The 71881-nt window shown below is 42.4% G+C and overlaps 2 protein-coding genes across 5 annotated transcripts; one reads left to right on the top strand and one right to left on the bottom strand.

Moving 5' to 3' along the window:
- The first annotated feature begins 16958 nt into the window (after window positions 1-16958).
- CLDN10 (claudin 10) lies at window positions 16959-30883 on the top strand. The gene is made up of 5 exons (XM_035319232.1): window positions 16959-17230; window positions 23449-23610; window positions 23770-23851; window positions 29726-29833; window positions 30530-30883. The coding sequence occupies exons 1-5, from the start codon at window positions 17011-17013 to the stop codon at window positions 30642-30644; spliced, it is 687 nt and encodes a 228-aa protein (XP_035175123.1). The 5' UTR covers window positions 16959-17010; the 3' UTR covers window positions 30645-30883.
- A 1205-nt stretch (window positions 30884-32088) lies between these two features.
- Window positions 32089-64674, bottom strand: DZIP1 (DAZ interacting zinc finger protein 1). Of its 4 annotated transcripts, none has more exons than XM_035319180.1 (19): window positions 64518-64674; window positions 63942-64433; window positions 59658-59742; window positions 58183-58310; window positions 55055-55216; window positions 54093-54230; window positions 52817-52879; window positions 51413-51553; window positions 50551-50599; window positions 49723-49779; window positions 42560-42619; window positions 39363-39508; window positions 38839-39031; window positions 38326-38455; window positions 38074-38124; window positions 36945-37147; window positions 36399-36529; window positions 33331-33502; window positions 32089-32665 (listed from the first exon to the last, which is right to left on the bottom strand). In XM_035319180.1, exons 1-19 carry the CDS (start codon window positions 64518-64520, stop codon window positions 32583-32585), a joined length of 2487 nt encoding a protein of 828 aa, XP_035175071.1. In that variant the 5' UTR covers window positions 64521-64674; the 3' UTR covers window positions 32089-32582. The 4 variants fall into 4 exon arrangements, with proteins under 4 accessions (XP_035175071.1, XP_035175080.1, XP_035175089.1 ...); XM_035319189.1 differs by having other exon boundaries at window positions 58183-58307; XM_035319202.1 differs by lacking the exon at window positions 32089-32665 and adding an exon at window positions 35751-35798 and having other exon boundaries at window positions 33365-33502.
- Between the last annotated feature and the right edge of the window lie 7207 nt (window positions 64675-71881).

Raw genomic sequence — 71881 nt, 5'->3', positions numbered from 1 at the left:
TGTCCAGAGTATCTGCAGAGTCCAAACCTCTGTGAGAGACTTCTCTGAGAACAGAGAACAATATAAAGTAAAATGAGATATCCTGAGCACAGTTAGGTATTATTTACAAAAAAACATTATGTTCTTTTGGCGGGTTATGGGGGACATTAAGTGGTATTGAAACGGGAATGCATATAAGATAAATCTCCTAGTGAGAAGTTTTTCATACAAAGAACAAAGAAGTTGTGCAAAACTGGTAAAATTTCATCACTTGTAGACCCAAATCTGCCTACAGTAGTAGTTCGGTCCTGTAGAATAAGGAGATAAACAGGTTACTAATTAGGTTCATTAGAAAGCACTGTGCAGAGCAGGACTTGCTTGCAGGAAAAGCTCAAAGATGACATCAGAGACCTCAAAGTCACAAAAGATCAGCTCTTCAGAGAGTTCTTCTCCCAGTCTGTGGGCAGGAAGTGCAAATAACTAATGCTATCTCTCATAGTGCTATCACTATTCTGCAAACATGAAGAAAAAGATGCTACCTTCTTTCATATACTGTATGGCTGGAGGTATCAGGTTGTCACTACAGAAGATGAAAGTCCTCTAATGTCCTAAAAACAGAGGCAAAGAGGACAATAAGAATTAAATAACATCTCTATTATCTTTACTGTTCAGAGAAAGAAAGAGGGAATGAATCCCACCTACCTCAAACAAATATTTTTGTATATGGCATCTTCCCCATCTATTGTTTCTCTTTTGCAGAGAGACAGAGCCTAGACAACCAGCAGAAACTACTCCCTGAAATTTTAGCCTGTAGTTGGGGCTCGATGAAACACATTATAACACTGCAAGTCTCTTCAGCAGTGCTTCACCCTGCAGCTAGGCTGGCCACCACTGGAAAGGGCGGTGTAGTTACCTGTTTGTGGCACTGACAGATGGTCACAGGGTGCTGTCTTTAATGATTATTTGGTGTGTTTTCTGTAGCTTCTTGTACAAATAATTTTATCTCTGTAGTCTGAAAGTACGGGCTGTAAAGTCTGTATGCTATGTTCCCAGATACTTTGCATCTCAGAAGCGTGGAGTGCAAAGGAGGTGCAAAGCCTGATTCTGTTAAAGGTTTCCATGGAGTGGAATGCCACGTACTCAAGGGGAATTAAAAAAATAAATAAATAAATAAAATCATCCAGCAGATTTGAGGAGAAAGTTCAGAGAGGCCCACTTTGATTATCTCAGGAACAGCTGGCACTAGCTCAGCCACCTGAAGTATCCCGAGTGCCTCAGCCAAGAACTGCTGAAGCACTAGAAGTCAAGGCCACCAGGACTTCTCCCTCAGCTAAGCCCTCTAGGTAGCACAGGGGTGCAAACATTATCCATCCATCCACAAGTGGGAGTCCCCTCCATCACCTGGGAAAAAGGAGGAGCTTAAATCAAAGTGGAAACATTCCTAACAGAAGTGCCTCAGTGTAGTCCTCAACGTGAGGGAAATGAATTCGTAGTACTGTCCCAGATTTGAACTCCGGGCTTTGAACACATGCGTTGCTCTGCAGCTTTGCCTCATGCCCTTGAGTAGAAAGCAGGAGCATCGACATACACTAACACTGGGATGCTTGAACATGGGATTCTTCTAGATCTTCAAGTCCAGACTGTTATGTGTCTTCTGGTAGCTGTCAAGTCAAAGTTAGAGAAAGCTCTAGAAAGGCAAAATATAGTATATTAGGGCAACTGAGAGAATGATCTAGTGTTAAAAAAAACCCTTTGACATAAGATAAATACAAAAAGTCTCAGAAAAGATGCAGTAGAATTGCTTCTGCAAGGCTCAGCTGTGAGAAACAACATGTTATGAGAAAACAAATGCTTTTGTGGCTCAGAAGGAACACGGACCAGGTCACTTCCTCTGATTTATTTTTAATCGTGCTGAAATGCTGAAACACAGTAATACTGATGCTTAGGAGGTCAGGCAGCTGATAAGCTCATTTACCAATTCCAAACAATAAAATCAACATCTAAAATTTACCATCAGAGGATCAGAGCAATAAGTTGTCTGAGAAAAATAAGCAGGTGTAGCAGATCAATACCATGTTGGCTCCGCTTTTCATAATGGCAAGTCGAAAGCAACAGCACATCTCCCACGTGGTTCTTTGCTCTGCAAGAACGAAGACACATCTCCTTCCCAGGAAGCAATGTGCTATTCATTGTTGCTTTGAATGCAACTCGCTTCAGAAGTGGCGGTGAGGGACAGCGTTATGGGACCTTACGAGAGGTGGGCAGATGGCCATTTCATGATGTTAACAGCATGCTTGTTCCTGTGTTCCCCTCTCTCATCAAGACGAGAATGAATTACCACGTCCAGAAAACTCTTGCAATCATTTTGCAATTACAATGCAGCTGAGACAGATGAATCCTCAAGAGTAGAACATATTTCTCCTTGAAATATAAGGTGCACTATTATAAACGAAATATAATTTTCCCTGTAACATCCAAAACTCTTCAACGCAACATGCAGACAGCTGAGGCATGTGAAAGACAAAAAAAAAAAGTAGATGGCGAAAAGTTGAACAAGTCACTAAGAGGAAATGAGTGCTCTTGGCCAAGGGCTGCGAAATGTAAAAAAATAAATACACAAGAAAAACAAAAGTGACAACAAACACTTGGTAAAAATCCAGGCCCACTCACACGGCAGCATTTGCAGCAGTAGATCTGATTTGGGGAAAGCAATGTTTTTAAGACAAAACCATTCACAATGGAGCTTCCCTACCATCCCACTGAGTGCCAAAGAACAGAAAAACAAGGCTGACATTTCCTTGCTTTGCACATGATAGATTTGTCTCGAAAACTCTGACAAACTCCTCCCATTCCACACCAAAATACAGAGCAGTCTGTTAACAAATGGCAAGAACGGGTCCAAACCTACTCCCAGCGAGCACCTTAGGGCAATCTGCTAATCAGCCCCCAGTTCTGCAAGCGCTGAGAGGTAAAAGCCTCCTACACCTCCCTCCCTCTCCCCTTGTGGAGCACCAGAAGAAGCCAGAGCACCAGAGACCTGAGCAGCAGCACCTGTCATGTTTTCCTCCCAAAGGTAGCAAATGACTGGCTGAACAAGATCTGCACGAACAGATATCTGAATAGACGGCAGTAATACAGCTGAAGGCAGTAAGAGGAAATGCCAAGGTAAACACATTCCACATGACTTGCAACACAGTGTGAAATTTCACCCTATCATAAATAACACCATAAATGCAAATGCTGTATTTCCCAAGGTACTGGTCGGACACAACCTTTTCCCTAAGGAGCAGATGGGGAGCAAATGTAGTATCGCTGCTCTTGGCCCTGACAGACATCTCTGAGGGTTTTTTTCTGTGAGGATGATCGTGTTGCCCACTGCTCCTACCTGCTGTCTGCCTGGGCAAAGAAAGATGCTTCACGAGCTGCGTGCTCGGGCAGCCAGGGCACACACAGCCAGCAAATTAGATAAATGCCAGCAGCTCCTGGGAAGACAATGAACAAAGGTTAATTCCTTCCCCTTTCCCAACGTGACATTTTCACTGTGTTCAAGTGCAGTATGATACCTAGTTTCTACCATAATTTGAGGCCATGCCTTTCCACATGCATAAAAGCCAACCCACTTCTTACCCTGAAAGCAGATTTTTTGGGTTGTATCTAGTACCTTAACACTCAAAGACCAAGTTCATCCAACTACGGCTTCAGCAGATGCCATCTAGGAGGAGAGAAATCCTTCCAAAGTGTGACTGTCCACAGGCAGGAGACGACACAGACAGGAGCTATGTTCAGTTTATCACTGGCCCAGAAAGTTGCTCTTCCAGAGGAGCACAGTCACTGATTTCAACAGCACCACCTCTGGAGGTAAGTACTGCCGAGGAGATGGGACTGGCCCCACTCACTTTAGCAGTCCGAAAGGTGTGTCTGAGGTGACCTCCTGCAAGAAGTGAAGACAGGCAGACATCTCCAGAAGGCAATCCGTATGAGACTGATGGGACAGACCATCTTTTGGAAGTAGCTGTCCTCTAGTGACTAGGTAGGGTGCTTAGAGTCAGTGCCTTAGGCTAACTTCTTAAACCTCAGACAGCTCAGTTGGGAGAGACAAATCCCATCTAAAATGAGTAGGCAGCTCAGACATGCGGCTCATATGGGAGACCACGGTTTGTGTATTATGGACTCCTCAAGGACCCCTCCATCTACAAAGCCCTATCACATGGAAAGTAAGTCTTGCTTACAAAATGACCACACAACTCGTTTTGGTGCATCCCACAAGCACTGTGCCAAGATGTGAGTGCTGAGAGGGTCTACCTCAGGGCTTGCTCCTGCTTTTCATGCCAAGGTTTTCTCTGCCTATCTTCAGCATATTCCTACGTGCCACACACTTCCTTGTCTCCTGGGGCCACAGAAGTATTTCTTCTGCCTTCTCTTTTTTTTCACCATCCACTCTTATGACAGCCTCTCTGATTGATAGCAGAAATTACCGTTCTCCCAAGGTCCAACCATTTCTTTTGCTGGCATTATCCGTCTGCCACATTTCAGCTTGTTCAGGGAGATGGGTTTTGTGATGTAGCCCTGAAAAGTGACATTTCTTCTTACAAGTGAAACAATAGCATCTGTTTGCTTTCCTGTGGCTGCATATAGGATCTGATCATGCACTCAGAGCTGCATAAATCTTAATCCTGTTGATGCTAATTGAGTGATGCTGCTGCAAAACTGCCATAGCGGAGATCATATTCTGACTTGTCAGGTCATTTTTTTCTCCATATTTTCCAGGTGAACAGATACCAATAGACTATTTTATATATATTTATCTTTGCTTTCACTGTGCTTCAGCATATTCACTTCAAAGTCATACCTCAGAGAGATCACAGTTCAATTATTAACCTCATCAGCAGATAAATTCACAATTCAGTAGCCATATGTTCCAGGACTTGTAAGCGATCTGAATTCAAGGAACAGTCAATTTCTAACAAGTTGTTCAATGTGCCAAGTCTTTCTCCTAGGAAAATGAAAACAGGACTTCATTGTATTGAGGTCTTTTTTTTTTTTTTCCTAAACTATGTCAATTTGCCAAGCATTTTCTCCAGAAGAGGGCGCAAAATTCGTATCGACCAACACAAAAGAAATACGTTGCTGGCCAGCCAATATTTGTACATACCAAAAGCTTTTCAGTCTCTTTCTATCCGCATTTGTAAATATGGGATTTGAAATTCAACACAGTAATAACTCCCGCCCTGTGACATTTCTGGTATAGATGACTATGTATGAATCAGTCAGTCTTGGTTCCCTTTACAGTCCGTAAAAAGAAACAGGCACTTCATGCACACAGCTCATCCATCTCACCTTATATTTGTTCAGCCGAGTAGCTCTCCAGCCTCCTTGGACTGTATTGCCAGGAGCTCCATTCACCCCTGTGGGCCTGGACATCTATCTAATGTGTAGAAACTTATAACCAGATGCCAAAATCCAGGCGCCTACACGTGGGGTAGGATTCACCTGACCTGCTTTACATTCCTCTTCTGTTTCCGATCTGTCCTTGGAAAAAGAGACAGGGTTGACAAGCCCAGATGTGAGCCATCTGCATTTGGGACATCTAAGTTTGAGAGAATCCCACCTCTTGCGTTGGCCACGTAATGCTCTGCAGTGGCAGCCTGGGATAGGATTACCCGTACTGTCCTTATTGCCGAACACCAATTATCATATTACATCATATTCATTGTAAATTTAAGTGAACTTATGGAAAGTTCTGATTACTTCATTTGCGGGGCTGTTATCAATGCCGCAATAAGTGACCAAGATCAAGGGTGCCTTGCAGAGGTGCTAGGGAAGTTTTGATGAAATCATTTGGCAGAGGAAGAGAAGCGTCACTGTGGTTAGACCGCACTGTTACTTAAGCCTTCTCTCACACAGATCAATAGCTGCATTTATTTATGTAATATCAATCCCTGTTACCACTTCACTTGGCCTCTGCCAGTGCTCTTTAAACTCCACAGACCAGCAGACCTTTAGGAGGGGCTGAAAGCTTGAAGTAAGCCCTTACTGTCAAGCCTTCCTCGTAACTGTTCAGACAAAAAAATGAACAAGCATGGGTTGTCATTCAAAATAATGACTCATTTCAGAGATGTATACGCTGTGTAGATTGTATCACTACGACTGGAGATGATACAATCATCAAACACGGCAGTTCTGTGATTTATGTATTCGCAAAGAGTTGCTTTCAGCTTGAAGATGTAACCCTACCCCTTAAGCATATACACAGCAGTCATCACACAAAAACATTTCTGTGAAGGTGTCTGCATGCTTAGGTGCAAAACAAGTGTCATGTTCCTAGCCATGGTCCAGCCAAATGGGGAGGTTACACAGCGTGCCCTCCTTCTGTCCCAGCCTACAAAGGTGAGAAATATTTTGCATTTCTCTGGGATTTCCCATCTGAAGCTTCTTTCCCGGACACAAGCTCATTTTAACGTCACCACTGCTCTGAGCAAACAGGGATAGCTAATAATTATTTAGTGGTATTATCTTAGATTAAGAAACAACAAAAGAAAGTGTAAGAGAAATTCACGAGCATGCTAGTACATAAGACAAGGTCAACCCTTACTATCACAGTTTAGAGATTTTTTCTGAAATGGGTGTCAGAAAAAGGGGTTGGGAGCTGAAGAAACAGCATTCACAGTTGCTTTACACCTACATTAAAATACATAAAATATGTTGATATTAACGTGTTAACAAACTAAATCTCTCACTAACTTACCTCTTACGGCATTCATCCTTCAATACCTCAAAAATAATAATAAAACCCATCAGGATTCAGGCTCATAATGGCAAAAGAATCATTGGCAACTGGTTTGGGGACTGAACTGCTTAGTGAGTTGGTCATGAGCAGAAATCATTCACATGAAACCTAAATCAATGGATGCACAGTGCAGAAATAATTGTGCAAACCAACAGCTGCCTGTTCTGAAGGAGGACTCTGGACAGTGTAGGACTATAGCAAATTTACGTAAGTTAGCAACTTCATCCTTTTAATACAAAATCTGGCAAGCTCTACTGGTGAGTAAATATGACCCCCAATTCATGCATGACATGTGATTATACAGAACTACCATCAAATCTCTGGGTACCCCAAGCTTACAAACATACTGAGGCAGTAGAGCTAAGGTCACTGAAGGTGATGGGACTCTAAGTGAAAAACACTGCATTGCAACGCTACAGAACATGCCCACAGAAATGCTGAACACTATCCTTATTGCTTATTGCCCATCTGAATATCAGGAAGGGCTTGAGATATCTTATCTAGCCAGGCGTGACTGCTGCCATAAAAAAAAAAAAAAAAAAAAAAAAAAAGTGAAATCAGCATCAAATGCTGGAAACCGAAGAGAAAAGAACCTCAGAAACACCTCCTTAGTTCAAGGGGCTACTACAGCATTATTGAAAATAGAGATTACTCAAGAAGCTTACTTTTCCGTTACAAAAATCCCATCTGTTACACAAACAAATCACGCCAGAATGCCAAACTTCTCTATAACCTAGTGTTTGAGTGGAGCTGCTGAAAGACAATGACCCACGATTCACAAATGGCTCATTTGGGAAATCTTTGCTAAAACATTAAACACACTATAGTGAGTTCTTGCTAACAAGAACACTAGTAGTGTAGAAGAAAAAGCATTTTAGGTCAGTGTTTTTTAAGGTGAAACTATGAAGGAAATAACTCTCTAGCTTGAGAGTAAATCTAGATAATTCCTGATAAGGCTAATTAATTGCTGTAATTATTGCATGCCCATCCTACTTGGCCATGTAATAAAAAATCCTAGGGACATACAAGTGGTTGATAGAGGTATGTAGGAATGTCTAATGCAGAAAAAATATCTGTGGATAAAGGGAAGCCCTATAATTGGGTGCCATTTGTGGTCCCCAGTTGTGGATTTCTGTAAGGAGAGGGAAAATAATATTTTTTATCTAGCAAGGGTGAGGCTGTATTACTCTGATCTCCAATACCTGTCCTAAATTCTTCTTTTTCTCTTTTTCTTGCTATTTTATGAATTGCCCTTAATAGCCTGTAGTGCTAATACTTACTTATTGAGCTGTATATGCATACAACATTGTTAAGAAAAGTTGAAACAGTAGTTGGTGGGGTTGTTGGTTAATAATTTTTATCCTGTATCAATGAAATAGCAGTTTTGATAAGTTCCCGATCTCTCTGTATGATTCTGAGATATTTGATATAGGTCAAGGATATAAAAAGGTGTATCACATTCTTTCAATATATACAAAAACACATATATATGTGCACACGTTTTGTTCTATGATGCGACAGATTTTATTTGGTAAAGACCAGTGATTTGTATTTCAGTCTGCTTGGTAATCTGCAGGGCAAATTCTGCTCTCAGGGACACACATACTAGTCTAATGACTTTATTATATTTACTCATATATATTAATACATATTGCAGTTGGACTAGATGATCTTTGAAGATTTCTTCCAACTGAAATATTCTATTCTATTCTACTCTATTCTAATATTTTCAATGAGGCATGTGCCACATAAAGGTCTAGGGATGATTTCTTGACGTCATTAGTATGTGGCACAAATTGTTGCTCAAGGCAACACTACAGGTTTTGATCTACTTGAGAGGGCTTCCTCCACTAAGTTTAAAGTTCAGAAGTTCAAAGGCATGTCTCATTAGAAATTAACCATGGCACTTTAAAAATGAGAGGGGAATGACTTACTCCACGCCTGAAAAACTTGGCAGAGGCCTCCTCACAAGCCAACAGACAATGGCATGCAGAGAAGCATATTGGGGAAGAGGGTTTGACTTGAGGGACAGCACAAACAACAGAGACCTCTTGCAGTCCCACTCGGAAAACATGGCTAACTGCATTGTCCAAGCTTTGTTTGGAGGGCAAGGCCTGCATCATGAGCTGTAATGTGCTTTACAGCTGCCCATCTTGTACTGACCGCTTGGTAGATAACTAGCTGAATATCCAAATGGGGGTCTATTTATACAGAACTGAGGGCTGCCCGTGCAGCAGCAACTAGTCATATACCTCTGGCCTTTCCTCACGCTCGTACAGATGACTGATACTGTCCTGTTGTGGCTTTCAAATGACCCCAAACCCCAGAGCTAGCAGCTGTGGAGAGAAGTTTCTCCAGCTTTTCCTCCCAACATTCCCCTTCCACAAAGTCGCTGCAACACCCAACCCCAGGGTGTGAGTGCCCTTGGGGCATCATACAGCCCTATAGAATCTAAGCAAATTGTTAACTGAGAAAAGTGACTATCAGCCGCAAGGAGCGAGTCCAAGGATGCCACTGGTCCCTGCAAAAATCCATGAAACACACCGGCCCCCATGCATCCCACCAGGAAAATAGGTTTCTGCCTGCATGAGGCCTGGTGTGGCCATGGGCCATGGGGCCCATGGCTGGAGGGGGGCAGAGGGTGAGGGCTCATAACACCTTCAAGCTGAGCTGCTGCTGCTGTAACTTGATGTGTGCAGTTAGGGGGGAGGCCTGGAAGGGCCATCTGAGCCCAGGACAAAATTTGGATGGTGAGCAGAGACCACTCAGTCAGCACCATGGTGCAGCCCCAGGAGTGAGGCCTGAGCAGGATTGCATTTTTATTTTAAGCGAAGCCTTTCGATGTTATACTTCAAACTTGATCCTCAGAAGGCTTCTTTTCTTTCACTTCTCTGGACCCTTTGTGCAGATCTGGGGCATAATGTCTATGGCAGGTGGCTTTGGCCGGTGTCCCCCAGAAGCTTCAGCCAGTGCCGCTGCCTGGCTGTGTGGGGGAGCAGGATGGTGCCCAGGGCCGTGCTTGCAAAACCTCAGCCTGGGGAGGTGTTTGCAGCCCTGCCAGGGCTGGAAAACAGCTGTGACAGGCATGAGTAAAAACTACTGCAAAACACAGGCAGCAAAAGGGCTTAGAGTAACATCCACGGCACTACAGCAGCTTGACAGTGATCCCAGCCTGAGGTTGAATCCTATTCGGGACAGGAAGAAAACGGAAACAGGTTCAGGAAAGTGATCCCAAAATCAATATTGTCACAGCCCGGGACACGTGATGTGTCACTTGGGGCACAATGGCTGGCACAGGACCGCAGCTTAATGAGGCTTCAGTGCATGCTGCCGCTCTCCAGCCTGCACACAGGCACCCGTACGCCGATGCCTATGCCTAAACCAGTCACTGTAGGTTTCACTTATGGTCCAGAAAGCGCATTAGCTGTATATCAAGCAATAACACAAACACTTTCTGCATTTGAATTGTACCATTTATGTCAGGTTCTTTAACGGATCCAGCAAACCTGTAGCTTCTGTGTGCCAGATTATGTCCTATCCTTCTTTTACAGAATCAGGTTTTTCCCGTAGTTCCCAGAATACCACATGAAAAATGCTCTGGGCCATCTTTCCAAATAAACGCTTAATCCTCAGACATTGCTGAAAGTAATTTTTGACAATAGTGCACTATCCTGCTGGAGAAAAAAAAAAAAAAAAAAGAATTGTCACTACAATAAGAAGTGATGCCTCCATTCTCACTGTTTGACAATTGCTACCATTTTTATTTCACTGGCATTTTTCAAACTATTTACAACCAAAATCAGCCTGAGACTTATGAAAGCTATGAATTTGTTGTTGGAAAGTTTTCTGATTTATACTTGGCTATAACACACAAAATAACCACACCAGACAATGGGAAACAAACAAAACAAAACAAAACAAACAAACAAAAAAGTAATTTTTCACAGAGCTGACACAAAGTAAACAGACTGCTTCATTACCCTATTTTCTGCCATTGTATAGCTTTGCTTTCTGAAAAGAAAAAGAAAAAGAAAGTAAAAAGAAAAAGAAAAGAAAAAGAAAAAAAAAAAAAGAAAAAGAAAAAGTGCAGTGCAATATTTAAATTCAAATAGAAGAGCATCAAAATCAGAAAGAATGACCATATACATGAGACATCATACAATGCTGTAGACTTCGTTTACAAGCTGGACATAAGTCAAAACTATGGAAAAAAAATGTCCTTTTCTAAATGTTGAAGTTAATTTCTAACATGAAAAAGAAGACTAATTAATTGTAATGCTAAATCTCTCAAAAGTGATTCTGCCCTAATTAGTCCACCTGAAGTTAAAATGAATTAAAAGGCTAAAACAAGAAACTAAATGATCCATTCAAAGAAAGAGTCAGCTGTTAAGGGACACCTGAAGAAAGCAAAAGACAGAAAAACACAGCACATATCTTTTATCATATACACTATCAGTAGAAAAAGGTTTATTTCTTTACAAGGGCAATGGCAAGGTAGGACTACGGTAATATAATAAAAGAAAAATATCTTCACTGTGGGAGCATGAAAGCATGAACTGAACAGGCAGAGTACATTGTGTGCTGTCCCTGGCAAATGTGTGGTTGGCTACTCTGGACCATGATCCAGAGAAATAAGAAATCCAAATGAACTCTCTCCTAAATAACATAACTGCTTCATTCACTACGTGTGGTAGGCACTGGCAGACCATCTTCCCAAGAGTCATCAGGAGGGCACCACGTGCTGTGGAGGAATAAGGAGACCGCTTGCTGCAAACAACCTGTGCACATGCTCCCTACCCAGTGAGACCCCACTTATTTTGCAGGCAGTCTTCACTGAGGGTCCAATCAATACCTCCAGCTTTTAAAAAAACTCAGCACTGTGATAGAAGTCGTGTGACTTTATTAAGAGTAACAAGTTAAAATGATCAAGAGCACAAGGATTTTATAACCTTCTAGGTTCTCAGAAAAACAACAGGCAGAGCTGATAAGCACGTGCTTCAACTAAAGGGGGATGGTAGCAACCAGAGGCAGCGGTGGAGGTGATGACAGCACGTGATTTGAGAGCAGGGCATGGCAAAGGCCATCGGGAGGAGGTAAAAAAGAGACACTGGGGAGCAGAGGCGAGGGGTGACAAGTGACACCGTGGTCTTTGTACCCAGCCCTGCTGAGCCTCAGCACAAATTTGCCCCAGTTTCCAGTTGGCAGGAAGGGGATACTTGAAGGCGAGGCGTTTCTTCCCACCTTCCCACCAGTATCTCTATCTGAAAGGAAGCTTGTCCCATACCCCCTCCAGCTCCTCGCCCCGATTCCCACAGTGGCCCCGTATTTACTCAGACAAGGGCTGTGTCACAGGGAGGGAGCTGTGGTTTACCTTCTCCGGCCCCACTGTTTATTAGACACCAGTCCTCCCTGCCAGTGGCTGCAAATGGTTTCGTTTAACCGAGAGCACAAAAACCACAACCTGGAAGGAAGGCAGCTTCTGTAGCGTGACTTAATCTGAGAGCAAACTGGCTGGGATCAAAAAAGGTCATGGTGACAAAGCGGAGTTAAAAGTTGACTTAAATCAACATGCTCAAGCAACTCTGAAACAAAGGGAATAAGGAAATAATGTGACTTTTTTTGATCAATACAGACTTTAAAAAATTGATAAACTGAGGCTCAAATTAATGTGTATTTGATCTATCAGCGATACTGCTTCTTTTGATCCCACTGGTTCCACTGAACTGGTGTGTGCATGTGAAATATAAGCGCTGGACAGACTTCACTCGACAGAAGCAGGTAAATCCTCTGGTGAGAAAGGGGCTGACTGCAGCACAAGCAGCTCTCTCGTGAAAACAAGAGACTTCACATCAAATTGAAGCTTGCTGAGCTTGGGGAACCACAAGTAAAGCTGACAGCACTGAGATCTGAGATGTGAAAAAGAAACAGAGGGAAACCAGGCTTTAAAATACAGATGCAGATGAGAGCATGTATACACGTGCAGAGGGATGTGGTCAGGTTCCTTTCCTCTTCCCTTTCTCAGAGGGCATTGTCCTGTCAAAAATCAAGCGGATCACATTACTCAAGCTTTTTAGTGTGCCAGACAGTGTTTCTGCTCACTTTGTGTGCAAGGGGTCTTCTTGTTCCTCCACACGGTGTGGTACCCACAGGTCTTGAGACCTGGGAAGCATACGATGAGGGCACAGCTAAAGGCCTTGGTGCCATGGTCCCTGCTTTAGCCTGTCCAACACACCTTCAAAAGCAACGACCACGGCAAAAATTTCACCATGTAAACAGCTGGGAAAGTAGTCAAATGTACCGCCGTTCTGAACGGAAATGCATATATCTGTGAAAAGAAATCTCAGCATGTGGGCTAAATAACAGGGTAGCAGGGTCCAGAAGCAATCATGTTCTGTGCATAACATGCAATATGTAGTCACTACTGTGCCGGTGCTCCACTCCGAACAACTACAGTAAGCCAAATCAGGGCTCCCAGTGCTACCCTATTTGCTTATTACAACACAGTCGTAGGGTAATAGAGCAATTTGGGTTGGAAGGGACCTCCAGAGGTCACCCAGTCCAACCCCCAGCTCCAAACACAAGCACTTACGTTTGAAGCTTTCTGGGTGGGTGGCTGTGAAAGACGAGGGACTACTTGTGCCCAGGCCTGCCAAGCATTTGGAAAGCAGCAGAGACCAGCCCTGGTGTACGAGGGCAGGGCATGGGCCAGGTGGCAAAGTGTTCCCACTGTGGGAACACCGAGGTCTCCAGTCTGGGCTGCAGCTCAGCCCACTGCTCAGGACTTGGCCCCTGCGTCTTTGTGGCTCACTGCAGGGATCACTTCTGGAAACGGGCTGCCTTGGAAAGGCATTTATTTGCCCCCCTCCCTGATTAAACCCTCATAAATTGCATTAGATACAGCAGCATTTTATTTCACGAATCCTTTCCAAGTCCCATTGCACGGGACCAGGCTCCAAAAATCAGTGGGAAAGTTCCCCCCCTTTACGAGGCGATCGGCCCCCATTTCGCGAAACTTTATTTGACGTGGAGACGGCTTCTGCACTACGGAGAGCTGCAGCTGTGCTGCTTGCCAGGTGGAATGCACCTCAAGTGAAGTAGGAGATGCATTTCTTCAGATTTCCTGCTCAGTTTGTTAAACAGGTTATATCTATTTTTAAAAGCATTGTATTACAAACTTTCAGGGAACAACACAAGGTGTTTTTTTTTTTTTTTTTCCCCCAACAAAATTAAGCAAAGCTGAGAAAAAAAGAAAGAAATGGTGCATTAATCTTGGTGTCAAGAAACAAAGTCTCTAATGTCCAAACGCACCGCGCAGAATGGGAGAGAGGAAAGTTTATTGACTCTTGGAATGCAATTTTTCACTCCTTTAAAGTGCTCTGGCTTGTCGCTTCCTATTAATTTTTACTTTTACTTACATAATAGACGAACCACGTAACTTACAATCACTCTTGTCCTGATGGTTTACAAATCTGGGCGGTAATACCATTTCATTTAATTTCTCATAGCTCAACAAAAGCAACGGTGGTGACCCAACATGAGCAAGGGCTGGTGCTTATTAACCGGTGTTCCTGCTAGGATGGGCTTTGTTAGGTGACTCAGAAGAGGAAAACAAGAAACATTCCTTTGTTTATTCTCCTCTGGAGAAGACGAGCTAACTGCTCTTTGTTTTAGGCAGCACTTTTGTTCAATGCAACGCAGAACACCGCGAGTCTCCTCATTTCAGTCACGTTCACCTCCTCTAACACATATGCCAGTTTGAGGTGCATTCCCCGAACCCACCACTGCCAGCAGATCTGACCTTGCCGAGGTGTGACTCTCACGCAAGCCTGACTATGCTCCCTGCGAGGCTGCCTTACCTTTTCGATATTCAAATCCCCAGGAAAATCCTAGCAAACAAGGAAGTTGTCCTTCAGCCTTAGAAAAATAAAGTGTTGGGTTTTTTTCTTTCTTTCTTTTATTTTTTTTCCTTCTGCACAAGTGCTCTAGGCACCTTGAAAATCACAACACAGCAGAGCCAGGAAACAGTCTCAAGTTGCCCAACCTATGCATGGTAAAATTACAAGAAAAATTACTCCAGGACAAAGGCATGACGACCCTAGTCTGCTTATCCTGGCTACAGAACAAATGGTGTTGTCAGCTGGTGTTTAACTTATGAGGCAATAATGACTGCTTGTGATTTTGGACCTGCAAAGGCTAAAATAATATCCTGTATTTCAGACTTACCGCTTTGGACGGACCCTTCTGTACATAGCAAAACAACTTCTGTGCATTGTAGAAATCCAAGTGTTCAATTCTGATTGTAAAACTAGATGTAGTTTACACTTAGTAATAATTCTTTAAAAAAAAAAAGAACACCAACAACACATTTTTATGCCCAAGAGCCAGTAAGACTTGCAACAAAACCTGAACCCCAAGGGATGGTTTTCTTATGAAAGGTTGTGAGCACCTTTCTTTCCAAGTCTGAGGGGATGAATACACACTCGGGCAAATGAATGAGCACGTAACTGCATTAATGCAACGATCTGCTCAATTTAGTACAGAAGAGAACAGGGATCAGTCATGGGGTGCTGCAGAATTTATAAATATTCCGGGGTCGTGGCTTGTCCCAAAGCATGGGAGGAAGAACCAAGGCAGAGGCTGAGTCTGTCACTCTACCACACAAGTTAAAAGTCAGAAAGCCAGAACTAGGTGGCAAGAAAACAGAGAGGGAGGTTGAGGGGAATGACAGGCATATGTGTACGTGCCTATCGTGTTCTTGGACAGCAGAGAGGAGAAAAGGGGACGTGGTTTCTGGAAAACCCAAAGCTGAAGGTGTATGAGCTAAGAGCATAACCGAGGATCTTGCAGCTGCACGAGAGAGAGGAGCTGATGTAAGAAGGGCACAAACGCAACCCCAGAGGTGAATGTTTTCCAGCGCCTAATCCCTGCAGATACTAGCCAACACAAAGAAAATGCCACAGGGGAAGAGTATCTATTGCAGCTTCTGCTAACCTTCAACCCAGAGCGAGCACTCGGCCGCGCGTGATGTCATTTGGGGTTTGCACCACCACAGGTGAGATCAGAAGCTCCAGATCTTGCGTTGATTTTGGATGAGAGAGACGGTAACGACCGGATTAGTAACACAAATATCCCCAGAGGTGTTTCGGGAGCAGCCGTGTCAGAGTAGACAGGAGAAAACCCCGGGGCCAAACCACACCGGGCTCTCAGGTATACTGAGGACACTTTACGCTTCTTAGGATAAAAATGGGTCTGCAGGGGCATGAAGGTCCAAAAATGGGTCGGAAAGTCCAAATTAGCCCTGCTCAAAGGGTCCCTGCTCACAGGCGAGTGGGTTTGTGGTGGGATTAATGTGCCTAACCCTACGGGGGGGCAGCTAATCCTACAGGGGTGCACCTGACCCTACAATGGGGTGCATCTAAGCCTTCAGTGGGTGCCCCTAACCCTACAGGGGGTGCACCTGACCCTACAAGGGGTGCACCCAACCTTTCAGTGGGTGCCTCTAAACTTTCAGTAGGTGCCCCTAACCCCCAAAGGGAGTGCATTTGACCCTTCAGTGGGTGCACCTAAACTTTCAGTGGGTTCATCTAAACCTACAGAGGGTACATCTGACCCTACATGGGGTGCACCTAATCTTATATGGGTGCACCTGACCCTACAGGGGGTGCACCTAACGCTTCAGGGGGTGGACCTAACCCTTCAGAGGGTGCACCTGACCCTACAGGGGGTCCTGACATTACAGGGGTGCACCTAAGCCTACAGGGGTGCATCTGCACCTACAGGGGGGTGCACCTAAGGCTTCAGGGGGTGTACCTAACCCTTCAGGGGGAGCACCTGACCCTACAGAGGTGCACCCGACCCTACATGGGAGTGCACCTAAGCTTACAGGGGGTGCACCTAAACTTTCAGTGGGTTCACCTAACCCTTCAGAGGGTGCACCTGACCCTACAGGGGTGCACCTAACCCTTCAGTGGGTGCCCCTGACCCTACAGGGGGTGCCCCTGACCCTACAAACAGGGGTAGAAGATGACGACCCCCCCCCATCTCCCCCCCCACTCCTCCCCTCACACACAGCCCCGCCCCTCCCTCCAGGGGGCGTGCCCCGGTCGCAGGGCGGGCCGGGCGGCTGGCCAATCAGCACCTCCCCCTCTCGGCCCCGCCCCTCCCCACCCCGCCTCGCCCCGCCCCGCCCGGCGCGCCCCCGCCGCGGCTCCGCGCCCCCGCCGCCGTGCGCCCCGGCGGGCCCGATGGCGAGCACGTCGGCGGAGATCGTCGCCTTCCTGCTGACCATCTCCGGCTGGGTGCTGGTCTCCTCCACGCTGCCCACCGACTACTGGAAGGTGTCCACCATCGACGGCACGGTCATCACCACCGCCACCTTCTGGGCCAACCTCTGGAAGACCTGCGTGACCGACTCCACCGGCGTCTCCAACTGCAAGGACTTCCCCTCCATGCTGGCGCTGGACGGTCAGGGCCGCCCGACGACACCCCCAGAAATGGAGAAGCAACCCCGGGCAGAGCGGGGAGGGGGGAGCCGGGCCGGGCGGGACCCCCCCGGGGCCGCCCCATGTGGTGGGAGCGGCCCCGGGGGCAAGGAGGGGGCCGGGGGGGGGGGGGGGGGGGGCTCGGTGCTGCGCGACCCCATAGCGGATGGGGGAGGTTTGGGGGCTCTGTCCGGGTTTCTGTGCAGGTGTCACCACCCGACACCCCCACCTGCAGTGCCTGTGGCTGCCCTAGGAGCACTGCGGGGTGCAGGGGGGCTCGGCTGGCTGCAAAGAGGGGTTTTGGGGGGTAAATGGGGGTTTTGGGGGGTGATAAATGAATAAACTGCACGGTGCGGGTTGAAGGCGAGTTGGACCTACAGCTGTGGCCGGGCGCAGGAGGCTGAGGGAGGATTTGGGTGCGAAAGGTCTGCTCGGAAGAGGAAAGTGCGAAGCCAATCAGTGGCGGAGATTAATGTTATCGCCGCGGGGATAAATGTTATCATTAAGCAAATTAATGCCATTAAGCCTTTAATCCGCCGTCAGGATGCAGGAGAAGTCCGCACACCGAGGGCAGGCAGCGCAGGCATTGCCGTGTGGCGGGATGGGGGAGCATCTTTCCCCCCAGCCCTTCGGTGGCAGGGGGCTCCGAGGGCTCTGCTGGTGCCCCGAGGGGTGGCAGGGCTGTCCCGCCTCAGGTAGGACTGTGGGATCCCTCGGCAGCCCGTGGTGCCCAGGCTTCAGCACGGAGCTGCTGCGCGTGACCTTCCGGAGGCACCGAGCCTATTGTTCGGCTGCTTCTGTAGCTCGGGGTGAAGCCGTTCTTGGAGCAGGAGGAGCAGAGCTGCAAACAGAGCGTGCAAGAGTGGGAACGTGTAAATTCCCCCCCGAAAAAGAAGAGAGACATTGCCACCCCCAGACTCAGACCAGGAAGGTCTCGCGGGTTGCGCTGCTCCAGGAGGTGAGTTTCTGAGGCGGCTGCTGCGGAGGGAAGCACCTGGCGGAGCTCCTGAACCCAGAAGGCACATCTGGAGAGGACCTCATCCCGCCCTCCTGGCCGGGTGTTTGACAGCAGAGGGAGGAAGCACAGCATCATCCTTCCTCAGCGGCGTCTTCGAGTGCTGCGGGGCCAAATCCTGGCCCCCAGGCATGGTGCGGGTGGGAGGTGGTCAGGGTGGGGAATGATGCACCCCCAAACTCCCCCCAGCACAGGCCAGGCAAGCTGGAGGGGTGGTTGCTGCAGCTGGGGATGCTTCTGGGCTGGCCCAGCCCAAAACTGCCCTCCTCACGGCTCCGCCATGGGCCCAATAGCCCCGGACAGGGGCTGCATGCATCCCCTTTTCACCTGACCCCGTCCCTTCAGGAGTGTACTTTGGGGCAGCGGGGTGCCACATGTAACTTGGAAGAATTCCTGTGTCAGCACAAAGCCGGATCTCCCCCAGCACTCCCACAGCCTCTCCCTGCCCTCCTCTTCCTCCTGGCACAGGCTTACCTGGCTGGGCCGAATCTACTCTCTGTGGGATCAAGAATGTGGGAGCTTCCTCACAGCATCCTCAGGCAGGACCCAGGAGAGGCAAAAAGGGATGGATCTGGCTTCCCTTTCTCCCCAGAGAGGTTGTGAGCAGAAGCAGTAAGCCCTGTCGAGAGGAGCCCAGGAAAAACACACTCCTTGACATGGCAGGGCAGGACTGGGAGGTCCCATGGGGCGCAGAAGGCCCCCCATCTTCATCAGCAGTGGGGTAGGTGGGGTCAGGAGTGGCCCGGAGACCCTTCCCCGACACCATTTTCTGCCTGGTGGCATGGGGTGGCATTGGACTGTGCAGCCCGGATCCCCACCTTCACTCATTCAGTCCGGCCAGCCCGCATGAAGGGCTTGCCCCCACGTTCTGTAGGCGAGCAAAAATGATACTGCAGTCGGTGGGACCTGAAACCACTTGGGATTTACCTTTGTGTGCTCCTGGCCATGGATGGAAACTTGGTGACGGAACCGCCTCCCCAGAGCAGGACGTGTCCGAGACCATATTTCCAACGCTGGATCCAGTGACCTTTCGAAAGAGCACAGCTGAACATAAATTTACTTAGGGGATGAAAGAGGGTATTAGAGCTTAGAAAAACATACAGAAGCAATGGGTGTGTGCTTTCGGAAGGAATTTGTGCTCTATCTGTAAGGTAACCTTTTACACTTGATGCAGACTGCAAGATGCCACTGCAGGTATTTGTTGTGAAAGTGATGATCCCCATAACAGTGTGCTTTTTTTTTTCTGAGTATATACTGTATAAATATATGCGTTCCCCATAACTCTTTGAGAGCGTTAGAGGCGAGCACGAGAGGCAAGCGTGAGAGCAGCGAGGCAAGCACGATGATAGCAAGATGAATTTGAATGCAGGAAAAAACGCATTTGTTTAAAAAAAATACTTGAAATAGGTTTCTCGTGGAATGCTGCTAAACATGACTTTATGCGTAATACATGTTTGTCTCCTTCTCTGTTTAAAACATACGGCTTTGTGTTGCTTTGGAGCTTCGCTTGGGTGGTCGGCGTGTACACGGCAAGGTACCAGCTTCTTACGGACCCCGATGCAAATACATGTATGTAATGCATTTTGGGGAAGGGGGCACTCCTGGGTCTTCAGTGGAAGAGGGGGAAGAAGTTGGCAGCTTCCCCATACACTTCCCTGCACTGTAAGTGCCGGTAAGCAAGGTAACGTCCTTGCTTTCCAGGAAGCAAAGCAAAGGTTTGATGAATGTTGCAGCCAAACGCTGTCCGGGTCAGTCCTAGCCTAGGTTGAAGTGACTGGGGACTGGATTTGGTGCTGAGGTTGGTTTCACCCTTTTATGTTTCCTGGTGCTCCAGTCAGCCTGGTAGACCTGAGTCTTCTGCTCTCCCACCTTACGGGTGCAGATTGTGGTTATTTTTTCCAGATATCTGTGTTAAAAATGGGTGCCTGTTGGTTAGTTGCTGTGGTGAGCTGAAACGAGTCCCGCCTTGGCTGGCCTGCAGAATTTGGTGAAATATTTAGTGGGGAAGGTTACTCATTCAGCAGAGTTGAGCAGTGCTCCAGCTCGTGCAATTACAAATGAAAATGATTTCTGGGTGAGGGAGTTAATCATTTCTTGCTGTCTCACTACCCTCAACCTATTTTAAAGCTGCGCGTTGACCTTCAGCAACAACTGAATTTCAGCCACGTCGTTCCTAGCATCTGCGGGCTGTGTTGGATGTGGTGAATATTTACTGTTTCTCCTAGGAGGTTCAGGCATAAAGAAAAGTTTAGAGGACCTCTGGGTAAATATGTTCATGGTTCAGCACCTTAATGTGCCAATTAACTCCTAACAGTGTCAATAAATTGGGCCTGTCAGAAATAACAGCTTCCTCGCCAGTTTGCCTCTCCTGCCTCACCTGGTGCTATAGGAAATACATTACATGCAAAAGCAGTAAGAGCAAACTTCTCTGTGCCTACTAGCAAAAATTAATGAGAGAAAACAAGGCTGCTGTCTTCAGATTTGTGTCTTGTAATTTGTGTCTTGTGTCTTCATGTTTTGAAATCTTACTGAACGCCGCTTCCTGCCAACGTCCTTTGGGTCTCGCCTGAGGGTGTGGGGGGGACAGAGTGAAAATACAGGATTTTACTCGAAAGCAAAAGTTTTAGCTATTGCTGGAATTTGAGCCGAGCTGTTTGGGAGTATAGTTTTATTTCGCTGTTGAGGAAATGGTGCCCTGTCCAGTTTGGCTAGAAGGGTGGACGCCTCACCTGGTTTGAGGTAACCACAGTATGGCTGTCTACTGTGAGTTCCCTAAGCTCATTTTATAACCCTTGCAGAATATAAATAAATAAATAAACCAGGTGCAATTCATGTGATTTATTGTAGGTTCCTCTGTTAGGATAGGGTGAATGATGCCTTAGAAATGCCAGGTTTTCTCAGCTGATGGTACAGTCCGGTGAACACCAGAAGTGAACAAGCTTCTTACAGTGTATGGCTGCGTGCTCTGCAAAATGGTTCCCTCTTCAGTGTGCCCATACCTTTAGTTTTCTTGCAGGTCCCCCCCCAAAAGTAGGATGCTTTTACAGGACCTAGGAGAGCTTAGGCAGATGGTGGTCTTAGGTTTGGCTCTGTAAATCTCTGGTCTGCAGTTCTTCTTCTGTTTTTTTTTCCTATCTTGTCCGAGTTAGCCCCTGTAGCATGGACATGGTGGTGCTTCTCCATTCTGTCAAGCAGCGTTTCAGGTGAAGGCATCTCCTTTGGGATGCCACAGGATGATGTGTGGGATTCTGATCGTGGGGGGTTGAGAGACCTACGTGGAGCTGCTTTTCTTGGCTCCTGGCTCAGGTCTGGAGGCTCTTCAGTGGTGAGTGGAGAAGACCACAGAGAGCAGCCATTTCCTATCTAAGCTGTGTTCCCAGGAGAGCTGTCTTCTTTCTGCTACAACATTGGGAAGCGTTGCTTTTTATGTGGATTCAAAAGGTTTTGAGGTATGGCAACCTGCCGCTAAACATTTCCGCTAGAGGCGTTATATCCTAGGTTATCTGACCATTGCTAAAGACAAATACCAGCCTTGCTTATCAAAATATTCTGCGTTAAAGTAGTAGTAGATACTCTCAGCGCAGCAGAAATTCCAAGATAATAAAAAAAACTGTATCCAAAGAGCTGGCTAATTTTTGAGCTCAAACGAGACTTAAACATGGTACTAATGCTGAAGTAACACTTCAAGGGAACATGTCTGATGCGTGTTTCTGTAAGAGCTGAAGGTTTCCTCATGATCCTCTTTCAAAAACAGAAGAATATACAAATTTATACACATATAAATTTGTGTAAAAAGTACAAACTGAAACATATTGCATATGGAAGATAAAGGCTATTACACCTAATTGTAAATACCTAAAAATCAGAAACCTTAGATTTAGGTGTAGTGAGATCCAGTTCTGAACTTGTCAGCCTGTGCTTCATTTATCATCAATGGTGAAGGGAGGTTTCTCCTTACAGTTCAGACTTACTATTATCATTTTAATTATAGTGTTAGACACGTCAGCAGACACAAATGATGTTTATATTCCAACATGAGAGTCCTATGACAGTTACAGTTATTTCTTTGCATGTTCTTTCTTCAGCAGGTGCACTACAGCAGCATGTTGTAGAGGAAGGTTTTCTGTATGTGTGCAGACAGATGTAGACGAATGCCAGCAGGTTGTGTTCAAAGACACGCAGACCAGCACCTAGATTGTGTAGGATTTGTAAAATGGGATATTAAGTCCTACAAATTGCTTCTTGTGTGCTGCATATTACACAAAGCTGTGAATCAGTATTATTTTTTTTAGTGTTCTCAAGCAGAGTGCTCGTCCTGGAGCTGGTATTCCTCCAGCGGCGGCCAAAGTGGATGCCAGAAAAGAGTGCAGAAGAAGGCCAAACATCTGTGATGGCCATCTGCAGCTCAGGGGCCTGCCAGCCAGGCAGAGATTTCTCTTTCATGATTTTATCATTAAAGGGAGATTATTATGATTTTATTTTTTATTAAACGGTTATTTGTCTGTGTGAGATTGCGCTGTTCCGCCCTGTGAAGGGTGCCACGTGGTTATCGCTGTATGTTAATCCCAGGAGGAAGGAGAAGAGGCCAAGCGGTCGGCTGTCCTGCAGAAAGGCCCTGCCCCGGGCGCATCGGTTCAGAGCAGCCTGGCAAAACCGCGTGTGGCCAAACCCAGCTGTGAGGCACTGGTCCGGCGTGGCAGCAGCTCGCATTGTCTCAGAGGGTCACTGCTCTCCATGAAGCGGAGCACGTATCTGACTTCCTTGCAGAGCGAGGGCCTGTTGGGCAGATCCACAAGAGATGAGGCCTTGTCAACCTGCTGCTGTTGCGGCACGTGCACAGCAAGACTTTGTGCCTCTGCAGCCCGTGGCAGATGCTGCACATCCCACACAGAGCTGCTCTTCAAAACCCCATGGGTACAGCCTTTTGCGAACACCGTGCCCATTGCCACAATTGTTTTTGCAGCTCCAAATGACACGGCATGTTTTGTAGGGACCGGGTTCACACGGCATCATCACACCATCACCTGGAAGTATACACTCTGTGATAAGGTGGCATTGCACCAGCCAAGGTCTATTTCTGTTTGCAATAATTGATTCATGACAGACGCTTTTCAGGGTGAGGGGAGCTACAGCAAAACCCGTTGTGTTCCCTGCCCTCACGTTAGCCTTGCCCTTTCTCGTTGCAGGTTACATCCAAGCCTGCAGAGGACTGATGATCTCCGCGGTCTGCCTGGGGTTCTTTGGTTCTGTGTTTGGGCTGATTGGGATGAAGTGTACAAAAGTCGGCGGTTCTGATCAGACCAAAGCAAAAATAGCTTGTTTAGCTGGACTGATTTTCATACTGTCTGGTAAATATACCTTATTTCTCTAAGTTTGTGTTTTCGGAGTCATGCCAGAGCTGTTTCATGGCAGAAATCCACACGCAATTTATTCTACGTGACTGCATCAGGGTCAGGCCCAGAGCTCCTCTGCTGGTTCCACTGAACAGTTTGTCTTGTGCTTTTCAGGGCTGTGCTCTATGACTGGTTGTTCCCTGTATGCAAACAGGATTACGTCCGAGTTCTTTGATCCTTCTTATATTGCACAAAAGTAAGTACTTTCCTATACCCCTTAGTCGTTCAAGAGTAGACCTTAAGTTTCATGCTGCGCACCAGAACCCATATATACAGAAAGCAGATGTTTGCCTGTTGGGTAGAAATGGAAAGTGGGCTTTATTTATTCATATTTAACCATGTTTTCCAACTATAGTAATTGTGTGCTGAAGTTTCATGAGCTAACACCTCTCTGTAGAGTGATGGGTCTGTGGGCTTTGTGCCCAGGCTTATCACGGCTTGGCAGGAGTCTACAGCACTCATCCTAGAGCAGATTGGGTTGATCGCTGGGAGTTATGTCTGTATTTATGTCAAAAATGCAGAGAAGGCATTTCACAAAACGGGTGCTCGTTAGGCACATAGTTCAATAGGAAGAAATTACTCCTTTAAGCTTTTGAAAGAAGGTGGTTTTCATAAAGTTGTTGAATACTGTGCAAACTAGAGGTCATTTGAAGAGACATTTCTGCAGGTTCTGTGGACCGTTTTTGCTGACAGATTTTGAAATCTCGATGCCTATAACTTGGGTCATAAATATTTTCATAACCCACAATCATAAAGCACTAATGTCAATGCTTTAGCTGTACGTGTTAATTAAATACAAGGGAGTGTGTGTTTATAGAATTGCAGGACCAAACCAGAAATAATGAGCATCCCTAAAGACTCCCCTTAAAGTTGTGTGAATGTTCAGGACCTTCCAAGGCAGCAATTCATGAACCCATCTTTGGATTCTAGATTTGCATTTTAGCCACCGAGTTTGAAAACATTGGCTGTAATGTAAGCTTGCTTTGTGGTGATCCCCGAGGATGTCAGGCATTGGGTATAAATTTCCCTGAGACCCAAGTAAGGTGCCCTGAACCTTTCCCTTTCATTCTGATGGAAAGAAAACTGTCAGCCTGAATAAATAACATCAGTTGCATCCACGTTTGCAGTAGGGCTGACACGGTTTCTCTTTTCTTGAGAACAAGTTCATATTAGCTTCCTCCGTAAGGAGGGAAGGACAGGATCCAAAGGCCACCAAAAGCAACAAGGATGTGAGCTACTGTGGAGAAACTGGGGACTGGCTATACAGCCAGAAGTTAATTATTCATCAGGCTTAATGTTCCCAATGAAAAATAGCTTCATCATTGCCAAAATTCCCTTTCCTTCGTTGTGTTCCTACACTGTTCTGTTGCAAAAAGGGCAGGCAGACCTCACGGCAGAGTTTTACCTCCAGCAAATGAGAAAACCAGTTAAAAAAAATCAAAGGTCGAATATTAAAACATTTCGTCTGCGGAAATTACCTTTTTCCTGAACAACCAGAATAGCACAACTGCTGGCACAAAAAATACCGGCTGCAAAGATAAAGGCGGAGAGCAATACTAGAAGTTAAATTGGAGTTTCACATGGTGTACATGTGATGTAGCTCATGCCGTGATCTTGTGTCAGGTTAAGATAAAGGCGTCATTTGACTACTTTCTCTCTGAAACAATATAAAATACATTGGAGCAATTAATTTTGTTGCCTTCTGGGAACTCTTACTGTGATATACATTGCAGAAGCATTTAATAAACCTTGCTGGAATGCTGTGGAAATTTGGCACTGGCTCAACTGAGAGAGGACGCTGCTTTGGTTCCTCAACTCTTCGCTCTTTGGTGCACATTTTTGCCCGAAGTTATTTGGGTGGTGTCAAAGAGAGGTTTGAGATACTGTTATTGGAAAATTGATGACACGGGATGTTTGGCATCCTTTTGGCTATCAGAATTTCCCTCTGGTCTTCTGCATGGGGAAGAGGTGCCCTGAATATATACAGGTGCAGGAGGAATCAGAGATCTGCCTGAAGCTGGTGCCGAAGAGACTTCTGTCACCTCTGGGAAACTCTAAAGCCAGCCTTACTTAAAAAGAAATGTTAGGCTGGATTTATGTTCCCACACAATAGGTTGCGTTATGGATTTAAAATAGCTCCATAAGTGTTGTTCCACCTCAGGCGTGGAGTCTTGGTGACAGTACGGGATGCCTCGGCACTCACAGCCACGCTGGGCTGCAGTTTTGTTCAGACGCTAAGAGAAGAAAATCCGTGCTTCTTGCTGTTCTGCTGTCTTGCCAACATTGCTCCCACAGCTCTTAGGAAACTATTTTGTCACTTTACTACTTCTAATAAAAGCTTTTCTAGTTTTCATCCTTTTTATCCCTTGCTGCAGTCTGAACTCCATAGTCATCATTCTTCTGATGAATGGAGCTAGTTTCTCCAAATTAACCTGACTAACTTCCATTTTTATGGAGAAGTGTTTCCCTTCAACCTTCTTTTATCTGAATCAGTTGTGCCCAGTTCATGCACACAGGCCTAATTTTCCATGAATCTTAAGAATCCGATGTTCAAATTACAGGTTTCCGCGGGCTAGCTGTGTTGATTCGTTGAGAAGTTAGGTATGGTATTTACACATGTCCTGGAGTTCATCTAGCTGGCTAACAAAGTTTCAGCTGGTTTGCTTGAAGGTTTGCTTCATGGTCCTGACCTGTGTAACAGCCAGGATATTTTCCTTCTATACTGATACTAAACTTTCTGTCTCACTGAATTCTGCCTCCTGGGATTGATTACAGCAACAAATCTGCTCTTAGCCAGCTGGGACCGTGTGGCTGGGGGTGGCTTTCAGTTCACTGCTGTTGAATTCTCTCAGTCTCCAGCAGTCACCGCCTTTGGCCTCTTCCTGGGTGCCTCGTTCCCCCTGACATCCTGGAGATTTCCCAGTGGTCCTGCAGCAGCAGACTGGGTGCACTGGTGGGAGTCCGAGGGTGCCCACTCCCATGCCTGGAGAGTTGCTGCTCTAGTTCTTACAAGCAAGAATGATAAGAACAGGAGACTGCGTTTACTGTAAAGGTTTTAATGAAAAAAAGGGAAGGGAAAAACAGCAAATAGAGAGATTTCTTCTAAAAAAGCCTATTTCCATTTATTAGTGTTCTTTTTCAAGAGGCGTCAAGGTACAGAATGTTTTTAATATGGCATATATTGGATTTTGGATGGTGGGGTAGGATTGGCTTCTTAACCGAAAAAAAAAAATAACCTGGATTGGATAAAATCCAGGGAGCCATACACAGGTTGATATGCGACTGAAAATTCCTGATAAGCACCAGTGTAAATCAAAAAGTCTTTTGTGTATGTGGAGGTGTGGAGGAAAGACCAGTTAGGCCATTAGCATAGCAGTATGGCAGGCACCAGGAAGGATCCATATATACCCTCTGCTTATGTATGCTAGAGTAAAGTGCTGCTTTAAAAGTACAAAAAGTACAAAAAGAGTACAAAAGTCCAAAGATTGGACTCCATATCTTCAGCTTTCCAGCTTTTAGGCAACAGTCAGGTCACCCTTTGGTACCCAATAAGACCAATTTAATCCCGATTTCCTTTCTGTACCACTAAGGACGTTCAAGAGGGGAGGGGGCAATTGGTTTCCCTGCATCTCCCCCCCTAGCCTCAGGCCAACAGCTTGATGTTGGTGGATGGAGATGTGAAAATGAACTGGTGCTTCCCCCTGTCTAGGCAGGTGGTCCGGCAGGGAAGCTGCTAGAGCAGCAGCCTTCCTGGGTCTGTGTCTGGCTGCGTCCTCCAGCACCCCAGAGCTCTGCTCCACCTTTCATGGTCTGACCGTGCTCCGTGTGCCCGAGGTGTGCGCTGGCAGCATCCTCAGCATGGGACTTGCCTCTCGCCCCTTCATTTCGGTGTTCAACACTTCAGTTCGCCTCTGCAGCTTGCTAAAAGGGGCACCTTGGGGCTGTAACTCAGCATGAGTATTTGATAAACCTTCCCTGGAGTCAAGCGCGTAAGTTTCTTGCATACTGCCTGTAACGAGGTCCTGGGCGATGAGCTCTGATGCAGGTACCTGCTTTCAGCCAGAGAGCTCCCAGATCGTGAAGAGACAGAAATCTGCTCAGAAAACTGCAGCACCTGGACAGGAACATTAGCATAATTAGAAATAAAACTACGTGTGGTAGATCTTGAAATCAAACAAGGGGCTGGAGGCAGAGTTTTCCTTGGTGAAAGGCGGTGGAGCTGTGGCTTCCCGTGTCTTAATTTGCAGGTTCCATCCCCAAATCCCACATCAGGTGTGGAGGATGTCTGGGGGAATCTGATCCTTTTTTAGGAAGGGACAATAAAACCTCTGCTTAGGATGGTGTGAATGGAGCATGAGAAGGAGGTCTGGATGTTAGAGCACTCACAGGGCCATCAAGACTCAGGTGCGAGCCCCCACCAAGCGGCCTACCTCTGAGCTCTGAAGTCCCCATCTCTTTTTGGCAGTATGTCCCTGAAATAACTTGAGCTGGGGGTGTTCTCGGCTTCTAGGGACGGATATTCTTTCTGCATGTGGCTTTTTCTTACAGTATGTCTTTTTTTAAAAAAAAAACTCTGTGCTTTACCTCTGGGTGAAATCTGAAGAAAACATGGAAAAGTGACTTTTTGTTCTCCAGCCAGCCTTCACCCTCTTGTGACCTATTCTACGTTTCGTTATATCATTTTTGGGTGTCCGGACCCCCAGGGAATTCTTCCATTCCCACAGCATCATCTTTGTAAAGACAGGAGTAGAACAGCTTACTGCTGTTCTCAGTTGTGTGTTCCAAGGGATGTCAAGACAGGAGCTGTTCATGGTCAGCGTGGCCAGAACTAGCTCAGAAGTGTGCAGCTGCAAATTCCTTCTGCTGCACAGGAAGGCTGTCAATGCGAGGATTTTGTTAGACTGCCTCAGCAGAGCTCACAGCAAACTTGCTAACAAAAGTTGGAACTAATATAGAGTAGATCCACTTGAATTATGACTGTGGCTGCACAGAGGATAGGGTCCTGTGCTATCCTGAAGGACAAAAAGGCTTCTTTAAGGAAGCCTCTCTTCCCATTGCCTCTTATTTTCCTTCATTTACAGCAGCTACTTGCAAAACTTGGACTTACCCTGATGTGATAACGCTCCTAAAGCACCTCCTCTCAGGGGAGGGGGACATACCGAAGCAGAGGGTCAGACCGAGCAGTTCCTGCCTTCAGTTAAGTGGTGGCTGCAGAGGAGGCCGCTCCTGGTGAGCCGTAGCTGTGTCTCCCAGCCTGAGCCCAGCAGCAGGGAGCGGAGCAGCAGAAAGTCACAGGGACGTGCACGTGTGCGTGCATACACGCTGCTAGTCATCTGTATGTGTGCGTGTACGTTGGATTGTGTGTCTGCATGAAGGCGTGGTGCTTAGGGACATGGTTCAGTGGGTGACACTGGTGGTAGGGGGATGGCTGGACCAGATGATCTTGAAGGTATTTTCCAACCTGAATGATTTTATTCTATGAATCTGTGTGGATGAGTATCTTGCACGTGTGCATTTATATATTGCACATGCATATTATGTATATATATGTATAAAAACCTCATGTCGTGCTCAGGCTGGAGAGCGAGGGAGAGGGAGCAGTGCTGAGAGCCAGAGTGGGGAACTAAGGACAAGGAGAGCTGTAGGCAGCGACTCACATTCCCAGCCTCAATTGCCTCAGAGGAGGACTCACAGAAAGCCACAGTCCAGCTCAGGAGAGAACGGGAACAAATCTGAAATGGTCTGAGGGGATGGGAGCCGCGCAGCGTCGAAGGGCTGAAGAATCACAGATTTCCTCAGCCCTCTGACTGGGAAGAGATGTGGAGAAGCGAGGCTGGCTGTGCGGGAGGTGAACGCTGCAGAAGTGTGCCTCGGGGACAGGTCTGCCTCTCGCGTACCAGGGAAATAATGGAAAGAACCCGGGTGAACGTCAGAGCTGCTGATTTTGCAATGAAAAATGTGTGTGTCAACTGAAAAAAAAATCAGGAAAAAAAATGCAGTTCTTCTATTCTGAAAACAAAATGTTAAATTCATTCTGTCTTTGTTAAATGCATTTATTGACTTCCTGTAGGTATGAATTAGGAGCAGCTTTATTCATTGGATGGGCTGGAGCTTCACTCTGCATAATTGGTGGCAGTATATTCTGCTTCTCAATAGCTGAAAACAGTAAATCTCCAAGGTAACACACAAGTTGCACTTACTGAAAGAAATCAATACTAGTGCATTGGTACCTGCTATGTTACGCAGCTTGATTACTTTTCCCACTTTGCAGTGAGGTCAGAAAATGATTGCGTGCGTGAGAGAAAATAATGGGATTGCAGGATAATTCTCTTCCCACCTTTAGTAATTAAGAAAAGCCAATGACTCAGTAAAAATACTTGTGTTACAGATACTTTATAAACTTGCATCAGCAGGAAAAAATGCATTCACAGATGGAGGAAGAGCGGTCAGGTTACCTTAGAATTGAGAATAGTCATTGGTTTAATCCCAAATCACCAGATAAAAAGTGAGAGCTGACAGTGGCAGTGGCAGCGGGTCCTCCAGCAGTAGAGGAGGGGTGAAAATGAACAGGCAAAACTCGAGGGGGTAACCGTCCATCAAGGCCCCAGCCTAAATATTTCATCTGATCGGGCACCAATTCACTTGGCTGTGAATGAGGGATACAAGTTTATGCAAAGGGGAATGGCAGAGAGAGATGCTGGAGGGGAATCTGAAGCCTCAAACCAGAACAAGACTCCATAGAGAAGGGAGGTGTCCCCCCGCACCCAGCAGGAGCTCGAGGTTCCCATACCTCTGTGGTGTCACAGTGCTTGGGTGCAGAGATGTTCCCTGTCCGTGGGATGAGCTGTAAACAGTTATTCTCTTCTCTTTTCAGGAGGGGGTATGCATATAACGGCGCCGCATCTGTGATGTCTTCTCGCACAAAGGTTCACAGCAGCGTCCCAGACAAAACCCCACCGAAGCACTTTGACAAGAATGCCTATGTTTAATTGTACTGTTGGAAGATCCAAAAAGCCAGTTTTGAAAATGAGTTTGTATATTTCATTCAGGGTGATTTCCCCCCACAAAACACAATGGAATAACCACGACGCCAATGAATTTTTAAGATACTAACTTGCAGCTTTTTACATATTGATGTAAATTTTATTATACAATATTTTAAGATTGATGTTGGTATTGTAAAGTTTATACCTGCAAATCATGCATTGATGCTGCTTTATAAAAAAAATAAAAACTAAATAGGGTATTTACAGACGCAGTCTGTCAGTTGCTTTGGGAATGGCACCGCACACATCACGTTTACTGCAGTGCATCACTGCAAGTGATTCTCAAACAGGTTCAGTACCAGACAGGAGAGTCACACTGTGCAGGTTAATATGTAAAATGTCTCCCCACTGATCAGCAGTGACGTTGGACTTTCAGAGCACATTGCCAGGTGATGACAGTCAATGGGAATCAGCAGGCTCTTATCTGTTTTGACATTGCCAGGGGCGAGGCTCTTATCTCCTTTTGACATTGCTAGGGATGTAAGAAAATACGTTCATCTATTCAGCGCCACAGGTATAAGATCAAGAGCCTGGGTAAAGCGAAAATAAGCATGGAGTTTGGAGAGCCAGCAGCAGCACAGTCCAATCAGATACAAAGGAGAGTCAGGGCCAGTTGTTACAAAAGCAGCTGTTAAGAGACAGCCTCACACGGCCTAAGAAGAGCACACGCATGATGATGAGCACCTGGCAAAGGACTAGCCAAAGAAAAGCTTGCAGTTCTTAGCAGCACCAGTTTGGGTAATCTTGAATTAGTTAGAGCAGTTGAGAAATTCAGCTGGTACTGTTTCTTTGCCTGTCTCTAGAAATGCAATGGGTTTTGAGGGAACATCTATACAATGAGTCAATAAAATCAGAGACTATGACTAAACACAAAATAATTTCTAGGCTGAGACCCTAAACTTAAGCATAAACTTAGACTTAAACTTGAGGTTTGAACAGAGGGACCCTTGGAGTTTCATTGCATTGGCTAGTTTGGGACAAAGGTGTAAATACAAGCAGCACATGGTCCTATTAATTAATGGCACAGTACAATAGAAGAAGACAGGTTTATGCCTGATGTCATTCTAAAATGCATCAGAGTGAGAAAGTCAGTCACAGTTACTTTTATTTTACCTTATTTTTGTATTCATTTAAGTCAAAATAATATTGCGGTTTTACAAGAAGGCAGGCAATATGGACTAAGCAGAAATATGGAAGTACTTGCACAATTAAAGTAAGGAAAGCACTGACCCTGAGACTAATGTGTTTATTGGTTTCTGTTGTGTTTTTTTTTCCTCCTGTTTTTGTGCTTTTAGGTTAGCTAAGACAACTCCAATAGGAAAAAAAGTAACCACAAACTAAGAAACATTTAGTAATAATTTTTATTTGTATCTGAGGCCATTTTTTTTCTTTTGGTGTTTACTGTAAACCATGTTAAAAACTTAACATTTGAATACATGGAAATACTGTATTTACACTGTTCACAATTTTCTATAAAGTTTATGATAAAATACAAGAAAATATGCATTTAAAAATCTTATAAAGTAATATTTTGCAGTAAATTCTGTTCACTAGTGAACAGGCTTTCTTAGAAGACCAGGTTCAGTCTTTAAAATAAAGATTAGAGGCAAAATCTTCACCTTAATGAAATCAAAAAGATTTTCACCATAGATTTCACAAGAAAGAAGAATTAATCCTCAGTTTCCAAGTAGTGACGGCAAGTGACGTGTATATGGAAGTTCTTGTTCAAATTCAGGACTGAAAGACCCAAGAGCTCTGTACACAGTATTCCTTGTTTTTACATGAACAATATGAGAAATGAATAGGAAACACAATGTTTTCAACTACGCTTTCAACCCCAACAGAACCCAAAAGCAGTGCCCCCCATCAGGAATACAGCAATTAAATATCTGAAGAATCACTCCAATCTGTAACAGTGACCAAGCTGCTTTTTAATGTGCTTGTATTATCAGCTTCATGAAGGCCTGTTAAAATAACAACAACAAGAAGAAAATTAATAAGATTTTAGGGGTATTTTGATTTTATCTATGAGGGATAATCATACATTATGCGAGCAACATCTCTTCCTGAAGTCCAAATGCTGGTAACACAAAGACTGTTTCTATCACAGAATATGATGTATGTACAAATAATGTCAACATTACACTTCATATCATTTTTAAAGAGAAAGTAATTATACAGTTTTAACCTTTAATCACACTGAAATGTTAGAGCTAGAAGCTACCCTGTAAGATTGAGGCTGTTTCCTTACCAGTGCTTCAAATAATTATCACAGCCTGGGAGGACACCTGGATAGGTATCTTGAACAAAATAAGAGCTGATTCTTATTCTCAAGACAGAGTATGAAAAGTCCTCATTGCCTCAAATTTGGGAAAGGCTCAAAAAATTGGATGATCAATTTTAAGACCATGTTTGAAGCCTGATAGTAAAATTTCAAATTAAAGCGTCTTGACATCTCTGTCTTTAGATGTGTTTACATACACATACCATATGTGTACGTAAAAACACATACGTTTTTTCTTCTTATTCCATATATGGTATTTTACAATGTCTAATACACTATGCTTAAGTTCTCCTCGCGGTGTGTCAGGCATGTACGACTTGTAACGTAGAAGTATGAATGCATTACCTTCCTCTTTTGGTACACTCTTCTTCGGAAGACCCCAGGCGTGTACAACAGATGCAGCATTTGACTCATTTTTCTGAGCTGTCACTGCCTTCTGACCACTATCATTTTTCATCAATAAAAAGTCTTCTTCTATAGATGATATATCCCAGTCATCTTCATCTACTTCTGTGAACTAGGAAGGAGAAAAAAACAAACGTGCATTTTTTCCTCTGTCGCATCAAGTTCTGCTGAGATCAGGTTTTCCCCTGAGCCCAGCAATGTGAAACTGTTGAAGAAAAATGCACCGGTGCACGGCCTTCGTGACATCTGTCACCAGTTTTGACATCCACATATTTCAATTATATATGTAAATACATTAAATACATACATGAATTTGTCACTATAGTTCTAAGGCTAAAAGATTGTTGCCTTTTTTTTTTTTTTTTTTTTTTTTAAATCAGGAACTGCAAAAGTTAAAGGGCCAGTTCCATAACTGGCAGAAACCTGTTTTCTAGCATAATATGTTCTAACTCTTAAAAAAGGGTCTTCTTTTCTGGAATATTAGTTGTTCCAATGAGACGGAAAATCCTTTTTACTTTAGAAGGGATATTCCTTACATTAAAATAAAGATAATGCATGTTAACGTGCAAGGTGGCGGTTTAGTTTGCTATTTAAGTATTCTGCATTCACACTAAAAAGTTAATATTGCATTTGTAATCCAAAATTCATTTATTTCACGGGAAAATTAAATAATAAAAGTTAAAAACCTGATGCTCAAAGCTAAAATATATATTCCTCCAAAGACTCACTGTCAATAGGCACAAGTATGACCACTTTTAATTAAGTGGTGGATTTGCATGAGTTCCCAAGATGATTATCGAATCAAACAGATAACCTGAAGGCAGCACGTCCATGGCCAATGTTATCACACCAGCCCGAGAACTAAATATTTTCAATTATCTTCTGAAAGAAGAGCTGCAGCACTTCCCTACTTGCCAGTCAGTTGTGGTTCAAAGGAATCTAGCCATTACTCCAGAGCTTACCCAGGGAAAAAGATAAAGATGGTTTCTGACAAAGCTAAAAGCCTTATTTCGGAGCCTCTGAATGTTACAATAACACATGCAATGTGCTTCCACTGCACAGAAGAAACATTCTGATGCAAGTGGAAAACAATCTAAGTTATGTATATACTAGAGAAAAACCCACAAACATGACCACGTAGTGTCTCCAAAGAACAGACCAGAGTAAAAGTTATTTTGCAACGCAATTCAGTGTTTAACATTCATAACTGTTGCAAACTGCTTTTCAAAACCTGACAGCTCTGCTTGCTGTGCTGTATTATTAACATACCAGGATTCAACATTTTGCCATTTTAAATTATTTGCATTTTAAGGGTGTGTCAGCGAGAAAGTCAGTCTCATATACTCAGAAATGCTGGAAGTTTCCTCAAACTTTCACCCAGCCTCAACTAATTTTTAAGCGTATAAAATACAGAGAAAAAATAGCACCTTCATACAGAATTCAGTTTTGATCAAGTGTAAAATCCATGGCTCCAATTAAAAGTGCTGGGCACTTTTATTAACCCAAACGTACTCCAAAGAAATACCATAACCCATACAATATCTGGTGCAGGTGAAATCAGATAACGCAGCTTCAGATAAGCACAGAAGTAGTGTTCTCTAAAATGTTCCCAGAGTAACTTCTGTAAAACACGAACTTTATAAAACATGTCAATAGCTGTCTTAGGCCTTATGGTACCGTGGGTTTTGAGAATGACCATTGGCGCTTAAGTTACCCTAAGCTAACACAAAACAGATCTTGAGAGAAATCACATAAATGGCTTTTTTTTTGGCACCTTTGAAAATTCCAACTAAAGATGAAATAATTAACCCAAACTATATGATCTTTATTGAACGTAACATCCCCTAAATGTAACTGTGACTATTTTACAGTCTCACATCGTCTGGCTTTGCAGAGAATTTGAAAGTACCATCAGGCCCCAAATTACATTTGAATAGTCGTGTCTGATTTGATCATTTTGACTTCAGTGTGATTTGCAACTCTCACGCAATCAATGGACAATTTAGGTGTCACCAGTGGAAACCAAAAGCATCCCACCATTGCAGCTCAAGTTCAGACTATCACCCTTTTCTGGAAACTGAAACAGATGTGTCACTATATCTAGGAGGAGCGATAACTTCCCAGTTTCATTGTTAGTCAGGAAGCCCGAATGCATCAGTTTTATTATGGATAAGAGGATTTTCAGTAAATATTATTTATTTAATAAAATAGATTTTCTTGAACGTCAGAACTAGTATCTGGCCATCTACTGACGTACTGAAGTAAGCAGCACTATCTGCTGTTGACTTCTGATTCAGAGTAACTTTATTCTTACCAAAAAATTGTTCAGGCAAAGATCGATATGCACCAAAACGGCTTACCGATTATAAAACTCGACACTGAGGGGAAGGCTGGGGCTTTAGTAAAGCCTGAGGGGTAGAGAATAAGTTGTGTTAGTATTCTGATTGTGAACACCTGCTACACTCAAAGGACAGATACCAGTGATAATCGGATGTAGCCTGAGAACAGTATATGATTATAACTATATGCAGCAGAACAAATTTCCACACTCATAAGTGGAATTTGTTCCCTCATTAAAATGCATTTAAGAGAGTTCCATACCAGACAGAGCTCAAGAATTAAAAATACTCTAAAATATTAGATTAGCAAATTCATGTTTTCCTCCTTCAAAATAAGATGCTAGGAAAGTAAAGAAAGTGCTGAAACAAGACATAAAGTGATGTCAGTTGTTCCCAAACTTTTGGATCACTACAGGTAGCCAGAATAGTCGTGGTATAAGCTAGTACGGGGTGTGAATGATGAGGTCACATGCCACAGCTCACTCTCTAGCATTCCTATATATAACAGTGCAGATGCCCCCAAAAGACTACTTAGATCCAACGCCAAAACTGTCTTTGAGCCTTAAGTTTGCATCAAAATGGTTTCAGCATGAAATAAAAGGCAACAGATCTCATTCAAGTCCTAGGTATCTGGTTTAATTACTTAATAATGACTGTTAAAAGTAATACCTTTGGTTCTTGCACCTCTTCTTTCTTAATGAAGGCTTGTGCGACATTAACCCCTCCAGCTGGTTTGCTCTTGTTTCCATGGTTAGAAAGACTCTTTCCAACTTGTTCAGTCAGTTTTTGAATAACAGTTCCTAGTAAATAATAACAGTAATAACAGTTTGTAAAAAATTGTATGTAGGTTGACAATTTTCATTCACAAGGCAAGCATGACAATTGTTCTTGAGGCTTTCTGGTAAACTCCCTAGATATATTCCACAAAACAGAAGGCTGAGAAAGGCTGTTTCAGACAGAGGTCTCTCTAAGTCAGAGACTGTTTCTTTTTCTGCATGCAGTCACACAGCTTGATACTTATCTAATTTTAACTGACATCCTTAAGTACTATAATAATATAAATACACTACCAAAATAATAAATTGCATACAAACACACAGACACAAGACTAGATAACCTGCTTTTGTTACGGTATTTCTAACCCAGAAATATCAGCAAATACAAAATCATGCACAGTCTGTTAAAACGTGCATATACAAAAGTAGTGAAAAATACCTTTTGAGGTTTTGGCAGGTGTTTCAATTTCTTCAATTTCACTTTCCTCTGCCCCACCCATATCACTTTTGTCAGAAGCCATCTGTAAAGCGTTGCCTTTGCTGGCTGATGATTTTGACTGCTTTTCCAATAATTCTGATGATATGTACAACTGTTTTATGTCATCTTCATCTGCTTCTTCCTCTGAACTGAACGGTGGAGTTCTACGCAAAGAGACATACATCCTGAGGACTTACTGGGTTTCAGTGACTGCACGGACACATGCATATTTAAGCTTTCTTACATTTTCCTTTCCTGCGCATTTTTCTTGTAAAGGAAGAAAAACAACCAAAAACAACAGGAACTACCATAAACTCTATCAATAAAACCATTCAGAAAGAAATTCTGCTGCTAAGTAAACTCAAGAAGTTATCACAATAGATCTCTCAATGTAAGAGATATAAAGAGAGCTCTTAGACATGATTATTTCCGCCTATGTAACTATCTTTACAAAACCAACACACCAACATATAAAAAATCTTGCCAAGCAAACACCAATAGACTTTCATGGGAGAGCAAAGTTCAGGGCCATGGAATTTGCACCACAGAAAGTCTGTCTGGGTATTCTGTTGGATGAAAATAATTTAGGAATTTTCCATAACATGCTCTCAAGTTAGAATAACTGTTGAGTTGTTAATTAGATGTTAACAGCCAGACCCAGCCTGCTTCTGTCTGGATGAGTTTAGAATTATATCTCGAATGGTACCCAGAAAAAAAAAGACAGAAAATTAAAAATAATGTGCCTGATGAGACCTGCAATAATGTGTTTAATTCTGATCATACTAAGAAAATACCAACAAACTGAAAAGGTAAGGTCACCAAAATCTTTAAATGCTTCCAACTGGCTTGGAACTCAGCGATTTTTATTTTATTGACTCTCTCTGGTTCCCAATAAAGAACATAACTGCTGAAATGAGAATATGCTATCTTTCAGGGATTACAACAACGGACTCTGATGGAATAATGAGGAGAGAGGGAAGTAATAAGAAATGAAGTCCAGAAGAGTATTTGTAATTTGAACTTAGTAATAGCTCTTGTGTTACAAGTACCAAAAATGTTTTCTTCAAAAATCCAACAGAACAAAACATACGTGATACTAGACGTCTTTCTGGAAGAACCATTTCCAAAAAGCTTCGTGGATCTAAAAACAACAAGACAAGTTATTTCAAAGCTGACGAACGGTCAACTAAAGAAGTATAAAGTTTATGTAGAAAAAAATACGAATTGTTTCCACAATTCTTACACTATATTGGCATGAAACAGTCACATCAGTTCCAAAAAACCAAACCCACAGGGGACTGTTAACCTGAGGTATGAGAGCTATGAGAACAGCATCTCTTACTTTGGTGTAGATGTATTCTCAGTGATGGCTGCTCTTTGTTCAGCTGGGCGGACAGCTGTTGAAGACCGTTTTACTGTTTTTTGTGGTATGGCAGATGAGGAAATTCCCAATTGATTGAACTTCTGTTTACCTGTAAGAGAAGTTATCTATCTCATTATTAAAAGCAATGATTGGCATCTTTTATATTAACATCTGATTTCTTTCTAAAATTAAATATGTTTCTGCTGTAGATTATGGATTTATACAATAAAGGAAAAAAGTTTGTTCCCCACCCCCACCCCGCAAAACAGTTCACAGTTAGCATATATCTTTCCGATGCGGGAGCTAAAATTTCTGCAATTAAACACCTTTATTAGTATTAATTAATAAATACTCTTTAAAGGAAACTGTTTAGTTGGCTTTAACTATACAGAATAGTTATGTGAAAAATTAGGAAAGCAGCTACACCCAAATGTTTCTAAATAAAAGCTTAAGCACCATAGTAATAAAACTAAAATCAATCAATCAATTAACCTTCTGGAGGAAGATGAAGACTGGAAACAGTTCTATTACATGATGATTTCTCTTCAATCCTAAAGCTGACTTGGCGTTCAAGATATTCTCGAATTTGTTGTATGTCAGGCTCTTGCTTCCGTTTGTGTTCTCTAGCAGATTCAACAGCACGCAAAATTTTATTTAAACGATCATTTGGGATACCACGAACACCCTAAAGAAAGGAATCAGATTGTAAACACTGGCTATTGTTTTTGGGACTTATAACCTACAATCATATACATTCTTTTAAACTTCAAATATTACAAAACCCATAGAAAAAAAAAAATCACAGAGTGAAAACATTGCTCATAGGTGTAAGCAAATCATCCGCAGCTGTAATTTGATGGAAGTTCCCTCAGGTTAATGAATTACACTGATTTATAACGGTTAGAAATCTAGCACTTGATTTTCTAGGTTGAGGGCGGTGGTAGAGAAGTGAAAGAGAATAGCAAAGAAGTGGGACAAACGTTACCCCTCTTTTAAAGAACTGAAAATAATCTCACTGCTTTAATTCCTAAGGATTCCAGCTTCTCCTCCAGGGCTTGCTCCAAAACAACTCTTAATTCTTTAGTTAAAGAAGGATCCGTCTTCAAAGCATTTATTAAATGTTGGTTACTTCTACCTGCTTTATGATCACCTTTCTCATTTTCTGAAATAAGAACGGAAAAATGCATTTAAAAGACATTTGAAAAATCCACAGTACCTAAGACAGTTAAAAACTGCATTTTTATATATTTATATGTTTTTTTACAAACACCATAGACATGCAAGTGCACTTTTGTCTACATGGAGTTTGCCTTCTTTTTAAAAAAGGGGGCTAGCTTATAGAAGTCAGCTCACTTGGAAACTATAACTTAGCATCTAATCTAGCACTCACCATTGTGTCTTGTTTTTTCTTGTTACAGATAACGCTTGAATATTTAACAACAAAGATCTTAACTTTTAGAACTGTTCTTTGGAACCTCTGATAAAGAAAGACTGTCTTCTGATAACCAAGTCCTCTAAAAGTGGTATCTCAAATCAGAGCTAAACTCTAGTAGGAATTAGAACAGGAAAATGGCAAACTTGTTCTCAAGAAGAGTTTCAAGCAGCATGATAAGCTCTGATAAAAAAAACGCCTACTGAGCTCAAATCTCTGGAAACTTGTAATGCTTTCAGAAATCTTGGTAAAAACAAAACCGTAGTCTGAGGAAGACGGTTTCACAGAATACAAAACTGATACTACTTATCTTTAAAACTCTTTCAAGGACAAAGTTCAGTGTCATGTTTTCTTCTGCTCAGATCTACGACATCATACGCGCTAAAGAGCGGACGAAGAACTTTCTACTTCTTTCCCGTACGTTAAGTGCCAGTAATGACATGAACTCTTACACAAGACATAAAGAATCATCAAGACAGATTCTTATCCTAAATTAAAGACTGCTATTAAAGTTAAGCCGAAGTATTATAGACTCATCCAGCAGAGTAAAGAGGTAAAAACACATCCACTTGGAACCTGCCTGTAAAATGTCTCTGGCAAGAGGGAAGTTTTACCAAATAACACTTATACACCAGAGGGGCCATGGAACCTCTTTCTGTCTGGCAGCGGTCAGCAAAGACTAAAAGCATACACAGAGGTGGATACAACATCCCAGCGTGCTGTAACCTGCACTCCTGACTTTTCCCCCTTGAAATAAAAGGTGAATCTTGGGCAAGTGCTTCTCTCTTTCCAGTATGCTTCACAGGGCAGTGGAGTCCTTTGCCAGCCCCTGGTCATGGATGTAACTGAAGGAATAATCCCGTATTATGACTTTCAAATGTTTTCTTTCAAAAACAAAATGTACCAAATGTACTTAAAAAGCTGTCCCATTTAGTTTTCATTTTTCTTTAAGGGAAAGATATCCAGAAGAAGACTCAAAAAAAACTCAACGTACACAGAGAACGTACCTAGGTTGTTTTGAGGAAGATGCTTCTGAGGGGTTCTGGAAAGAACTCTAGGAAGTTAAAACTGAACGAGTCCAGCTACCATGCTAAGATCTGTATCGAAGAGGACAGTATCTGGCTGAAATCTTATCTGGCCTTGGGAACGATACGGACAACTCATTACCTGACAGAGGTGGGATTAAAAGTCATTTGGCTGAAGAGCTGAGTCCTGGAAGAGGTAAAGTACTAGTCAGTGCAGAAAGGTAGGACTACCTGACTATTGCCGATCAGGAGATGGTGATTTCCTGATCCGTTATGTCACATGAAATCTTCCCAGAAAGCCTGGCATGAGACATCTCACATTTTAAGGGGAAGACTCTAAAGGAGCTTACATCTTGTCCCTTTCCAACGTTAATCCTTACAATAAAGCAGATCCATCTAAAATCATTTGCTAATTCATAATCACTTCGTACTAATATGAGTAACAAGACTATCCAGCATTATCCTAATAATGACAGTATTAATTCTTGCTAATTAACTTAAGCCAAATCCTCTTTGCAGGAGCCAAGAATTCTATTTAAGGAACTGCTTTCTTACTGATTTTTGTTTAAAACAACCAACCAACTCTACCAGATTTGACAACTCTGGAGACGAGGGACCTTAAGCGTGGTCTGCTGTCTCAGCTATCCAACGAAACAATCTGCCGAGTCAAGACTTTCCACACTCTCCCTTATAAATGGCTGTCACTGAAAGCAAAACCAAAAAATCTTGGTCCATCCTTCCAGACTGCATTCCTTCTTTCTTTCGCACTGCGGGCCATGCCTTTAGGCACAGCAGAGGAATCAAAGACAATCCATCAAGAGAGAAGGTGGCAAGCGAGAGAAATAGCAGAAAGAACGGCAAAAATGTAAGCAGTCCTTACTTCAGACAGTCAGTGGGTTTTCCCTGGGGAAATTTCTCACTTAAAGCACAGATGTGTTCAAGTGACACTTTCTAAACAGCATTACCCCTTCAAAATTCAAATTCACTGGCTAGAAGGTTCAAGACTGATATTTATTTTTATGCACAGCACAGATTATTATGCTATTCAGTTATTAGGTTTTTCAAGTACTGTGAGCTTCCTCCAGCAGATGACCATGCACGATGAAGCAACACGTTTTGTTCTGTCCCTGTAGATGCAGCCTTGTCCATGTTTTCCTCAGACGAAGCAGAGGGCCAGCTGCCAATGTTGGATTGGTAGCTATCAGCATGGGGCAATGGTTACCAACACTGGGCACAACGCTGGCCGGAGCTGTGGCTGCTTAGAGGTAGGAATAACTTAGATTACTTGCAAAAGTATCTTTGGTCCACCTATAAAAGTTGGCAGCTTCAGCCTCCACTTCACCACAAACTTCCTTCGTCTAGCTGAGCTGTTTACCTGCTTATGCCAAGTGTGAAAAAGAAGTGAGCATACATTACAAGAGCACCAGATTATACCAAAAGACTTTCCTAGTAAGGGGGTATTCCTCATCAATCATTTGTGTCCTGCTTATCTCAACTGCCTCAGGACATATGGAATATGCCTGCATTAAAGAGTTAAGTCAGATCTCCACAAAAACATATCAAACTTGGATAAGGAAATCATAATATTTACAAGCACCAATGGCAAAAGGAAATTGACACATGCAAGGAATGTTCCCACCCAAACCAGATAAGCATATTCAGGTACAATGAAAAATACTGAACACATCAAATAATATTCACATTTTTATTTTCAAGAAAAACATGTAGCTACGTTTTGTTCTGAATCAGCCATTACCTTTTTCCTCTTCTGAAAGCTCCTCTATGGGCTCCAGCATATGTACCAAGGGGGCCTGCTCTAACAACAAGAACAGGAACACCAGACAAACAGTACAGAAGAAAGTCAAGGTCCAGAGAGAGGAAAGTAAGGCAAAAAACACACAGATGTCAATTTTCCTTACTGCTGACAACCTGCTGAACAACCACAAGCCCAACGCAACATGACTCTCCATAGCTGTAGGTGCTACCTTGATGGAAAACGTTTGTAGAGGTGTTCCTAATACAATAATTGCTTTGGGATTGATTTAGTTGCCTAAATGCTGCTGTCTTGCTTTACCTCGGATATATCAGCTTTACACCACCTGCACAGGGCTAGCTGATATGTCACAGAGCTATCGAAAAGCCATGCCCTCCTGGCATGGTGTCCAGAGGCCAGGCGGGGTGCTTTTAAGCACCTACAAAGACAAGGCCACCTAGGATTAAGTAAATGAATAGTGTCACCCATTTGTCATAAGAAGCATTTTCATTTTTAAAGGTATTCTTAAATATTGTTTATGTGCAATTTGATATTAAAAGTTTACAAAGGGCAAGTGAAATAGATGGATATAGAAATCCTCAAAAAATACACATGAAAAAAATGCATTAACTCATTAATCCAGAGAATTAGGAGTGAGTCCATATGTGCAAGACAGAAAATTTACCTATGTATATATAAAGATAAAATCTCCAGCAGAATCTATTAAATATTCAATGACTTCAAAATAGTGCAATTTGGTATTATCATGAGCTTTAAAGCTATCTTGAAACATCCTCTGCTAAAGCAATCTTCCTAAACACAGAGAAATTATTATTCTGTAGGCCGTCAGAAACTTTATACAAGTGAGGCCAGAGTACACGTTATTTACAATTTTACAGACTTCAGATGAGAGATGCATAAAAATGCTTTTGTGTAGATTAATAAAAAAATAAGGTTTTTAAAATGTTAATATTCAGCTTCTGTAGATAAATTTATTTCAATAAAAACTAGAACTTGAGCTTCTTCCAGGGTTTATATAAAACAGAGGAATGTGTGAACTATACTATCAAGAATCAGCTACTGCCAGTATAGGAGAAAACATTTATTGGCCAATATTTTGGGCCAACATATATTTGCCTCAGCCTTCACAAGAATCCTTTGGCACTCTCAGCGGCTGTTATGCTGTATCGGTGGAGTGAGAAGTGGCAACTGTAAAGATGTCTGCTTTTCAACACTTCTTGTACCACAGGGTGTAAGCGTGAACGTAGAGATGGGTTATGACAGCGGAATGAGCGCTTGGAGCCAAATGACAATGTCACATCTCCAATATTCCCCACCTGAAGGGGGACTAGAAAACACGCTGTAAACCCTTCAGTACGGGAGCTGCTTTCTCCATGCTTTCTTTACTTGCAGTTATATTCTTAGAAAAGACCCTCAACTGCTTTTCCAAGCAGGTTACAAGACTTGAGATTTGCTCCCATACAATTTGCACTGAGTAAGTTCTAAAAGATGCTGCTTTTACCTGTCATGTGATGCTAACAAGATGATATTTTCAGTATATTTTATGGAAACAGTTAAAAGCAAAACCCTGAGAGATGGATTGATAAACAGGTTTCCAGTCTTTCAGTCTGTAAGGCCTTAATTTTAACAGTGGCCAGACCATTAGTGGGCCTTGGAAGATGATCCTCCATGCTACTGAACTCCTAGAGCTGTTCCTGATGCACTGCTGCCCTGCACCAAGTAGCAATGTCCAAAGCAATGCTCAGGAATGGTTTGGGAACATTTCAAAAAGTCTGCAGTGCCTCTCTTTTGGAGGAAAGAGCTTGAAGGGATGCTCTGGTGGGATTTAATTCAGTTGCATGGGCACAAGCCTCAGAGTTTGTTGGCTGGACCTATTACACATCTAGTTGCTACGTAATTGGATTTAATCTATACTCATTTTCTCTGTACTTTACTCAAATTCAATCTGCTAAAGGAGGTGACTCATTTCACCACAAGCCCTTGTCAGGCAAAAAGGAGATGCCCAGTCCCCAGAACTCAGACCTGAAAACAATCAGCTGAACTGGAATAAAGGTATATACTTATCTTCCTCAGAATACTAGAAACATAGGAAGGTAAAACCAGTAAAAGAAGAGCTGCAAGAGCAAAACCAAAAGTGTATTACTGCTATGTATAATATTGTTGCGGACTGCATGATGGCAAACGAGATCAAATCCTAAGACATGGGGGTGTGGAACATCTGGAAATGCCAACTTTTCCAGTGTAAGCAGGCCTTTCTTTTTACTGTATATATATTCTGTGCGATTTATTAAATTTCATCTTGGAATCCAACATAACAAAAAGCAGCTTGGTTCACCACTTCCTGGGCTTATAGATGGGTGTAGAGATGACCCCCCTAAGGCGCCACACTCGGTAAGTTTACCAGATATGTGCTTCTTCTAGCAGCCTGATCATGCTGATCTGATCTCAGCTCTTACCTTAGCACACATCCTTGAAATCAGCAGCATGTAAGTATTAGCCAGCTCATTGCTAGGAATCATTTAAGTCAGACAATCCATCTAAACCTCAAGTTAGCAGTCTGCTAACTTCAGATCTAAAAATATCCCTTTGATGCAAACCCAAACCCTAACTACGCAGAGTTATAGTAGCTTTCTCGAGTTCATCAGGCCTCTCTGCTCAAAATCTCACCAGGCCGCAATCCAGCATTACCCTTAAATAATTAACCATTGCAACTTCTGACTTACGCAGAGCCAGTTACTTTCCTGTCAGTTATCAGTCCTAAATCTAGTTCAGCTGACGCTAGCAGACATTGTTCTACAACAACACATTTGGCATCAGACCTTGCTGGCTAAGACCTCACTCCCAGCTTCAGTCCCGGCCTGAGCACTGAGCTGAGACTACTGCCTTCCTTTTTGGGCTCCTACCTAGACTTGCTCCTAGCCACTTCTCAGTTCCCCTCTCCACACGAACACACCTAACGAAGGCCCAGACTGCGTCTGTGCCTCACTGGAAGTAGGTGCCAGGAGGCTGAGGCAAGGAAGGAGACATGTTGTGCTCCAGCAGGTAGATCACCTGCTCTGGACTACCAGGGTACTGGTAGAACTGGAGGTTACATCAGTCTTGCAGCTCAGATGAAACCTCAATTACACTTTGTTCACTGACACCTTTTGAACCCTGACTCCCAGATCCACCCCTTTCTCAACTGTAAAATAGATAAATATCAACTTCATACTTCAACCTATTCAGACAGGCTTTGCTGCTGCTACATTGCTTAACTGATCCTGCTTAACTCAACCATAACTCTTCAATGTCTGCTCTTCAATGCTTACCAATGTCTGCCCAAGCCTAATTCTAACCCACGCCCAGTGATCCTTGTAAAACACTTGCTCAGCAATAACCAGATGCCTCTTGGTGATACCAGCCCTTTACAGACCCTGCCATAAACCAACTTCTGCTGGCCTGAACCACTTTAACTCCAAACCTAATTCTATGTGGTCCTCCCCAACACCTGACCCTAACCAAATGGCTCATAATGATAAGGTTGCTAAATCCTCTACCTAGCTTTCCTACTTTAACCTAGCTAAATGGCAGCTGCCAACCCCAGCCTTAATGCAAACTGGCTGTAGTCATATATCACTGCCTGTCACATATCCCTGAATCCAGCCATATTAATGCTAGCCATCAGTAAGGCCTGCAACCTTAAGACGACCTCCACAACGATGGAAGCATTTACCCACATCCTCCAGACTATCTCTTCTAAAAACTAGTAGGTGTGGAGAGAGAGCTCTGCCTGGCATACTTTGATAAATTATTACATTTGTTTTAAATAATATTTGAAGACAATTTCCATGCAGGTGGTATAGGAAAACACATCCCACAATAATGAAGAATTCTGGCTGTTCATGTTTCCATTATACCGTATATTACTTGTCTCTTCTTACCTAGTAGTTTAAAATAATAATAATAAAAAAAAATATTAAAAAAAACACAACATTCTGTTAGTACTATTGGAATCTGGTCTACTAGTCAGTATCTGAAGAAAAATCCTGTCTATTTACTTTGAAATATGAAATGCTGAAGTACTTTTAGCCCAACCAGCAGTGTTAAAATTGTCTGTAGTAGAGTAATGCCCACAGTAAGCACTCTGGCAAGTGCACTATGAAAACCAAAGACAAAATATAAAACTTGTTTGCTGTAAATTGCTGTATTTCTTAAAAATGTAAAGAATGTAAGCCACGGTTACAGTCATTATTTACTTCTTTAATTTTTTTCTTATTTATACTCAATATTTCACATCCAAGGGGCTGCCAGACTTAATCTGATTCCTATCATTTCAACCATCTTTTTTAAATTATGTATTTTCCTCCTAACTAATCAATGGGAAGCCATATACTGCACATAAGCAGCATAAATATCACTTCTAAGTCTTCTTAAATTTATTATTAAATAAATTTATATTATTAAATATTATGAAATTTATTCTTAAATTTAAATGATAAATTTTAGACACTTACCTGAGGCCTCTAAGTTAGGAACCTAGTCATCTCAGACTACCTCTACAGTCAATGAAGAGACACAGGCAACTTCAAATAGCAGTTCAGAACTTAGTTCAGCTGAACCAAACTCTGAAGGTACCCCTTTTCTCTGTTAACTAAGACGACAGCTTTGTACATTAAAACCTATGACTCAGTCGTGACATAACTGAAACAACTGAGGAAGATTTAGTCAATGTAATTAATATCTTTGCTTTTTAGCTACCGTCTTCAATTCCACCTAGTACTACTGACCTAGCAAAAAGATTGAAAAGTCGATACTTGATCAGTTTTTAAGAGCAATATAGGAGCCAAAGTCCATTTAAAAAAAATTGTATCATAATTCATCTGTTGCCTTTTCTTGAGACTGAGGTTATATCTGACTTAAGTTATATCTGCACAATACTGCAGCTAGCTCAGAACTCAAAGAAGAATGGTCAGCCAAGATGGCATTCTAGGCAGATTACTAGCTCTTCAGGAAATCTGCAACATTAATGCAAAAGCACCAGGCTAATTATTCCACTTTACATCTAAGTAACTCATGTGTAATTTGTAACTCTTTTTACAGCACAGATTTGAGATATACAGAAGTAATCTTAGGATGCAAAAGCTTCCAAGCAACTTTGAAAAGTGTACTTAAGCTCACATAAAAGAGTCTTTCCCAGAAGTTTTCCCAGAAGTAATTTTCTTTCAGACAGGGACAAAAAGAAAAAGAAAGCTACTAGATATGGAGGCATTGTTTGGTAGGAAAACTACAGCTCTTCTGATTTCAGAGATGCTTTATGTTAAATAAATTTGTGTAAAGAAGTTACCAGCAAGCACTTCCATTTCCGTAAGAGCATGAGATGCAGTCATGGTATCTTAATTCAGTATGTAACTCAATCCCTTGAAGAGTCCTGAAAGTTTCGGGAAAGTCACTATAATTTCTGCTAACCTTTATATCCAGAAATTAGGTAGGGTAAGTTTTAAAAAAAATCCAGAAGGGAAGAAAGGGGACAGACAGAGAGACCTGCAGAGATAAATAAAATAATCATCAGCACAGGAATCTGAAGGAAACACCTTCTTTGAGGTTTCATAATAAAGTGATAGTGAATCCTTTCTATATCAATGGCAGGAACAGTCTTTTCTATCTTGAAAGTTTCATAAGGTGCCAAGAAATTCACAACCGAAGAAGTAAGAATTCAGGGAAAAATCGAAATAAGCAGATTTAAATCACCCGAGTACAGAATATATGAATGTTCACAGAATGTTTTTTCTCCACAGTACAAATGAAAGTGAATGCACTAAAAAAGTAAAGCTTGACAAGCTTAGTGTGCAAGCCCTTAGAAGCAAAACTATTTATAAAACTCTGTTCTTAAATTCAGCAAGAGTATGTGCTGTGAGATCTCTTAACTAGAACCAGCACTATTGTGTTGGTGCAATGAAAGCTGGTTTGGATGAAAAAATACTGGACTATTTAAAATACTATTATCTATGTGTTAATAATATATTATGATTTTTCACCACACATTTCATCTACATAAAGTTATACATACTAAGCTTCTAGCAATGAACAGTAACCCAACATAGACAGGAAATACCTGTATTATTCAAATAACTTTACTATATAATAAAAATCTCTCTTCTGTAGTTTAAAATACTTGTCACAATTTGAAATCAAGACTTCATTTTTTCATCAGATTTTAATTTTTGATCAGGTTATGTAAAGCTTCTGTTGCACTCTGCTCCTTCTTGCCAAATGTCTCTTCAAAAAGTTCTAAATTTACTTTAAAAAGTAATATTTTATATGTTTTTCTTAGACAAATTACATTTTTTCTCCCTTTGACAGGTTTTAAAACTCAGAGAAGTAATAATAATAAATCCATACTTAATTAGTATGTCAATAATTCAAATACTTGAACTGCTGTTTGTAAGGTTTAAGGTTTACTTGCTCCAAGTTCATTTTTCGTATTTCTTTCCAACTTGAAATGCAAGTAAAGAATTGATCACAGAACACTGGTATGGTAACAATACTGTCCAATAATTTGCACAATGACAAAAAAAAAAAAAAAAAAACTATTTTGACAAAGCCAAAACAACGTAAATAAAGGTTTCTATCTTCTCCCCACTATCACATCATATCACGATGTACATATGATCTTATGTATACTGACTCTGGAAGAACTGTCTAGATGGCATGAATGTCATTTTGGAGTATTTCTGCCATATTTTTCCTCCCTGACATTATAAGTCACAAGGAAAATACAACATTTCAAGGTTTGTAAAGCAAATGTCTCCATATATTTTCCTTATACAAGTTCCAGTGTATGCATATATCAGGAAAATAAGCATCTTTTTTAAAAGAAAACAATTTTGTTTCCTCTTCATAATTACTGTCAGTGACCTTAAAATGCTCTGATACTATAAATGTGCCAGGAAGTATTCTACAAATATTATTTCTTTTTTCATTTTTTCTTCTCAGTGTCCCTTTACTATTAATTCATAGGAATTCTCAATGTAGATAGGCTGCAAAGTGATTCAAATTACTTTCCTTCAGTTTAACCACTCTTACAGATATGATTTGACAAATAACAAGTTTGAGAAGACAGAGTTAGATTTGCAAGAATTGAATCTGGACCTATTGCAAAAACTTACCATGCATCACTGGTAGACTTGACTTCGATTCTTCAAGACGCTCAACAGCAGTGTTTGCTAAAAGAGCATAAAATTCAAAAATAATGTGATTATAGCAAACAGTAACAGATACTTACAGATTCATAAATGTAACAATATTTAATCATACTTATGGATTACAGATTTTTTTTGCTTTAATGGGGCAAAATTAAACAAATAGTTTACAAGTAAAAAACGGTCCTTCCCAACACAAATGTACAAACTCTAGATATGCTTAATATTTTTAATACTTCTACAAGCAGGATGAAATACTAGTAACCAAGTCACTGAACTGCAATAGGAATCTTCACTAGTCATCTAATCTTTTTGGTCATATATGTACATTGTCTTTGTATCGCAGGCAAGAAACCTTCGCCCAAAGCCAAGTCAAGTCTATCCTGATCAAGGCTTTTATCTCCACTTCTTCCACACCTCCTATCAATTAACATGAACCCTATTTATATAATGTATAGAGTGCCTTGGAGTGAGTTATCGCATCAGTTCTACATTCCTCAGTTTGGGACTATATTTCAAATGCTATATTTCACACCTCTTCACTACTCAAGCCATCAGCTTTGTACATTACACGTTCTTACAGCTGCATAACATGAACTTTGAAAACTAACAGAGGCATGGAAACAGTATTACAGGTAGGGTCCCTGTGACAGAAATAAGTTGCAAGTAATGATTTGATTTCAACATTTAATTAGAAAAGCTGATGTCTGCAGTTTTTAATGAACTGTAACATTTGTTTCAGCCAAGCTGCTCAAATCAAAACAAAATCTGTTTTTGTTTACAGTGTGTACTTACCATCATATGGCTTGATGCTTGCAACTGATTTTGTGGACAATTCTTTTATCTAAAAGAGAAAAAGAGAGATATTTGAATAGTTAAAAATGTAAACAATATTGAGAAATGTATATTCAGTTTGAAATATCTAGTTTCAGTACTATTTCATGACAGAAATTATTGTTTATGATCTTGGGAGAAAAATACTACTTTTGTGGAACTCTATTCTATTTAATACTTACCACATTCATGCCTAATTAATGTTCAAGACTTATTTCTGTTTGTTGTCTTATGGGCTCATGTTGCACTCTTGCTTTGTGCACAATACAAGCTTTAGAGTGAAAGGAGAGCAGTTTGTCGGCCACCTCAGCACTTACAGTTTCAATAGTTTCTGCATCAGCAATTCACATTCCATTTTGCAAGTTAGCTCCACTCCAGAGAAACACTTAAGTTACACAATTGATTTTAAATGTACAAACATGTCTACTCTAGTTTTGTCTATTTGTCTACAAGTCATGTATTTTCAGATTTCAAACACTAGAACTCATTATGATCATCTTGCAGCAGAGAAAACCCTGTTCACAAACAGAAATTTTTCATCTGTGAAGGTCTTTAGTGACTGCAACTTAGAAATCTTTTAAATTTGTGTAGAACTTATTAAAAATATTTGGTCTGTTAAATCATATTTTAATTCCTGGTTTTCATTCCTGTCTCTCTTTTCCAGATCAATTCTTATTCATTAATGTTATTATTTCCAAAGTGTAGCCAAAATACTCCATCAATACTCTTACCAACTACTAATATTAACTGTGCAACCAGAGATATATGAGAAAATATTTCTGTTTCCTATGCTCTCTGAAAAGGACTGCTTCACGAAACAGACCTGCTTCTTCTGAGTAATTATCAGATCATTCTGCTCCTGAAGCCTCTGCCCCAATTCTTCTATCCTCCTTTTGTAAAAGGTATTATTTTTATTCAGGTCTTCTCTCACTGATGATTTAAGCTTCTCAATCTGTGACAGTAGCTAGAAAGCAAACAAAAGGAAAAATACATTGACACTAATATTATATAAAATACTTCAATGCTCTAAGACTTAAACAAGTATCATATTTACATATTTTTAACACTTTTTTCAGCAAAAATGTAACGTCCCCTGTGATTTCATTGCAACTTGCGTATATAACAGAACAGTTGCCTACATCACTTTTTATTTGTACGAGGAATACTACCTAAATCTCAATACAAGGAACGGGGCATGCAAACACATTGCTGAGATTGTCTAAAAACGCAATTGCAGGAAAAAAGTATTTGACTATATAAAATGTTTTGGTTAGTGTCAAATGACATTTTAAGGAAACAAGATGTGAATTTGCATGACAAACCTAACATATTTGCTTTGAATGTAGAAGAAAGGAAACAACATTTTAGGTGCGCCATCTCAAAAGTAATACTTACATTACTCCTCCCTTATTCTATTCTTGCATGTATGTGGGGTATCATTAACTACATCCTTTTGGGGGAATGTTCCATGGTTCCTCCCCACTGCTTTCTTGCCAAAGGAGGAGAAGTTTTGGTCAGACCACTATGATCTGCTCAGTTCTTACATGGTCGCGCAGATGGAAGGAAAACGAAAGGAAAGGAGGCAAGAGAAATAAAGCAGGAAAGAGATTAAAAAGAAACACAGACATACAAAAAAAAAAAGAAAAAAAGAAAGAAACGAAAAAAACTGAGGAATAAAGCTTTGTATAGTAAAATATGTAAGCCAAAGCAAAACAAAATGCCATGGTGTTCTTTCGTCGAAAAGCCGAACGGTTTCTGAGTTTGAAAGCTACAACAGAAAAAAGAAGCAAGGAAGTGAAAGAAAAGAGAAAAAATAGACTGAGACATGCTGTAGGTCTATGGCATTTGAATGTGCAAGGCAGATGAAAGCTACATGTTGGCAAATTGTATCTCAACTATCTAGCATATCCCCCATAAAACACAGAAAACACTGCATAATACAGTGCTCACAGAGTTAGTTGTGAGCCCTTCAGAAGAGAGATACAGTTTCAGGTGTCTGCCAGATTGTTAAAAGATAAATTCTTTTCAACTTTGGCCTTAAGAGAAACTTCAAGATCATAACATAACTGAAATACAGAGAGAAATATATCTAAGGGGAAATACTTTTACAAACTCTTGAGATCTAGGCTTTCTAATCCCCCAGAGATGTATTACAGCACATCAAGAACTACTGCAAGGGCAAGAAAATTATCTACTTATAATATAGATGGTTTGCTGTGCCACTTACCAGGGATTTTTCTGTCTCATGGTCCTGACGAAGGGCTTGTATTCTAGACGTCCATTTACTTTCCTGTATAAAGGAAAACAATATTAATTCTTGTTAATAACACATTGACATCTACTTCAGTATATGCAGGTTTATTTTCATAAGTAAAGCACAAGTACTAAAAAAGATTATTGATGATACGAATCTTGAGTAGCCCCATATTTTAGACACACAACATTCATCAGCATGTTTTATACAGCTGAGTGTCGTTTTCTTACCAATTGTTCTGGAAACTACGTTTTGGCTTCTAGATTTGTATACAGTGACTGTGATTGAGAAAAACCCAAGAATTTTGATATATCTGTTTACTAATAATAAAAGTAAGAGGTTTTTTTTTTTCCCCAAATACTGTCATTTCAAGCACTCATTAACAACGCATTTTGCATAACAATGATAAAAAACAGCCCTAATAAATGAGTTTTTAATTGAATTTTCTTTGATGAAATAAAAAACAAAAGTAAAACTAACTAGATTTTCCACACCTTTCAACAGAAACGACCAAGCTTCTGGATGAAACCAGCAGCATACAAAGACCTTTACATCCCTAGAACCACAAAATATATAATGCATGTAACAAAGTTTCAAAAAAGACAGTAAAAAAGTTTGTGGGTATTCCCAAAGGCCTCATAACTCTTTTTTTTTTTTTTAAAAAAAAAAAAAAAGGAATGACCTGGACATGCAGGTGAGCCTCAGAGCAATGCAGCCATCTCAGCCAGAGTGGCCCTTCTTAGCTCAGTCTTTCCTATAGATGGGACTTGGGATTGTTCAACTAGCCCAGCAGTTGTGCTGATCAGATGATATGGTCGTGAGTACAGGATACAAAAGCTGCACACAACAGGTTCAAGAGTTTTGTATGGCTCAAAAACCACCTGTTGGCAAATCTGGTCAGAAAACTTAACGTATGTATTTTTTCCATCTTGGATAATGGAAAATTCATTTTTTTTCCATCATTTCCTGTAAGCAGCCTCACAGATCAGCAGACAGAAATGGTTTATTAGAGCCTTTTGGAACCAAACTTCAACCAAACCATATTTGGTAGCGCCAGATATTCCCTTATTCCTTATTAACAAATATATCAATAAATAACTAAAAATTACAAAGGATAAGGGAAATAATTCCTTGATTACCATTACAGAGATTGTTTTTAGAATCCACTACTGTTTACTACAGCTACTTCAGAAATTGAAGTAAAAAGAACATAAGCAGTCAAAAGCAATACATTAAGATACAGTGTTACCTGTTTTTCAAGAAGTTTAACCACTTTGTAATAATCCTGAGGACTCTGAGTCTTCTCTTCTACAAATTCTTGGCAGTCTTTCAATGTCCCTAAGTTGGACTTCTGTTGCATATTGGATGTTTGTAACGCTAACAGTTGCTACAAGGAGGGGAAAAAATTTAAGGCCCAGATATATACAAAGTTTTTGTTTTACGAACCTGTCACTTAATACAAAATTTACTTTAAATACAACTACACAGAGATCACATCAAGTTCTTCTAACATTTCTCATGAGTTCAGCATTTATCAAATGTCATGTAATTATTAACATATACATCTTACGTAAACATACATTGCAAATATACTCAGAAACTAACACCTACAAAATACCAGTGCTTTGGTAATGCAATGCCTATTTGTTTTCTGACCTATAATTCTCTTTCTAGCCAGAACTCTGGGAAGTATTTCTTTTGACTGTATTGAAAACACATACAGTTCTAGGGTCAGGACTATAATGCAGAGATTAGTCTCCTCCGTGTCACTCATGAGAATGTTAGTACAAAGCATGTCCAACAGCAATAACAGCAGCATAGCTCATCTGTAAAAAGGCACTCAAAGGTTGAGGAGTAGGAAAAAGATGGTCTGGTTACTGAAGACATAATTTGTTCATCCAAAATAATGCCACTGGAAAAGAACTGAAGTTATGTTGATAAAACCAGTAGACAAGGATACAGTTACAGCTACCTATTCCTTCTAAAGTTTTGTAAGAAAGCCTTTAAGGTGACTACATCACATTTTAACTATCTGAAGTTTACCCAACTGAACGTGTTCCTGCGCGATGTGATTTAGGTGTTTATGCTCCGGCAGGGGACTTGGACTAGATGATCTTTGAAGGTCCCTTCTGATCCCTAACACCCTGTGAAGGTCACCATCTACTGTAAAGCATTCGTGCCTTAAAATGTTAGAAAACTTAAAACACTTACATTTTCTAGTGTTGAATTTCTTGAAGATAACTCCTTAAGCTCTTTCATAAACATCTCTTTCACTTTTTCTATTTCATCAGCTAATTTTGCTTTTTCTTCTTCTTTCCATTTATGAAATGACTTGAGAATTTCTTCTTCTTTTGATTTTTGCTGTTCACATTCCTGAAATTATTTTAAAAAAACATTACCTGCTATTTTTCCCCACAAACATAATACTAATTCAAGCACCCAATCTATGTGTAGAAGCAGTCATATTCAATGGGCAATAATGCGACATCAAAAAAGATGAAAAAACACAAGTTTCTGAAGAATTCTGGGGTAATGATACATTTTACTAGCAAAACACGTAAGCTTCAACAAGGCTTGAATTACCTTATTTGGTCATATCAAAGATCCACCTAGTTCACCATCATGTTTCTTAAAGAGGCCCTAAGTGTATAAGGTAGGAAAGGAAAACAGCAGAGCAAGCAAACATGCATATTTTCCTTAACAGCCTCCAGACTGCCAACTGTTTTCAGCCCAGAGGGCTTCCTCAGCCTGACACAGCTTTATGAACTTGGTAACCTTCAACAGATTTCTCTTATATGCCTGCAGTTGCTCAAAGCTGACACAAGGGAAGGCTGCAAAGTCTTTTGCTAATGAGCTCCACTGGTCTACTACAAGTTGCATGAAGAACCAAGCATTTCTGTTTCAAATTTGTCTCCTGACAATTTCATTTGATGGATGCTAGGCCCTGAACTAGGAGAGAGTGAATGATTGATACCTATTCACTCTACATAACTCATGACTTTGCAGGCATCAATCTCTCTCCCCACCAAGCTGTCATCTTTTTTGGACTGACAACTCTTAGAAAGTTAAGTCATTCTAAATACAGAGGCTGTTCCAGACTTCAGTCATCCTTGTCGCCCTTCTCTGTAACTTTATAACTCTGTCATACCTTCCTGAGCCCTTCTTGAGATGAAGGGCTCAGACCTCCAGACAGGATTTAAGCTGTGCCTGCACCACAGAACTGCACATTGATTTTTCGTAACAATTTGCAATATTTGATTCAGTTTTGTTGTTGCTACCCATCACTGGCTGAATTGCCCTGGAACTATCTACCACAGTCTTAAGAGCTTGCACTTCAGGAACAACGCTGTAGCTCAGGACTCACCTTTTCATAGATGAAGTTAGATTTTTTTTTCCCCATATGCATTTACTACACTTCATCTGTAAAATTTCATTTACCATCTCATTAACTAGTCAATCATTTCTGTACAATCCTTAATTTCTGCAAAACCCTGCAGCTTGCTGCCCAAAATATACATATTTTTTGGCAAACCTGATCACTGTACACCTAAGAAGAACAGGATCTTCTGTATCCTTTCAGCTCAGATCTTCTCCATTATCCACTGGACACAATGATACCTGAATTGTCAAGTCATAGCAGACAATCTGCAACCAGTCACACTTCACATTTTTATCCTCAACACCACAGAAAAAAGCAAAAGTTTCAAAAGCCCTGTATAACATTGCAGTTTGTAGCTCCAGGACATTTCAGGCTGAGTCTCCTTGTAGGCAGGAGACTCAGCTAATACAAGCGACTTCAAAATAGGCCCCTAAGGTACTAAAAAATCTGCACTGCTATGAACACTCTAAGTCCCACATCATATGAGTGATACTTTAGGAGCAGGAAAATTGTTTATAGAGGTACCTCTGAAAAGCGAGGTACAGAATGAATGAGCAGAATACCTAGAAGATGTCCACATTGGGCCAACATTCATTATTCTGACACTGCTTGCACTCTCAGGTGAGACTTTACCCACATGCTTCATTTGGTCACTAAAGCACTTTTGAAAATGGAAAAAAAATGACTAAACTACATGGTTCCAAGAGAAGGACTGAAGAAAGGAGAGCCTGAAGCTGTGTTCAGGAAAGGAAACACTGAATGCTTTACATAAGACTGGGTTCTCCTCTGAAATCAAGGAATAAAATAATTAATGATAGCAATGTTTTGTTTATTCCCTTTATGTTCAAAATGTCATGCTTCTTTTCAAACTGCACGATTGGTTTTATGTTTAAAAGTCCTTGAACTCTGCAAGGAAAGCCATTTCAAAGTTTGGAATACTGGGTGATCTATTAAGAGAAGGTTCCCACGAGTTACATTAACAGCCACAAAACACTCCTTTTGAATGATATAGAGCAAATTGTAATACCAGGATTAGTGTTTAACTTGATTGTTACAAGTATCTTGTTTTCTATGCCAAGAATTCCCCCCTTCGAGTGAATCACAGAGCCCTTCCCCCCTTAAAAAAAAATGTAAATCCCCATTTTGTTAGGGAATTATCCTATTTTATTTACTTGAACTGAAATGAAAACTGTGAGATGATATGAAATTATCAAGCTCAAAAGAACATAAACAGATAACTTAGAGATCCTTTGTTTCTCTTCACAAGCCAGGAAGTACAATCACACGATTCAGTTTCATTCTAAATAAGCCCTTGCATGAAATTACACATAGATAATTACTGCTTTAAAATCATTCTGTTTTAAGGTTTTTGTTTGTTTGTTTGTTTTTAATTCACACAGTCATAGCTAAGACTATGTTTGCTTTGACTCTCTGGTTTTTAAACCCCACAAAGATAGGCAGAACTATATACTTTGCCTTGTTTCTTCTCAAACTCTCACCCTTAAATTGTTTTGTTTTATCCCATGTCACGAAAGCTCTTCACAGCAAAGAATAAATCGTACTTAGCTTATTAAATCATATGTAAAATCAGTCATATCTAAGAAACGTTTAACCATCATGAAATATCATGTTAAAAATAGCTTATATTTCACCACAGCAAGACCAATTCTATCTGCTTCAATAACAAGCCACACTTACCTTATGAATTGGCAAGTGCTAACAGAAGTGTTGTCTTAAGTATTCATTTAAAATACGACTAAAACAAAATGTAAGGGAAAAGGGAATGTTTAAAAATTGCAGGGGTATGTGGTGGGGTTGCTATGCTTCGATGCCCAAGCAGCATTGCTGCCAGGCAGACAAGCTGTAGATACACTTTTGTTCTGTTCTAGTTACTAAATGAGCAAGCAGGGTCCAAAGTACTACTTCTTTTGAGAGGTTCGCATGAAACAGTACACGTTACCTTAGAAAACCTGACCATATTAGCTTGCTGCTCAGCCTCTAACTGGGACTTGGTGAGCTGCAACTGCTCCTTCAGTTTATCAATCTCATCCTGCAGTTTGTCTGTCTTAGCTTTCCTCTTTTGTTCTGTTAGGGGAAAAAAAATAAAAAAGATTTAAAAACATTGGTTGTAATTTCTGGAAGTGTGATGTGGACTGTAAATGCTTTTCTACAGTGTTTCAGTAATACCTTCACGAAGTGTGACTCTTAGACCACTTCCCTTCCCATTACCATGATTCTCCAAAGATATTTTTAAATACAGATGTTCTCTGGACTGCTAACATTGTCCTCAAAGACTGAAAAATAGCAATTATACTGATACACAAAGGGATGTTCACAAGAGAAATTATTATATAATTTAATTGCAAAGTATACCACAGGCTCAAAAAAGGGATGCATGAAGAACTAATAACCTCAATTGATCAATCCTGTTAGGTTTAATTCATTCTGCATTAATGGAAGACTCATTACAAAAGTTATCTGGAATGACTAATTCTTTGTATGATATTTAGCTCGACTGGTTCTGCAGATCCTTCCACTAGCTATTTTTAATCAAGCATAATGTGTGCAAGAGCTTCTTTCTTCTTCCAATATACTAACGCTTCCTAGGATACTTAAGTACACTCCTTTCACTGTTCCATTGTTTTATTTGCCTCAAAAACTGTAGTTCATAGCTTGCTAAATTCTTCCCTCTCTTCCTCCTCCCAGATGTTCTTTTTCCTGCTCTTTTCCAATCATTGCCCTTTGTCAATACCTGCTAAGCCCTGGCAATCAATCAGAAGCATGCAGTCTGTCAGGAAGGAGAAAATTTAGGGATGAATGAAGCAAACTTTGAGAGAAATGTTTTTGATTTTTTTTTTTTTAAATGAAGAGAGACAAAAGAAAATATATTAAGTGGCACAGCAACCAAAATTAATATAGATACACGAACCTGGATCAGTCTCGACAGTTTCTTTTTCTTACTGTATTTTACAGTCAGTTTAGTCCAGGAGCATCTGATCCTATTCAAATTGATTTCAGGTAAGTTGGATCATTTCTATTCCAGTACTTCACATATATTCACAAAATGTATTTTCCTTACTGCATCTTATTGGTATTTACCCAAACCTTTATAACACACACACCTAAAGAAAAAACTATGCTTTGAGCTCTGCTAGTGACTGAGTGTTCAGCAGGAATTCTGGTTTGAAAAGTTAGTGTAAATATGGTACATGGATTTTTGTTAATTATTTTCCAGAGACTGAGACATATTTCACTGAATACATTTTGTCAGTCAGTGTTGTTTGCATGCAAGCAAATTGGCATCTGCCATCTAGAAATGCAATGTGCAAAATCACTTTTTCCAGTTTGAAAAAATCCTGGACCGCATAACCTCAATATATTTACACATTTCTAAACTATGCCTCTTTATTTCCTTGATTATACTGAAGTACTTACCGATCTGAGATTCTTCCGGATGACGCCTCTGCATGTGACTTTGTAAAAAGGAATAGTTCATAAAAGCCTTTTCACAGAATTGACACTGTTAAAACAGGTAACATTTTAGTTATTATTAGTAACACCAATTTGTAAGCATAGCAGTTAAGGCTTTTGATGGATTGTATGATTTCGTTCAGACATCAAAAGTCTGATTAATAAATGCCATTTAACAAGAATAATGGCTAAAATTCTCACACTTCCACGCTTCTGTGAAGTTATTCGTATATTTACGCTAGTTATTCCTAAAAGAGTTTGTGTTGGAAGGGACCTTAAAGACCACCCAGTTCCAACCCCCTGCCATTGGCAGGGACACCTCCCACTAGACCAGGTTGCCCAGGGCCTTGTCCATCCCTGAACACCTCCAGGGATGGGGCAACCACAACTTCTCTGGGCAACCTGTGTCAGTGCCTCACCACCCTCACAGTGAAGAATTTCCTCCTAACATCTAATCAAAATCTCCTCTCTTTTAGTTTAAAACCATTCCCCCTTGTCCTATCATTATCTGCCTGAGCAAAGAGTTGCTGTCCATCTTATTTAGAAGCCCTCTCCAAGTACTGAAAAGCTGCAATGAGGTCTCCCAAGAGCTTTCTCTTCTTTAGGCTGAACAGCTCCAGCTCTGTTTTTCTTCATAGGAGAGCTGCTCCAGCCCTCTGATCGACTTCATGGCCCTCCTCTGGACCTGCTCTAACAGCCCCACGTCCTTCTTGTGCTGGGAGCCCCAGATCTGGATGCAGCACTCCAGGTGGGGCAGAGCAGAGGGGCACCATGCCCTCTCTCGACCTGTTGGCCACTCTCAGCGAGCTCTCCATCCAGTCTGTGCTCATGTCTGGGATTGCCCTTACCTAGGAAAGGGCGCTCACCTTGCACTCAGACTTGTTGAGCCTCACGAGGTTCAACATGGGCCCTCTTCTCAAGCTTGTCCAGGTCCCTTTGAATGGCATCCTTTCTTTCCTCTTTATTCAAATGCCCCTAAATGCCTCCAAAATGCCTTCTTCCTTTTTATACTGAAAATCTCAATGCATAAAGATTGTTCTTACTTGCCTTCTTGTCTCATCGTTACTTTCCCAGACAGGCAAAAAGGAATTGAGTTTAAAAAAATGTGGAAGACACATGCAAAGAAGTCAAACACTTATAAACGTTACTGGAACCCCAAACCTAACAAGGTGTAATAAAAGCCAAGGAACTCTCAGGAAAATGCTTCATCAGCTTCAAATCCAACCGTACTATGTTACTTTATTGCAAAACTCATCTGAAAAAACTTTATATACAAGTTCACTATAACTTGTCCTGCATTCTCATGGTACGTGACAGTTTCTGCTTTGCAACCCCATTTTAAGTTAAATTTAGATCCCAACTGTTTTAAAACATTTTTGTTCACTGCCGATGTATATCCCACTAATGTTCAGAATACTAAAAACTGATTGAGAGTGCAAGAACAGGAGACACATCTATAGATATTGAAATGTACTGGTAATACTACAAATCAAAACCCCTAACTGCTTTAGGTAGGGTTGCTCACTCCCTCTCAGACTTCTGTTTTTTTCCCCAAAAAAAATAAATTTATATTTTAACAACCCACAAATACTCAGCTGAGACCTTTTTCCTCCTCAGTGTGATATGAATGTAACAGTTAAAAACTGACTTAACAGATTGAAGATCTTGTCATCGTAACCAAATTCCCAGATTTCATCTAATATTTAAAATACTGCCACTGATAGACAGGCTATTAAATATCTATGTCCTCCAGCAAACACTAGAATCATGAACTATGAAGACAAATGTTGTCAGACAAATGCAAGCATAAAACCCAAGCAAATAAGTGCTACCATAAAACCAGAGCAAAGACACAGCATGGCAGCAAAACACCGCTGCCAACCAAGAGGGAGCCGACAGTGTAACAGATTGCACAACACTTACGGAATTAAATTGGCTGTGAAATAACGTTATCCATTCAAGCACAAACTTCACGTCAGTTTGACTTGGTAGTAGTGAAAGAAAGCTCTTACTGCAGGAAACAGGACTAACACAGGGGATATCCAGGGTTTGAATTACGTGACCTTACTCTTGCAACTACTTAGAGCGTTAGACACCACGTATGCTCTATAGGGACGTGCATTAGCACATCATACTTCTGTACAAAGCATCAAAAAGCGAAAAAATATAATACTAAAAAATTAAATGACAAAGGTGTTGACGAGAGAGTCATAACATCATGACATTTAGGTAACAATCATTTTAGGGTAGTATTTCATGGTTGAACTTAGATCGTTGGCGGATGGGAGCCCTTACATTTGAATTCCAAAACACGGTTACATCAGATACAGTGTGCCACCATGTAAAGATAAATAAATACATTAAAACGTGAACAGCTGTTAATGGGCTTGTTTGCAAAACAGACTAGACTTTAAGGAGATGAAACCCAAACTACCCTCTGAAGAACACCAGCAAACACCCTTTTATTTGGCACTGCAGGTATGCCAAAACCATGGCACAAATAACGTAACCTTGTAAGTTTACTGAACAGTCTGTTGCCCTGCATTTACAAACCCTAGAAAGAATTCATTTTAATTCTGGCATTCAGACTCGGAACCCTGAAAGCACCGTAGGAACTGCAGAATTTCTTCAACATCACCAACTGAAATCTCTTTTCCCACATGAACATAAATAACTTCCAGAGATACGAATTTACTAAGAGAAAGGGAAAAAGAGGAAAACAAAATTAAAAACACAAAACAACTTTCCATCTCTACATCACTGTAAATGCCACTGAACAGACTACTGACGAGCCAAGCTCGCTACCATGTTCTTGTGCTTCTGCTGTGACAGTTCTATCCCACAACTATTTCAGGAAAACTTGGTCACATTCAGTTGGCAATCACAGCATAAGAAGTACTTAAATTTACTGGGAAAATGATGTGTCTGATTAGCTTTCTTTTGCAACACAGGACAGACAATTCACCCTCTAAGCTGTATAAAGGCTTTTTAAATGATACATCAGCAGTTTGTCCTTAAGACTAACAAATGCATGCCTTGTGACAAGGTTCCTATGAAGTCTACTATATATATGTTTACTCCTGTCACCTAAAGTATACATTTCCTTGCGGAAACACTTGAGCCAACTTAGCTGCTGAAAGTACAAAGTTGCAAAAAAACAGAGCTCACTTTAAAAAGTTCTAATTCTCACACTAAATGCTGCTATACTCATTTGGAAGTAGATGTGTAGACATCCCTAAGTCTGGAACAAAATAAGTGCTATAACTTATTCTTTAAAATATAGCTTTTTTGCAGGAAAAGAAGGAACTGTTTTCTTATGGAGCACTGAAGTGGTTGTGGGAGGTGTCATTGCTCAAAATGTCAAAACTAAAACTTCGCTAATTTGATGACATTGATACTATAGAATCATTGACTGGTTTGGGTTGGAAGAGACCTTAAAGATCACCCAGTTCCAACCCCCCACCACAGGCAGAGACACCTCCCACTACATCAGATTGCCCAAAGCCCCAACCAGCCTGGCCTTGAACACCTCCAGGGATGGGGCATCCATAACTTCTCTGGGCAACCTGTGCCAGTGCCTCACCACTCCAAGAATTAAATTAAAAGAAAGAAAATACCCACAGCTTCAAGCTGGTAGACACGAAGAGCTACCCTGAAGTCTTGGGTCAAGCCTGGGTGTAGTATACTAACCAGACTTCAGACTACATTTGAAGCTAGAATCTGCAGTCCTGACACCTGCTGAAGCTGACACATTTTCAAATCAAGCTACTACAACCAAAACTCAAAAGCCCCTCCCAAAACAACCGTGTCATGATACAGAGAGTAAAAATGGCAACGTACTAAGGTTCTTGGGAAAGACCCTACAGGAACAGATTGTTGTGGAGCTAGGGATGAGCTAACCCACTGGTGTTCTTTACCATCCTGCCTGAGTCACTTCTGAGTCATGCAGACAGGCAGAAACTTTGTGCCTGGAGAACACTGCTGCACGAAAGTGACAACTGGCAAACAGGCTACTCCTTAGCACCAATGCCGATGTACTTGCCCTGGGTGTTTTCTGTCTGTGTTGTATGGAGGCAACGAAAGCCAGCAACACATGCCTTCATCACAGGTTTTGTGGGTGGTTGGGTGCACGTGTACCTGGCACTTGATGTGTCAAAAGCGAGCCCACGACCGAGGGACACGGCATGTGGTTGCTCCGCTGGGCTGGCAGCTGACCAAGATGCGGGTGGCCGTGCCCACTCCTCTCACCTGGTGGTAGCTGGCTCGGGCCTCCAGCATCATCTGCTGGGTACTGATCATCTTCTTCCTCCGCCGGCACTCCTCCTTGAGCCCCTTGACCTCCTGGGTGCGGCGGGCCACCTCCTCGCCCAGCTGGTCCCTCTGGGCCCGGGCCTCCCGCAGGGCCTCCTCCAGCCCCCCGAGCTGGGCGCTGAGGTACTCCTGCGAGTGCAGCAGGTACTCGGTGCACAGCTGGGCCAGGCGCAGCAGCTTGAGCAGCAGCGGGTCGGCGGGCGCCTGGCAGTGCGGGCAGCGCTCCCGCTCGGCGCTGCAGAAGGTGACGTGCTCCAGGTGCTCCTGCAGGGCCGCCACGTCGCCCTCCCGGCACACCCGGTCCACGTCCACGGCGCTCAGGCGACGCCAGTCCGGGCCCTCAAGGCGGCCGCGGAACTGGAAGGCGGCGAACGGCGGCGGCCCGGCTCCCCCGGCCGCCGGCGGGTAGTAGCCGCGCTCCGTGAAGGGCTGCGGGGCGGAGAGAGGCACGCTGAGATGGCGGCGGGACGGCCGCCCCCCCCCACGCCACCCCGCTCCCGCCCCGGTGCTCACCATGGCCGGGCTCCGGCCCTCAGGCTCCGGCCCTCGGGCTCCGGCGTCCTCCGCGTTGCTACGGCAGCCGCGGCCCGGGCCTGCGCGGAGCGGGAGAGAGGGAAAAAAAAGGGGGAGGGAAGGGAAAAATAGGGGAGGGAAGGGAAGAAAATGGAGCGAGGCGCGGCCCCGCCCGCCGCCATGGCCCCCCGCGTGCCCCCAGCGCCGCCCCGCCCCGTGCCGCGGCCTCGCTCCCCTCAGGGCCGGCCGATCGTACCCGCACGGCTGTCCCGGACGGCTCCTCCGCACCCCAAAAGTCTCAGCTGGTGTCCCCCATGGGCTGGGTGTGTGACCTGGTGTGTGACCGGGGAGCCCATCGTGTGCTCCCCGGCTCGGTGTGACCGTTCCCTCACTCCTGCTGAGTTGCCTCAAAAGCGGTCCCCAGGCAGGAATAGCCTTCTACTCCGTCATGCGAAATTACCCATTTCCGTACTCATCTTTACTACTCTTCTCCAAAAACCCACTCTTCCTGTTACTATTTCTTAATATTTAAGTCTTTCTGGTCCCTTCTACACACGCTTAAGTCTCTCATCCTTCTGGTCATTCCCAGTTATGTACCTTCCCGGGAATATCCACACAATGCCTACTTGATCATACATCCTGTTCATAGGTTCCTCTACATCCTATACCATAGACTCACGGAAATGTTAACAAGGGACCTGTGGGGATGTTTTAAATGTTAATACAGTTGTTTGTTGGGCCCAAAAGCTTGTTCACTTTTCCCATATATATGAATCGATCTAATAAAACACACTAGATATGCCTGCAAACCTAGCCTCCCCTCATCTTTGCAGACATAGGTTGAGTATATATATCCACCTGATGGTGATGGGGCCGAGTTGCTCTGGGGTACCCACCACAACCTGTCTCTCTACGCACTCTGGCTGTATTCTGACTCCATTCCTCATACAAGAAACATGGGCAGATAGCAGACTCATGCACCAAACATACAGACTCCTGGTGGAGAGAAATGGGTGTGTGGTACTGAGAACCCACATCTTCCTCACAGTCAGTGCAACCAACATGCACACCCTGGAACCAAAACCACAGGACACATTTCTGCTTCACAGCACAGACCTCGGCCTTTCCTTCAGCCCTCAGCTACCAAAACCTAACCCCAGCCAGCATCAGAGAGACCCAGATCAGTCTCAGAAAGGGTCACACAACCACTTCAGGATCACAAGTATTAGCAGCCTCTCCAGTTCTTCACATTTACATCCACTCCTGCACAAAGGGAAAGCTGAAGGACGTTCCTTCCTTTTCATACCCAGAGAAACGTGAGGACTTCTCTCTTGCTTTATCTGCATAAAGAAATGTTACACCCTTTTGTCTTCTTCACTTTTGTAAAAAGGTTGAAAATCAACTTTTACAAAAATATACATTGGCCCACCCACCAAAAAGTTTCATAGACCTACAAAGTGAATTTCAATATATTATTCACGTTAGAACAGTGAGGTTAATAACATGAGTAAAGGACAGCAAGCCCTCCTGCTTGTTGGCTCAAGCCACCGCGGAAGGCAGTCTTCCAAAACACTTGGCACTACCGCTTGCTTTTTGGACACTTAACCTTAAGCCTGCTGGCCACACTTTACTGCAATACTTAAGGTTCATTACACCTTCCCCAACGATCTTCCATCACTCACCATGATATTTTTTAAATTCAGAAAGACATCTACAGATGGGCTGAAACAAGATTTTAACAAAATGTAGCATTAATCATAGATTGACAGAAAAGAAGGTCTTTGCTCTGATTTTCAGCAGCAATGAAACTTAACCTATACATACGGTGGCCCATGTCTATAAAATGTACTGGGGATCAGTTTTCAAGTCATCTAAGCTCAGATATACCCTGTGGTATTTGTAACATTGCAGTCCAACACGGCCGTCTTCTCCTTCAAGGAAGGAATTTTTGCCACCTTGTTTTCCATGAGTAATTGCTGTCTTCAAATAAATTTATTTAACATCATTTATTTACAAGAATTACAGATCTTCCTGGTTTATCACTGAACTTTGCAGTGCTCTGACTCCCAAAGCAGCAAGAAAATATTCTGCTCATCTCCTTTAGAAGCATTCGTATCATACTGCAGAGAGTAAGGGTAGTCCCAAGGACGCCGTGTTTAGCTAAGACATGCTCTCCTCGCCCAGGCTTCCCCACACTGGGGACAAAGCCAGGGACCCTGGCTAGGTCCCCAGGGGAAGGCAGTGTGTCACCACCTTCCTAGTTAGCTTCACAAGGGCCTGCAGGCCCTGAGGCAGACTCCATCCCCCAGCCAAAACCGGTAGTCCCAGCGAGCAGCCTCCCCGCTCCCTTCCAATTCCCCCAAGGATGGAGTGCAACAGGAGCTGCGCCTGCCCGTGCCTCAATTTTTAATGTCCTAAGGTTGCTTCAATGTTCTCCAGTCACTAATGGGCCTTCAGTCCATAGGATCAGGCTAAAGTTAGTGTGACATAAAACCTGAACACGTGTAAAATGTGGAATTCTGATCCCCATTACTGACTTTTGCTTCAGGAGATCTGCTGTTCATATTGGGCTGCACTAATTGCTCATGTAGGCATTGCCAGAGGAAGATACCAAGGCTTTTGCACGGTAAATCTTAACACCAATACAGAAGAGAGTGCTTTTTGTTTTCAAAATTTTTATTTGCAAAACTTTGTTTGAGGAGTCTTCTTTTTTGGCTAGGCAATGTCACAGTCACAGCCTCTGTGGTCCAGGCCTAGCAGCAAATGTGTAATAACACCTTGATGAACATTACGGGAATGGCTGGAGCACTCAATCAGAAAGCAAGAAGTGCATTTTTAGTCCCTTCTGTGCCCAGGAAGTTTTATACACCATGCCCTTCTGGAAGTGCTGCAGCAGTAACACAATGGCCTGTGCAGCATGCCTTCTAAGTCTCTCGTCAAAACTGTTTTTTACATCACATAAATGTTGACAGGGTGAGAAAATGTTTGAGATTCATGTCAATTGATTAGGGGAGGTGTTCACGAAGTGTGCAGATACACTTGGATTTTGTTTGCTTATTTTAGTATCTCTTTAATACAAAATACAAAATCAGCCCTTGCAGAAGAGCTAGAAGGAAGTTTTCTGTTCAGCGAGGACATCACCCTGTCTGCTAGACACTTGGCAAGAGTCTTTATGCCCTCATTATCATTCCTTCCTGAACTTGTATCAAACAGCTTGGTGATGAAGGTGCTCTCCTAAAATGTGCACGGATTTGCCAGCAGAGGACTGAAAACATCTTAGCCTTTGCCCATCTGTCTGATTCGATGCAAGAAGCTTATGGTGGCCAGCAGTCTGTCTGGAGCAGACAGACAGGTGATTACTGATCATACACACACAGTGGTGGGCAATCACCATACATCCAACATGTCTGGAACATGTCAGTTCTGCTGCGTATTTAATCTGTTTTGGTCCTCTGTGCAGTACTTACATGCCAGTACTCTTATGTTTCATCCATTCATTACACATATACTGCATGATACACATAATACCTCTATTCCTGCTAAAGATTTTCCAGGGTAAAATGCTCTGATTTCTCACACTTCATGGGTTAAACCACTGTTGTGCTGTCTCTCCAGGCTTCCCCTCCTTCCTCTCTTCTCTCCCGAACTCTGACAGGGGTTAAGAATGCACCTCCATCTGCCACAAAGGTGTTAACTAATACCACAGGTGATGTAGCCTCTGAATTGCTGCCTTGAGAGGTGATGAACTTTCTCCATCGGCCTTCTTCAGTAGTCATTGTTATAATTTATGCTGGGCAAATTAAGTCACACTGTGAGAACACACATGGGATATGCTCCTCAGGTGAAGTAGCTGAGGGATATGCCTGGCTTGTGCACACCATGAAACACAGAAGAGGGCTCCAAGCAGCTCATTTCTTGAAGACAGGATGCTTTGGACACTTTCAGAAAAAGTGCTGCTTTTTTTTTTTTTTTTTTTTTTCTCCCTTAGGTGCCTAGGAGGTACTGAAATACTGGCTTCTCTAGTTAGCTTCCAACCTTTTAAGAGTTATAGATGATAGCTGAATACAGTTTGGGGCAAGCTAAAATTTGGGCTGAGCCATTTAAGACTTTCTTAAAACCAGCTGGTGACTGGTAACCAGTGGTGTTCCCCAAGGTTCAGTTTTGGGGCCCATCCTCTTTAGTATCTTTATTGAAGACTTGGATGAGGGAATCACCCTCAGTAAGTCTGCAGATGACACCAAGGGGGGGAAAGTGTCAGTCTGCCAGAGGGTAGGAAGGCCCTGCAGAGGGACCTGGACAGGATGGGTTGATGGGCAGAGGCCAACGGGTTGAGGTTCAACATGGCTAAGTGCTGGGTCCTGCACTTTGGCCACAACAACCCCATGCAGCGCTACAGGCTTGGGGGAGAGTGGCTGGAAAGCTCTGCAGAGGTAAAGGATCTGGGGGTGTTATTCTGACACTCGGCTGAACGTTAGCCAGCAACATGCCCAGGTGGCCAAGGCGGCCAAAGGCATCCTGGTTGTGTCAGGAATAGAGTAGCCAGCAGGACCAGGGAGGTGATCGTCCCCCTGTGCTCTGCTTTGGTGAGGCTGCACCCTGAGTACTGAGTTCAGTTTTGGGCCCCTTACTGCAAGAATGACATCAAGGCCCTGGAGCGTGTCCAGGGAAGGGCCTGGAGCACAAGTCCTGTGAGGAGCGGCTGAGGGCACTGGGGTTGTTTAGTCTGGAGAAGAGGAGGCTCAGGGAAGACCTTATTGCTCCCTACAGCAACCTGAAAGGAAGGTGTGGGGAGCTGGGGGTCGGCCTCTTCTCACAGGTAACTAGTGACAGGACTAGAGGGCATGGCGTCAAGTTGCACCAGGGGAGGTTCAGGTTGGAAATGAGGAGACATTTCTTCTCAGAATGAGTGGTCAGGCATCGGAATGGGTTGCCCAGGGAGGTGGTGGAGTCACCGTTCCTGGAGGTGTTTAAGATGCGGTACTTAGGGACATGGTTTAGTGGGCAATGTTGGTTGTAGTTGGATCTAGCTGATCTTGGAGGTCTTTTCCAACCTTAGTGTTCTATGATTCAGTGATTCTGGAGTCCTTACTCAAAACCTTTTCTTCCCCTTGCAATTTTTATATTCACAGTTTCTTTTACCCGGTGCTTTCACACTTCAAATTTTACATGCTTACCTTATTCTAGACAGTCTCTTGTTGCTCACTACCATATGCCAGCCAATGGGCAACTAGGACTGTTAAACAGCTGCTAACTGGGACTGTTTAACTAAAGATCATGCCCCGTTAGTGGTTTGACTTTATCAAATAATGTAGACTTAACGTCTACATTGATGTAGTTAAGTCTACATTACTTCTGTCGTCATCTACTTAATGTAGAGGACTCTGGCACTTAACAGAATCCTCTAAAGGTAGTTTGTGTGCATGAGGGTTTTATATAACTATTTTGTATTATCCACTGTTCTAGGAGGGTTTTTCATGTTTTGTTGACATAGTGCAATGCTGACTATGCTATTTCTTAGTAGAGTTCAGGAAAAAGGAGTAGGGAAGAACTGAGCTTTCTAGGAAGCAAAAGAAAATAAACATTTTTTTTTGTTCGTTTTTCTACTGGGGAAGCTGGTGAGGAGAGCTAAGAATTGAAGTATTAAAATGTGATCAGCAAAGTGATTTAAAGTGCAAGAAGTAAATCTTGTATGTCGTGATTGGAGCAAGGTATTTGTGAGGCAGGCTTGCGGAGGGTATCTGCAACTGGAGAACACAAAGGGGGGGTTATTCTGATTGTGAGGGGGGAAATGATGGCATCTTGGCCATGTCTATTTGGGAGATGTCCTGGCTAGCAGGGCAGTTTGTCAGGGCTCAGCTCTGCCTCCTGCTCCACAGGGTGTCCAGAAAGGCAGGCCCCAGCATCCAGGGCCTGTCCCACCACCCCACCATGATCTGGGCAGCCGGGGACACCCAGCCCAGGGCATCCTGCAGACTGGGCTGGGATGTAGGCCCACAGCTGGGCCCAGCTTAGTGGGGCCATGTCTGGGCAGGGCTGGGCAATGAGCAGCTGGAGACCAGCCCTGCTGCGGCCTCACTGAGGCTGGGACTGATGAGCTGGCAAGGGTGACGTGGGGTCCTGGGCCCTTTGTAGAGGAAGCTGGGCAGGGACAGAGAGGCCTTGTGGTGCTCCCAGGGCCCTGAGGCAACATGTTGAGTGAAAAAAAAAATTATCTGCATGTTTTGTGGGATGGAGGAGGACACCATACGTGTTCTGCAAGATGTTTTAATTTGAGAGGACAGTGGAAAAATTGTCTTGTGAACTGAGAAACAGACTCTTCAGTAATTTTTCTCTTACAGTGATCTTGGAGTGACGCATGCCAGTAATCATTAACTTTGGCAAAAGTTGACTTGAGTAGCATGATACAGGTATAATAATGAATCTGGCCACACTCTTAGTTTATTTAATCTTTTCCTTCCTGCCAACTCCCTCTACTGCACATTTTCCAACATTAATGCCTATAGTAGTTCCGTTCTTTCAGTCTTAAACACACTCTCATCACAGGAAAACAAAGCATATAGAAGAAAAGAAAGGTAGGATGAGCCACTCTCCTAAGTCTCCTCTGTCAGAAAGAGTCCTGTGCCTCCTCCACAGTCACAACACACAACACCCACTATGATCAAGCAGCTCAAAGAGACACAGCCCCATGTAGTTTAACAAATTTCATTTTCAGGTTTGGGTACTTTTCTCTGACTAAATCTTCTTCTCCTCAAATAAAACAGTTTCTCTTAAAGGTTTGTCTTCATCTAACAAGTCTAGCTGGATTTTACTGAGACAGCTATACAATTCATTTATCTTCCTTTCTCCCAGACATGGAGGGAATTCAAGATAACTCTAAAGAAACGTCTGCAAACACACTGATTGTGAGTTTTATCTACTTTAAACATAGATATTACTGGAATAGTTTCCTGACTTTTGTATTTGCAGTAACACCTAAGTCATATGCCAAGAACAGCATTTTGAAGTTCTTTCTTTGGTGAAATTACTGTTTCCTTTCTGATGACTTTTTGCCCTCCCATTAACTTTTTTTCTCAGTATTTGTACAGTAAGGTAATTACAGGTATTTAAAGGAGAAAGTGTATTGTGGTTTTATCACACGGATACTTTCTTGACCATTCAAAGTCCTTTCTTGATCTGTCATAATTTTCATATGGCCAAGAGTTTCAGGGCACATGCGGCATACCTCTGTGAGATACGGAACGATGAGAACTTCAGCCCGTCTCACTACATGCTGTTGCTATGCTGCCAGCATACCCTGTAGCTGGTCAGCCTGGAACACTACACTGAATTGTGTTTGCTGTGCTTCCAGGTTGTCTGTAGCACAA

Source organism: Oxyura jamaicensis, chromosome 1 (assembly GCF_011077185.1).
Source record: "Oxyura jamaicensis isolate SHBP4307 breed ruddy duck chromosome 1, BPBGC_Ojam_1.0, whole genome shotgun sequence".
Lineage (NCBI taxonomy): Eukaryota > Metazoa > Chordata > Aves > Anseriformes > Anatidae > Oxyura > Oxyura jamaicensis.
The sequence above is the reverse complement of the archived record's forward strand: the minus strand, read 5'-3'. Positions and strand labels throughout refer to the sequence as shown.

Excerpts from the sequence above, each read along its gene's own strand:
- DZIP1 (XM_035319180.1), bottom strand. Across the intron at positions 59,743-63,941 it reads CCCGAGCCAGCTACCACCAG|TGTCAATTCTGTGAAAAGGC; the intron begins GTGAGAGGAGTG and ends CTGTTTTAACAG. Across the intron at positions 55,217-58,182 it reads ATATGGTCAGGTTTTCTAAG|GAATGTGAACAGCAAAAATC; the intron begins GTAACGTGTACT and ends AAATAATTTCAG.
- CLDN10 (XM_035319232.1), top strand. The coding sequence starts at position 17,011 with ATGGCGAGCACGTCGGCGGAGATCGTCGCCTTCCTGCTGACCATCTCC. Across the intron at positions 17,231-23,448 it reads CTCCATGCTGGCGCTGGACG|GTTACATCCAAGCCTGCAGA; the intron begins GTCAGGGCCGCC and ends TTCTCGTTGCAG. Across the intron at positions 29,834-30,529 it reads GAAAACAGTAAATCTCCAAG|GAGGGGGTATGCATATAACG; the intron begins GTAACACACAAG and ends TTCTCTTTTCAG.